Below are 67161 nucleotides of genomic sequence, written 5' to 3'. Positions count from 1 at the left end.
ACTTGCAGTTCTTGTTAGAGAATGTGTGGGAGCTTTACCCAGCAACTGATAGATTAATCAAATCATTTATCATTTATCTTTCTCCCCCTTTTTTGTCATATCATCAAAAAAATAGAAAAGATTCAGATGAATAAACAGAACACACGGAGGAAGAAGATGATTTCATTAAGGTTCAAAACAACATGTACAGAAGTACACGAAGATAAGATCAGATGCCCAGAAACAAAACAGATGCAAAGAAAAGAAAGAAACAACACAGACTCAATCTAAGATGGCCCTAGTCCTTGACAAGATCTTGGCCAGCATCTCTTTAACATCATTGTTGTGTCCTTCTTTCCTCTCAATGAAAGCATCATACTTGTCATTGAGTGAGCTTTGCTCATCCTGTCTCCTCTGAATTTCTTCTAGAGTCCTTGCAAGACGAGAAGGTTCACCAGAGGAAGCTTCACAGCTTCGATCCACAGGAATGACAACTTGATCTGCAGCTTCCATAGAAGTATCATTTGCTGGGATTTCCTCAACAGGGTCTGATTCAGCAACATGATCTTCAGGCATCTGCTTCTTGCATAGAAGCATCTCAGAATCCTACTAAGTTGTATTCTTTAGATTTTCTGTAAACTAAGCCAACATTAGTAGTACCTTTCAGATACCTTATAATTCTCTTAACAGCAGTTAAATGAGATTCTCTAGGATCTGATTGGAATCTAGCACACAAACAAACACTGAACAGAATGTCAGGTCTAGAAGCAGTCAGATATAGAAGAGATCCAATCATACCTCTGTATAACTTCTGATCTACCTTCTTACTTACCTCATCCTTACCTAGGATGCATGTTGGGATGCATAGGAGTTTTGGCTTCTTTGCAGTCTAGAAGATTAAACTTCTTCAGAAGTTCCTTCACATACTTGGTTTGGTGAACATACGTTCCTTCTGATGTTTGATTTATTTGTATTCCAAGAAAAATACTTGAGTTCTCCCATCATGCTCATTTCAAAACTCAGCCTGCATAGACTCAGCAAACTCCTTTCCAAGTGTAGCATTAGATGTTCCAAAAATAATATCATCTACATATATTTGACAAATTAAAATATCCCTTTTAAAGGTTTTACAAAAGAGAGTAGTGTCCACTTTTCCTCTAGTGAAACCATTATCCAGAAGGAAAGAACTTAAGCGTTCATACCAAGCTCTGGGAGCCTGTTTCAATCCATACAATGATTTCTTAAGTTTAAAAACATGATTAGGAGACATAGAGTCTTCAAAACCAGGAGGTTGATGGACATAAACTTCTTCATCTATATAACCGTTTAAGAAGGCACTCTTAACATCCATCTGATAGAGAGTGATGTTATGTTGAGTGGCAAAAGAAATTAATAGACGAATAGATTCTAACCTGGCCACTGGTGCAAAGGTTTCTGTATAGTCAATCCCTTCTTGCTGACTATAACCCTGAGCCACCAGTCTGGCTTTGTTCCTTACCACTTCACCTTTCTCACTGAGCTTGTTTCTGAAGACCCATTTTTGTACCAATTATATTGAATCCATCTGGTCTAGGAACAAGATCCCAAACATCATTCCTTGTAAACTGATTCAGTTCTTCTTGCATAGCAATTATCCAGTCTGGATCTTCTAGAGCATGATCAACAGAAGTTGGCTCGATCAAAGATACAAGACCTAATTGACAGTCTGCGTTGTTCTTAAGGAATGCTCTTGTTCTGATTGGATCATCTTTCTTTCCAAGAATGACATCTTCTGAATGACCAGAGATGAGTCTGGATGATCTTCTGACAGATGGTTCTTCAGAAATGCTTAGATCCTCCAGAGAAGCTGATACTTGATCTTCAGATTCTTTGCTTCTGAGAAGCTCTGCTTCTGATGCGTTGCTTCTTGGCTCAACAACTTCTGATATATCAATATCACAATCTGCAAAATTATCAAACTGCTTTGGTTTTTCAGAACCAAGCTTATCATCAAACCTGATATTGATTGATTCTTCTACAATCAATGTTTCAGTATTGTATACTCTGTAGCCTTTTGAGCGTTCAGAATATCCAAGAAGGAAACATTTTTGAGCTTTGGAATCAAACTTACCAAGATGATCTTTAGTGTTCAGAATAAAGCATACACATCCAAAAGGATGGAAATATGAAATGTTGGGCTTTCTATTCTTCCACAATTCATAGGGAGTCTTATTTAGAATAGGTCTGATAGAGATTCTATTCTGAATATAGCATGCAGTGTTTATTGCTTATGCCCAGAAATGCTTAGCCATATTGGTTTCATTGATCATGGTTCTGGCCATTTCTTGCAGAGTCCTATTCTTTCGTTCTACAACCCCATTTTGCTGTGGAGTTCTAGGACAAGAGAAATCATGGGCAATACCATTTTCTTTGAAGAATTCTTCAAAGGATCTGTTCTCAAATTCACCACCATGATCACTTCTGACCTTTATGATTTTACACTCTTTTTCAGATTGAATCTGAATGCAGAAATCAAAGAACACTGAATGAGTCTCATCCTTGTGTTTCAAGAATTTTACCCAAGTCCAGCGGCTATAATCATCTACGATGACTAATCCATATTTCTTCCCTCTGACAGATGCTGTTTTGACTGGGCCAAACAGATCAATGTGCAAGAGTTCTAATGGCCTTGAGGTAGAAACAACATTCTTGGACTTGAATGCAGGTTTGGAGAACTTGCCCTTCTGACATGCTTCACAAAGAGCATCTGATTTGAATTTCAGATTTGGGAGTCCTCTGACCAGATTCAGTTTGTTAATCTGAGAAATCTTTCTCAAACTAGCATGACCTAATCTTCTGTGCCAGATCCACTGCTCTTCAGAAACAGACATAAGACAAGTCACCTTCTGACTCATAAGATCTTGCAGATCTGTCTTATAAATGTTGTTCTTCCTCTTGCCTGTAAATAGGATTGAGCCATCCTTCTGATTTACAGCCTTGCAAGACTCTTGATTAAAGATTATATCATAACCATTGTCACTCAATTGACTGATAGATAAGAGGTTATGTGTTAATCCTTCTACAAGAAGTACATTAGAAATGGAAGGAGAGTTACCAGACTTTATAGTTCCAGAGCCAATTATCTTGCCCTTCTGATCTCCTCCAAACTTGACTTCTCCTCCAGACTTAAGCACCAGGTCTTGGAACATAGACCTTCTTCCTGTCATGTGTCGTGAGCATCCAGAATCCAGGTACCATGACATGTTGTGCTTTGTCCTTTTTGCAGTCAAGGATATCTGCAATAGGAATAATCTTATCCTTAGGTACCCACATTTTCTTGGGTCCTTTCTTGTTAGATTTTCTCAAGTTCTGATTGAACTTGGGTTTAACATTGTAAGCAATAGGAGGAACAGCATGATAATTTTTAATGTGAGTTTCATGATATTTCCTAGGTTGTGTCACATGCTTTTTGGTGTGTGTTATGTGAAAGCTTTGAGCATGTGAAGTGTGTCTAATATCATGGGAGTGGCCATACTTGAACTGATCATACAATGGCTTGTATGTGAATTTCATTTCATCAACAGGTTCAAGTTTGTATGGGGTTTCACCCTCATAACCAATGCCAACTCTTTTGTTTCCAGACACAGCATATATCATAGAAGCTAGCTGACTTCTGCCAATACTTCTAGATAAGAACTTCCTGAAACTTAAATCATATTCTTTCAGAATATGGTTTAGACTGGGAGTGGATTTTTCTGAATCAGAAGGAGATCCAACATTATTGGATAGTTTTAAAAGTTTTTCTTTTAATTCAGAATTCTCCAACTCAAGCTTCTTTGTTTCAAATTCAAATAGCTTTTTCAGCTTTTTGTATTTGAGACTAATCTGAGACTTGAGTTCCAGAAGTTCAGTTAGACCGGAAACTAACTCATCTCTAGTAAGTTCAGAAAATACCTCTTCAGAATCTGATTCTGATGTAGATTCTGATTCGTCATCTTCTGTCGCCATCAGCGCACAGTTAGCCTGCTCATCTTCAGAGTCTGAATCATCTTCTGACTCATCCCAGGTTGCCATAAGACTTTTCTTCTTATGAAACTTCTTCTTGGGATTTTCCTTCTGAAGATTTGGACATTCGTTCTTGTAGTGTCCAGGCTCATTGCATTCATAGCACATGACCTTCTTCTTGTCAAATCTTCTGTCATCAGAAGATTCTCCACGTTCAAATTTCTTTGAACTTCTGAAGCCTCTGAACTTCCTTTGCTTGGTCTTCCAGAGTTGATTTAGCCTTCTGGAGATTAAGGACAGTTCATCTTCTTCTTCAGATTCTGATTCTTCAGGATCTTCTTCTCTAGCCTGAAAAGCGTTAGTGCATTTCTTGATATTAGATTTTAATGCAATAGACTTACCTTTCTTTTGAGGCTCATTTGCGTCCAGCTCTATTTCATGACTTCTCAAGGCACTGATAAGCTCTTCCAGAGAAACTTCATTCAGATTCTTTGCAATCTTGAATGCAGTCACCATAGGACCCCATCTTCTGGGTAAGCTTCTGATGATCTTCTTTACGTGATCAGCCTTGGTGTATCCCTTGTCAAGAACTCTCAATCCAGCAGTAAGAGTTTGAAATCTTGAAAACATCTTTTCAATGTCTTCATCATCCTCCATCTTGAAGGCTTCATACTTCTGGATTAAAGCTAGAGCTTTAGTCTCCTTGACTTGAGCATTTCCTTCATGAGTCATTTTCAAGGACTCATATATGTCATAGGCCGTTTCCCTGTTAGATATCTTCTCATACTCAGCATGAGAGATAGCATTCAGCAAAACAGTTCTGCATTTATGATGATTTCTGAAAAGCTTTTTCTGATCATCATTCATTTCTTGCCTTGTCAGCTTTACGCCTCTGGCATTTACTGGATGTTTGTAACCATCCATCAGAAGATCCCATAGATCACCATCTAGACCAAGAAAGTAACTTTCCAGTTTATCTTTCCAGTATTCAAAGTTTTCACCATCAAATACCGGCGGTCTAGTATAACCATTGTTACCGTTGTATTGCTCAGCAGAGCCAGATGTAGATGCAGGTGGATTTGTTGAAGTTTCACCAGCCATCTTTTAATGAAGCGTTTTTCTCTTCCTGAATCTTTTCTAAACACGGTTAAGTGCTTGCACCTTAGAACCGGCGCTCTGATGCCAATTGAAGGATAGAAAAACACTTAGAAAGGGGGGGTTTGAATAAGTGTAGCTTTAAAAAACTTGACAGATAAAAATAAATTGCACAGTTATTTTTATCCTGGTTCGCTGTTAACTAAGCTACTCCAGTCCACCCCCGCAGAGATGATTTACCTCAACTGAGGATTTAATCCACTAATCGCACGGATTACAATGGTTCTCCACTTAGTCAGCAACTAAGTCTTCCAGAGTCTACTGATCACACACTGATCACTCCAGGAACACTGCTTAGATACCCTCTAAGACTTTTCTAGAGTATACTGATCCACACGATCACTCTAGTTACAATCTGCTTAGTTCACTCCTAAGACTTCCTAGAGTATTCTGATCCACACGATCACTCTAGTTCCTTACAACTTAATGTAATCAATTCAAGAGTTTACAAATGCTTCTTAAAAGCGATAATCACAACTGTGATATTTCTCTTAACGTTTAAGCTTAATCTCACTAATATATTACAACAGCAATGTAGTGAGCTTTGATGAAGATGAAGATTCTGAGTTTAGATTTTAACAGAGTTTCAGCAAGTTTGATATGAGTTGTTTTGGTGCAGAATCGTTAACCTTGCTTCTCATCAGAACTTCATATTTATAGGCGTTGAGAAGATGACCGTTGAGTGCATTTAATGCTTTGCGTGTTCCGTACAGCATCGCATTTAATGTTATACGCTTTTGTCAACTACCTCGAGCCTTGTTCACGCTGTGTCTACTGACGTAGCCTTTAGTAGCTTTTAACGTTCCTTTTGCCAGTCAGCGTAGCCTGCCACTTGTACTTCCTTCTGATCTGATGTTTGTGAATACAACGTTTGAATATCATCAGAGTCAAACAGCTTGGTGCATAGCATCTTCTGATCTTCTGACCGTGAAGTGCTTCTGTTGCGTGATACCATCTTCTGAGCTTCAGTGCTTCTGTTCTCTTGTTCTTCTGATGCTTCCATAGACCCATGTTCTGATTCTGCTTCGACCATCTTCTGATGTCTTGCCAGACCATGTTCTGATGTTGCATGCTGAACCCTTTGAGACACATCTTCTGAGCGCTGAATTATGCGTACTCTTTTATATATTTCCTGAAAGGGAAATTGCATTGGATTAGAGTACCATATTATCTTAAGCAAAATTCATATTATTGTTATCATCAAAACTAAGATAATTGATCAGAACAAATCTTGTTCTAACAGTAACATGTGATTTCTAAGAAAGCGGTAAAAACCTAAAACATGCAACTATACAAAAAATTTAAAGGAGATAAGGAAAGAGAAGGTTGCACCATGGTTTATAATGGTTCAACGTGTTTGTCCTTGTTTTACGCTTAATCTAGTCTCCAATGGTGGACAATTGAAATTTTGTAGTCTTCCACTATTTTGATGATTTTACAACGTGTTTTTTTATGTAATCAAGAAAACAGATGCGGAAATTTAAAAACAAAATTAACAACTTTAATTTGAATATTTCCTTCTTCAGTTGTACACAACCCACACACTTGAAAACTCAAGATACTCACTCAGTCTTGATCATCTCCTTAGTCAAATTCAAGATCTACTTCAAGCATCCATTCCACAATGAACTTTACTCGACCCTACATTTACCTTGTCTCAGCTCTTTGCTTATCCGAAAGAAAAGAAACTCCCAACTTCGTTCCGCACCAACCTTTATGCAATTCTGCAGAAGTCTTCAATGGAGAAGAAATTGTTTCTTTTTTCTCTTGTTGGATTGCCAATTCCCAACAACACTTCACATTACTAATCTTGACTTGTAACTCAAGAACATCACAAACATTAACAATGAATTGTTAGAACAAGATTTGTTCTTATCAATTATCTTAGTTTTGATGATAACAATAATATGAATTTTGCTTTAAGATAATATGGTACTCTAATCCAATGCAATTTCCCTTTCAGGAAATATATAAAGAGTACGCATAATTCAGCGCTCAGAAGATGTGTCTCAAATGGTTCAGCATGCAACATCAGAACATGGTCTGGCAAGACATCAGAAGATGGTCGAAGCAGAATCAGAACATGGGTCTATGGAAGCATCAGAAGAACATGAGATCAGAAGCACTGAAGATCAGAAGATGGTATCACGCTCAGAAGCACTTCAAGGTCAGAAGATCAGAAGATGCTTTGCACCAAGCTGTTTGACTCTGATGATATTCAAACGTCGTATTCACAAACATCAGATCAGAAGGAAGTACACGTGGCAGACTACGCTGACTGACAAAAGGAACGTTAAAGCTACTAAAGGCTATGTCAGTAGACACAGCGTGAACAAGGCTCGAGGTAGTTGACAAAAGCGTATAACATTAAATGCAAAGCTGTACGGAACACGCAAAGCATTAAATGCATTCAACGGTCATCTTCTCAACGCCTATAAATATGAAGTTCTGATGAGAAGCAAGGTTAACGATCCTGAACAAAGACAATTCAAATTAACTTGCTGAAACGCTGTTCAAATCAAAAGCTCAGAATCTTCATCTTCATCAAAGCTCACTACATTGCTGTTGTAATATCTTAGTGAGATTAAGCTTAAACTGTAAGAGAAATATCACAGTTGTGATTATCGCTTTTAAGAAGCATTTGTAAACTCTTGAATAGATTACATTAAGTTGTAAGGAACTAGAGTGATCAGTTGATCAGTATACTCTAGGAAGTCTTGGCAGTTGGCTGAGCAGGAAGTCTTGGCAGTTGGCTGAGCAGGAAGTCTTGGCAGTTGGCTGAGCAGAAAAGTCTTAGGAGTGAACTAAGCCTAGAGTGATCGTGTTGATCAGTAGACTCTAGAAAAAGTCTTAGGAGTGAACTAAGCAGTTGTTCCCGGAGTGATCAGGTTGTGATCAGAAGACTCTGGAAGACTTAGTTGCGGCTAAGTGGAAAACCATTGTAATCCGTGCGATTAGTGGATTAAATCCTCAGTTGAGGTAAATCATCTCTGCGGGGGTGGACTGGAGTAGCTTCGTTAACAGCGAACCAGGATAAAAATATTTGTGCATTTTATTTTTATCGCTCAAGATTTAAAGTCACACTTATTCAATCCCCCCCTTTCTAAGTGTTTTTCTATCCTTCAATTGGCATCAGAGCGCCGGTTCTAAGGTGCAAGCACTTAACCGTGTTTAGAAAAGATTCAGGAAGAGAAAAACGCTTCATTTAAAAGATGGTTGATGAAAGTGAAAGGACTATACCTACACCTGCATCTACATCTGGCTCTGCTGAGCAATACAACGGTAACAATGGTTATACTAGACCGCCGGTATTTGATGGTGAAAACTTTGAATACTGGAAAGATAAACTGGAAAGTTACTTTCTGGGTCTAGATGGTGATCTATGGGATCTTCTGATGGATGGTTACAAACATCCTGTAAATGCCAGAGGCGTAAAGCTGTCAAGGCAAGAAATGAATGATGATCAAAAGAAGCTTTTCAGGAATCATCATAAATGTAGAACTGTTTTGCTGAATGCTATCTCTCATGCTGAGTATGAGAAGATATCTAACAGGGAAACGGCCTATGACATATATGAGTCCTTGAAAATGACTCATGAAGGAAATGCTCAAGTCAAGGAGACAAAAGCTCTTGCCTTAATCCAGAAGTATGAAGCCTTCAAGATGGAGGATGATGAAGACATTGAAAAGATGTTTTCGAGATTTCAAACTCTTACTGCTGGATTGAGAGTTCTTGACAAAGGATACACCAAGGCTGATCATGTGAAGAAGATCATCAGAAGCTTACCCAGAAGATGGGGTCCGATGGTGACTGCATTCAAGATTGCGAAGAATCTGAATGAAGTTTCTCTGGAAGAGCTTATCAGTGCCTTGAGAAGCCATGAGAGTGAGCTGGACGCAAATGAGCCTCAAAAGAAAGGTAAGTCTATTGCATTAAAATCAAATATCAAGAAATGCACTAACGCTTTTCAGGCTAGAGAAGAAGATCCTGAAGAATCAGAATCTGAAGAAGAAGATGAACTGTCCATGATTTCCAGAAGGCTAAATCAACTCTGGAAAACCAAGCAAAGGAAGTTCAGAGGCTTCAGAAGTTCAAGGAAATTTGAACGTGGAGAATCTTCTGATGAAAGAAGATTTGACAAGAAGAAGGTCATGTGCTATGAATGCAATGAGCCTGGACACTACAAGAATGAATGTCCAAATCTTCAGAAGGAAAGTCCCAAGAAAAAGTTTCATAAGAAGAAAGGTCTTATGGCAACCTGGGATGAGTCAGAAGATGATTCAGAAGATGAGCAGGCCAACTGTGCGCTGATGGCGACAGAAGATGACGGATCAGAATCTACATCAGAATCAGATTCTGAAGAGGTATTTTCTGAACTTACTAGAGATGAGTTAGTTTCCGGTCTAACTGAACTTCTGGAACTCAAGTCTCAGATTAGTCTCAAATACAAAAAGCTGAAAAAGCAATTTGAATTTGAAACAAAGAAGCTTGAGTTGGAGAATTCTGAATTAAAAGAAAAACTTTTAAAATTATCCAATAATGTTGGATCTCCTTCTGATTCAGAAAAATCCACTCCTAGTCTGAACCATATTCTGAAAGAATATGATTTAAGTTTCAGAAAGTTCTTATCTAGAAGTATTGGCAGAAGTCAGCTAGCTTCTATGATATATGCTGTGTCTGGAAACAAAAGAGTTGGCATTGGTTATGAGGGTGAAACCCCATACAAACTTGAACCTGTTGATGAAATGAAAATTACATACAAGCCATTGTATGATCAGTTCAAGTATGGCCACTCTCATGATATTAGGCACACTTCACATGCACAAAGTTTTCACATTACACACACTAAGAAGCATGTGACACAACCTAGGAAATATCATGAAACTCACATTAAGAATTATCATGCTGTTCCTCTTATTGATTATAATGTCAAACCCAAGTTCAATCAGAACTTGAGAAAATCTAACAAGAAAGGACCTAAGAAGATGTGGGTACCAAAGAAAAAGATTATTTCTGTTGCAGATTCTCTTGATAACAAAGAAGACAACATTCAACATGACTTGACACCTGGATTCAAGTTGGTCTCAACACTTGAAGGGAAGAAAGATTGTTTTTCAAGTTCTGGTTCTTAAATCTGTTGAAGAAACTTTGTTTGTAGGAATTCAGAAAAGAAAGTTTATTAGTCTTGGAACCATCTGTTTTGTTTGTCTCTAAAGCATTGGTGTTTCTTTCTTGTTTTTTTCTGACTGCTCTAAATGCTACAGAATATACAACATTGAAACATTAATTGTGGACAAATCAGTAAACATCTGTTTTGATGATAAACTTGTTTCTGATGAATCAAAGAGCTTAAGAATTTCTGCAGATACAGTTTTGTCTTATCAGAAGCTGCAGAACAAAGAAGTGAACCTCCAGAAGCTGTGTTTATCAGAAGTAATGGATCAGAAGATCATTCAGACTTATATCAGCACACTTCAGAAGGAGTGATTCCAAAAGAGAAAGTAGATCAGATCAGAAGAAGTAATCAGAATCTGAAGGCATAAAGTCTACTCTTAATACAGCTGTCATCTATTATCTGATGATGAACACGTATCTGTACGGTTAGTACAAAGCGTGCAGTTGAAAAGACGCCGACCTAGGTAACTGTATTAAATCATTTCATTTACTGTGTCCTCTCTCTCCTAATGTCAATTCTCATTAAATGCATATTGATTTCTTTTTAAATCTTTTAAATAACCCGCTTCATCTTCATTTCCATATTTTTTCTCTCTCTTTCTCTCTCTGTTGTGCATTCACCTTGTTGCATCCCTCTTCAAACCCTAGTTCTTGATTCGATCACAAAGCATTATCATAATGAATCCATCCTCTCGTTCATCAATCTCTAAAGATAGTATCACTTCCACACAGAACCGTTTAAGCAAAAATGATGCTCCGTTGAAAACATGCTTAATACCCACGAAAGAACTGGAAGTTCTATGTGAATCGGCAGTGGACGTCAACAACCTTAAGGCAAATGGCTTTCAGTGTGATGCAAGAATCCTTGAGCAAGGATGGTCTAAATATCTTGATAGATTGGTTGGTCCAATCTATCCTGAACTCGTAAAGGAGTTTTGGGTACATGCAACAGTTACCCCAACTGCCATCATCTCATTCGTGCTAGGGCATGAAGTGACTATCACTGAGAAACTCATCAGAAAGCTGTACAATCTTGATGATGAAGAAGGTTGGTCTGAGTTTCAACCCCATACTGTTGACTGGACTTTAGTTGAAAAACAAATCTCTACGGTTGTTGGAACTGACTCTGCTTTTACGGGCAACTTAAAGCCTTTCTATAAAGTATGGGCTGAGATTATCCTGGGTTCTCTTCACCATAGAAAAAAGATGCGCTGCTCCTCCTACATCAGTCCGACTCACAAGTATACTCTTTTCTGCATTGGCAAAAAGATAGAGATCAACATCTCCCATATTCTATTTGAGAATCTGAAAACCTCTATCTTTGAGTCAAGAGAAGATGAAAGGGCGAAGTATCCTCATATTCCAAGAACAACCATTCCTTTCGGAAGGATGATTTCAGACATTCTGATTGAAAGCAAAGTGGTGGACTCCATCAGAAATAGTAATGCCTCGCATTTTCTTGGAGTAACTCAAGGTCCCATCTTCAATGGTGTTGATCTGTTCGGACTGGAAGTCATTAAGAATGTACCTGTTATGTGCACGAGCTTTCCTGACATTCTGTCTAGAAGAATTGCTGTTAAAGGATTCATCTCTCTGTTTCATAAAGAACTTGATCAAGTTGTCAAGTTTTACTTGGAGGATTGCGTGAGGAAGCAATCGGATGTTGATCCTGCTTGGATCCGTGGCAGAGTACTTCCGTCTAAAGAGGATATTCTGAAGAAGGATAAGAAGGAACGACAGGCAAGGTTGAAGAGAAAGGCTGAAGAAGATGAGGCTGAAAGAGCCAAGAAGTTGAGGGTCACCTATGATCCTGACAAGGTGGACTCTAAAGAACGAAGAGATAAAAGGATCAGAGATTCCTTTCGCAGAACCAGATCTTCTTCTTCTTCCTCTGTACAAATCTCCAGAAATGTCCTTACTCCACCTCCTTCTGTCCCTAAACCATCTTTCCAATCACCTCCATCTGAACCAAAAGTAAACTTCACTCTACCAAATCCTTCTCCATCATCCTCCTCCTCTCCCATACTAAACCCCACACCGTTGAGCATTCTTCCACCAACTCCTTCTGATAATTTCTCCTCACCAATTCCCTTTACAAATACTCCACCCTCTCCTCAATTCATCCCATCTGACACTCCAACATCATCAATCATTCTCTCAGATATTCCCTCCTCCTCAACCACCGCACCTCCACCTTCTATATCTCATCCATTACCTACCAGAAAATCCCAACCCTACTGTCTTCTCTATCCAGACTACAAATTTACCTTCAATCCGCCTGAACCTGAACCTTCTACATTCCTGGAACTCTTCAGACATGAGGTGATTAGTAGTCTAGACCTTCTGAAGGATGCATTCCTAAATGGTCTGGATGATGTTTCTACAAGAAATCTCTGGAGAAGATTTCGCAAGGATTTTCAAGTAGAAGCAATGGGTGTTCAGAAAAGACTAGTGGCTGCTGCCCCTGGTTACCCTGGTTACCTTCTGGAGGAAGATAATGGTATATACTACCATCCTCTCAGAAATTGTGTTGCTGCTGAGGAGAAGCCCTTTGTGGATGAATTGGAAGTATTGAGACTGGCTGCTGCAATGGAAGCAAACCCATGCAGGGACATGGTTATCTGGATTCCTGAGCATCCTGTTCTGCTAGGAGACTTCAAGACCTTATTTGACTTTCTGAGGGAAAACCCTTCTAAGAAAGACCCTAGCTTGGTCATTCCAGAAGTTGTTGATCCACCAGTAGTTGAAGGTCCTTCTGCTCCCAGGAATTTAGCTGCCATTCTTCAGGCTCTAGAGAATGGAGACTCTGAAATTCCTGCTGCAGAGTATGGAGATGCTTCTATGCAAGAAGCAGATGCTGAAGATCATGTTGCTAAATCAGACCCTGTTGAGGATATCCCAGCAAATGACACTTCTATGGAAGCTGCAGATCAACATGTCATTCCTGTGGTTGAAAGCGGTGAAGCTTCTCTTGATGAACCTTCTCGTCTCGCAAGGACTCTAGAAGAAATTCAGAGGAGACAGGATGAGCAAAGCTCACTCAATGAGAAGTATGATGCTTTCATTGAGAGGCAAGAAGGACACAACAACGATGTTAAACAGATGCTGGCCAAGATCTTATCAAGACTAGGGCCATCTTAGATTGAGTCTGTGTCGTTTCTTTCTTTTCTTTGCATCTGTTTTGTTTCTGTGCATCCGATCTTTTCATCCTGTACTTTTGTACCCATTGGTTGAACCTAAATGAAATCATTTTCTTCCTCCATGTGTTCTGTTTTATACATCTGAATCTTTTTATATATTCTTTTTGATGTTATGACAAAAAGGGGGAGAAGATAAATGATAAATGATTTGATTAAATCTATCAGTTGCTGGGTAAAGGCTCCCACACATTCACTAACAAGAACTGCAAGTTCTATATGGTTTAAGTGTTTTGCAGGTACAGAGAAGTGAAGTGAATCTTCAAAGCAAACACTAGAAGCAAAACCATGGAAACTGAAGCAAGCTGAGTGCTGTCAAGCTTCAGAGATCAGAAGCAAGAAAGAAGAATGAATCAGAAGCACTGATAATAGAATTTGAATATCATTGTCTATCCTGTTATGACAAAATTCTATTTGCCCTGATACATATAATGTTATGGCTCTGATACATTATTTGCTCTGATACATGTTTTTTGCCTAAATGCTCTGATACATTTGGCTCTGATACATATCATGTATTTGAATATACATTTTATGTTCTAACTCGTTCATGCTGACTTTTGTCGTTTAGTTTTTGTTCTGTAACATTTCAGGATGTAGAGATGCTCAGATGATGCTCTGGTACATTCAACAATGTTCTGATACAAATCTAGCATGAAGTAATGTTGGTAGACATTCAAAGTTCTGAAGCTATCCGAGGGAAGCAGAAATCAGAAGATGTGAATGTTCTAGAAGATCCAGGAAATTCAAGTTCTGAAGCTGTCCTGAATGGAAGCAGAAATCAGAAGCTGTGAATGTTCTGAAGATCAAAGAAACTCAAGTTCTGAAGCTGTCCTGAATGGAAGCAGAAGTCAGAAGCTGTGAGTGTTCTAAGGATCTAAAGAAATTCAAGTTCTGAAGCTGTCCAATGGTAGCAGAAGTCAGAAGCTATGAATTCTCTGAAGGCAGAAGCTTATATGATCGTCTCTACCGAAATAATCAGGGAAGTCTTTTATCAAAGTTCTTCGAGTATTTATTTCAGGGGGAGATTATTTATCTCAGGGGGAGATTGTTAATCTCAGGGGGAGACATATTCATATGCTTATGCTATAGCTGTGTAATTTGACTTTTGCCGTCTACTCTTTCTGATCGCAAATTCATATCATTTATATATGTTTTTGTCATCATCAAAAAGGGGGAGATTGTTAGAACAAGATTTGTTCTTATCAATTATCTTAGTTTTGATGATAACAATAATATGAATTTTGCTTTAAGATAATATGGTACTCTAATCCAATGCAATTTCCCTTTCAGGAAATATATAAAGAGTACGCATAATTCAGCGCTCAGAAGATGTGTCTCAAATGGTTCAGCATGCAACATCAGAACATGGTCTGGCAAGACATCAGAAGATGGTCGAAGCAGAATCAGAACATGGGTCTATGGAAGCATCAGAAGAACATGAGATCAGAAGCACTGAAGATCAGAAGATGGTATCACGCTCAGAAGCACTTCAAGGTCAGAAGATCAGAAGATGCTTTGCACCAAGCTGTTTGACTCTGATGATATTCAAACGTCGTATTCACAAACATCAGATCAGAAGGAAGTACACGTGGCAGACTACGCTGACTGACAAAAGGAACGTTAAAGCTACTAAAGGCTATGTCAGTAGACACAGCGTGAACAAGGCTCGAGGTAGTTGACAAAAGCGTATAACATTAAATGCAAAGCTGTACGGAACACGCAAAGCATTAAATGCATTCAACGGTCATCTTCTCAACGCCTATAAATATGAAGTTCTGATGAGAAGCAAGGTTAACGATCCTGAACAAAGACAATTCAAATTAACTTGCTGAAACGCTGTTCAAATCAAAAGCTCAGAATCTTCATCTTCATCAAAGCTCACTACATTGCTGTTGTAATATCTTAGTGAGATTAAGCTTAAACTGTAAGAGAAATATCACAGTTGTGATTATCGCTTTTAAGAAGCATTTGTAAACTCTTGAATAGATTACATTAAGTTGTAAGGAACTAGAGTGATCAGTTGATCAGTATACTCTAGGAAGTCTTGGCAGTTGGCTGAGCAGGAAGTCTTGGCAGTTGGCTGAGCAGGAAGTCTTGGCAGTTGGCTGAGCAGAAAAGTCTTAGGAGTGAACTAAGCCTAGAGTGATCGTGTTGATCAGTAGACTCTAGAAAAAGTCTTAGGAGTGAACTAAGCAGTTGTTCCCGGAGTGATCAGGTTGTGATCAGAAGACTCTGGAAGACTTAGTTGCGGCTAAGTGGAAAACCATTGTAATCCGTGCGATTAGTGGATTAAATCCTCAGTTGAGGTAAATCATCTCTGCGGGGGTGGACTGGAGTAGCTTCGTTAACAGCGAACCAGGATAAAAATATTTGTGCATTTTATTTTTATCGCTCAAGATTTAAAGTCACACTTATTCAATCCCCCCCTTTCTAAGTGTTTTTCTATCCTTCATGAATGACCTTCCTCTAATATAAATCTCACTCTCTGTAAGAATTACGAAACAACTAAATTATGATAATCTTTGCTATAGTGCAAGATAAATTCAAATGCAATAAAAAATTATGAATTGATATGCTTTGAAAGATAAAAAAATTGTTTTGAAGGACTCTCAAAGTCATGATGTTATAATCATATAATTTTATATCATTGTTGAAAAAATGACATAAAATGATCTATATATGTGCTTCAAGTGGAGCACTATAAGTGAGTAAAAATATATATTTAATTTGAGTCGAATGCAGTGGATATAATAGAAGACAAAAAAGAAAATGATTTAAATCAAGAACTTAAAACTCATCATTTTCCCTTTTTGATTCTGAGATTCTGGCACTTACAATACATATGTAAAGACAGATGTCTCAACACAAATCATAATGTCAAGACAAATGTTATAATATCGGCTGCTAACTGAAAACAGATTATGCATAAAATAAATTGCAGAAAGCTAAACAACACAATCAAATGTTAACCCCGGTTCGGTGCAATGTCACCTACTCTATGGGCTACCAAGCCATGAAGAATATTCAGTATAGTAGTATTAGTTTAAAGCCTAAACAGTCCCAGTTTACAACTTATCACCTAATCACTATTTCTATGCAATTTCTACCAAGGAACCTCCTATATATGAGAACCCCCTCTCACTCCCCACTATCACCACAGTGATAAAAACAATTACAATCCCACAACTGTATCAATATCAGTCACAATCTCAGTGACTTGAAGAACAAAAAAAAATATTACACTTTCCAATAAATAATACTTGATCTCGCTTAAAAGCTTCAATTAAAAACAATACTCAACTCTTTTGCATAAAAGCTTCAAGAGTGAGAAGAATCAGTCTACCTCAATGTATCAGAAGATACATGAGTGAGGAGTGACATATAAACAAAAACACATGAAACTTTAAAGGACTCCCAAAACATTAAACCCTTATTTTCACTCGCGATTTCTATTTGTGAATGTTTGCTATACTTGGTTTAGCAAGACCTTATTTGTAGACTATTGCAGTATGGGCTAAAACTCTGAAACAAATCAAATCTTCTCCTTTTCAATCAACTGCAATAACTTCACAAAAATGAGAATAAATCAAATCAAATCAAATCTAAGTTTTCTAAAAAAGTCTCCAATAATCCTTTTTATGAAACTCAACCAAATCTGCATTGTCCCTAAAAACTCCATGATTGGTTGCGCTTGTATGAGTGTCTGAATCTTCCAAAATCTCATATTTTTCAATCAAATCTTCAAGGATTAAAAACCAGTATGCACTATCATCATGTTCTGGTATAACATGTCAGAACATCTGTCAAAACTCATGACAACAGAACCTGTCATGACAGTTGGTCAAGATGTTTCCACATCTTGCTCAACATCAGTTATGAACTATGTTATAGAATAATTAATGTCAATCATAAAACCATGGAACTAACAGATTCGAATAAATGATTCAAGTAAGTGATTTGATTAAAATAATCATGTGATCATAATCATACTAACATAACCAAAATCTAGGATTTGAAATGAATTTTTGATTCAGATAAGCATTTAGTTTAACTCGTTTCAAGCTTGTTTCTTATTCCAATCAGAAAAGTTTAAGATTTGAATCACACTGAAAGTAGAAAAATCTATTTTTCACATTCATTTATTGATTTGAATCATGCTTATTATTAGTTTGAATCACACTAAAAGAGTATGTATTTTAAGAAAAATGAAATGTTTGATTGAACTTAAGGTTAGTATGATAAGATTCATGAACTCATGTGTATCTTGACTCAAATAATTGACTAATTTAACTCGAACTATTTTGCAACAACTTTTATCTCTGAGTTTAATTTAATGCATGTCAAACATGATTTGATGCAAAACATGATTTGAATATGTTGCACTCAATTCAAAGATATGCATAAAAATCTAACTTTAAGGAGACTCTTAACCAAAAATAATAAACTATAAGATAGAAAAATGAGACAAGCAGTAAAGTTGAAACCTTAAAGGAGGCAAATCAACTTCAAAAGTAACACAAGAAACTTGTGATTCATGTTGAAATGAGAATTGTAATGATAATTGCACATCGATCCTATTTTATATCTTTTACATAAGTTTAGATTGAAAGTTAAAAAGCAAACCAAAAAGGATCAATTACCATGCCAAACAAGATTATCTAACCTAGGCCTATAACCCAAAGTTAGGCCAAATTTGTTGAACAAGTGGCTCAATTACTGTATGAGAAACATAAGGCATGTGTAAAATATATGGATAATTCACTTGGCGAATTTTAGCTCGACCATCGAATATGAGACAGAACAAAAAAGTCAAGAACATGGAAAATTTGTTGGCAGCTTACCTGACAAATTAAAAGCAACAAAGCAAAGAAGGTTAAGTAGACTCCAAAGCTCCTCTATTCATAGATTTTATGTATCAAATGAGACATTATCCATAAAATCTATGAATAGAGGAGCTTGACAATTCACTAGCGATATCAATTTTCAATAGTAGTTAGTTAATAGTTTGTTAAGACTTTCAATGGAAAAATTGGAGTTGTTGTAATACCAAATGACTGTCGAAGCGACCAACTCAGGAATATGAGATTGATAAAAAATGAATATTTTATTATGCACCTTCTATCTAGCTATCGCCGTCATGTGTAACTAAATTTTTTCTCATTAGAGTTAAATTTTTACATTATTGTGCATTTTACGTGTTTGATGTGATTGTGACGTTATGTCCAAATTAATCTTTTAACGTCTATTATATCTCTATTATGTCTGATATCTATGAGATCCTACGTCTATTATATCTCTATTATGTCTGATATCTATGAGATCCTTAAAGGGTCTCATATCTCTAGACCAATAGTATCTCATAGTTATATTTTAAGAGACATAATAATTGTTTATAACATAATATGTGTACCTATGAGGTGTCAATTCGGTCTCATGAAAAAATTCAAGTATTAACTCATGAAAAAATGTATAAAAAACTTGTTACTAATAGTAACATCTAGTTAGAAATCATAGAATATGTCACATTTCTTTACTAAGCCTATTAGGCCCAAACCCAAATTCGAATAAACCATTTCACCATTTTTCCGATCGGAACCATCCCAAAAAACCGAACCTAACTCCGAACCAAAAACAAACCCTAAATCTGCTAAACCCCAAAACAGAATTCACAGTCACGTACTTCACTCTCTCGAGTTCATTCATCAATGGCGTCACAAATGGCGATCCTAAATCGAACCCGTTCTCTTCTCACAAAATCCAAATCAACCAACATCACAATCAAAGCCATTTCAACCTTCCCATTTCTCAACCAAGAACCCGAACTCGCAGAACCAACCCCCACACCAACACCTTCATCTCTTCCTCCAAATCCCGCTTCCGGAAGCCCACTCTACAACGAGAACTGGCGAAACCCTCTCCCGAAACCCCCATCCTCAAGCTCAAACGCGGTGGCTCCGTTTGGTCTCGTCACGCGCGCTTCACTCTCGGAAACCTACGATTCCCACGCGCTTCTCAACATGTTCGGCGATTGGATGGCTTCGCAACAGTGGCATGATGTGAAGGATTTGTTTGAGGCTTGGGTTAGGTCGTTGGATAAGAATGGGAAACCTAATAAGCCGGATGTGAATCTGTTTAATCATTATCTTAGGGCGAATCTTATGATGGGGGCTTCTGCTGCTGATTTGCTTGATTTGTTGGCTCAGATGGAACATTTTGTTGTTTCGCCGAATACCGCGTCGTTTAATTTGGTTCTGAAGGCTATGCATCAGGCTGGGGAAACGCTTGCTGCTGAAAAACTTCTCGAACGGTTAGTTCTTCGCATTATTTGAATTTTTTGTTTCTGTTGTGGATTGAATAAGGAATCGGTTGAGATCATATGATTTCGTTTAGGATTACAAATGGTGAAAAGTTATTGGTTTTGGAGTGTTTTTGTATTTTCTTAGTAGAGTTTGTTTATATTTTGTGAGGTAGTTTGGAAGAGCATTTGGAAACTAATTATGATATGTTCATAAGCTTAAACAGTTTATAGCTTGTATTAAAGTAATTTAACTTTATGCGATGGTGTGTTTTCAATAACACGCTATAGTGGAATAGAACAGCGGTGGTAGAGTTTGGTGCGAGGGACTCTTTTGGTCTGGAAGCTGTTGTCAACTATAGCGGTTGTTACGGCTGCAAACCACTAGCGTGTTAGGTATTAGGGTTTTGTGGATTTCCTTAAATCTTTTTTTAAATTGTTCGAACCCTTTAAAATCATTCTATTATGTTATGTTATGTTCTTCTTCTCTGCCCAAGTTTTATTGCTAGAAGGTTATTTAACTAATAAGTAGACTGATTAATTTTTTGCAATAGAGGCTATCGGATACATCTCTACAGCATTTTTGGGGGTCAGTGCTGTTCATTGCAACAGAGATTAACAACATGGATTTTATCCATTGTTATACAAAATAGTTTATAGGAATACACTAACTAAACTAACTATTTGTTTCGTCAATTGTTAAATGAAAATTCTTTATCAGGATTTGGTTAGTCTTGTGGCGCCTTTGATTATTTTCAGTATCTTGCCTTTTCTAGAGTCTGGTATAGAGGAAAGCCCACTTGTAGAAGTCAGGCTGTTAAGAGCTAAGAGCGATAACTTTAAAATGAGAACTTCATGTCTGATTCCCAGCTCATTCTGAACTTTTGTTTCTGTGCCAATCTCACTGCATTTGGAAGAACAATACATACAATGGTGGGTGGACAAGAGTTATTCTTTGTCATTTGTTTTGAGGTGAGCCAGTTCCTAATAGCTTGGTTTTTACGAAGGGATAGCCTCCACTTATAAGGGGTTTTGCTTCCTAAACCTAGCCGAATAGGAGTATGGAAGATGCTCTTGCATTTTACCCCATCTTTTATTGTTATTGAGCAAAAATTTGAAATGCCAAGAAGCATACCAATTGCTGATTAGTGTACCTGCCAAATCTAAGACAGAAATTGTTTGTCTGTTTGTATAATTTGTATGTGTGTTAATTGGAAGTTTTCTTCAATATCTATTGAGCTGTGCTTTGTTATCAGGATGCTGCAGTCAGGAAATGAAGCTCTCCCTGATGATGAATCATATGACTTAGTCATCGGAATGCTCTTTTCAACTGATCAGATTGATGCTGCGTTCAAATATATAGATTTAACTCTGAAACATGGTAATGTGTTGTCAATGAATTTATTTATGAACTGTGTGAGAAGTTGTGTCAAACAGGGAAGACTTGATACATTGGTGGCAATAATTGAAAAGTGCAGGGTGAGTAGTTAATCTTCTTGATGCCTAATGTATTTTTCTGTAGCAGACTCACTATCAACTTGTCATTGTTTCAATATGATTTCTCATTGTTGTATGCAGACAACAGATCAAAACAAAGCCCTTTGCCCCTCCTGGAACTTGTGTATTTTTATAGCTGAAGTTGCAATTCGAGAGGACAATAGCAAGTTAGCTTATTATAGCCTGGAGTTTATGGCCCGATGGATTGTTAAGGGTGAACATGCAAGACCTCCTGTGTTGCTCTCTGTAGATGAAGGTTTAGTCGTGGCAGCTTTGTTGACTGCAGGTAGAACCTATAATTCTGAGCTGCTAGGAGCGGCATGGGCTGTTTTGGACCGCTCATTGCGTAAAAAGAAGCTGCCAAACCCAGAATCATATCTTGGAAAGATATATGCCCTTGCATCATTAGGGAATTTACAAAAGGCATTTGGTACTCTCCATGAATATGAGTCTGCTTATGGAGATTCCAATCAAGAAGCTGATGACTTGTTCTGCCCATTTACTTCTTTACATCCATTGGTTGTGGCCTGCTCCAAGAAGGGTTTTGAAACTCTAGATACCGTATGTCTTTCTTTCTATCTAAGAAAGCTATCACTTTGGCCTAACTAATAGGATTCATAATCATAATTAATACAATTCGGTTACTTTTTTTATATGGGCATTTTATTATTGATTAGTTTTCTATAAATAAATATATGTATTTTAGTGTGTATTTACCTAAATTTATATTTATTATACTACTCTTTTGCATTTGGTTGCACAATACATTAAATTGCCACCTTGATATACACATACCTAGCTTGATCTAATCATCTTATGTTGTATTTAGGTTTATTTTCAACTGGAGAATTTAAGCCGTGCTGAGCGTCCTTACAAGTCTGTTGCTGCGCTAAACTGCATCATTTTAGGTTGTGCCAACATATGGGACCTTGATCGAGCATACCAAACTTTTGAATCAATTGGATCTGCTTTTGGGCTGACGCCTGATATTCATTCGTACAATGGGCTGATGTATGCCTTTGGGAAGCTCAAGAAGGTGATGGATCTTGCTTCCTGCGCACCTTTTCTTACACAATCTTTCTGCTCATTCTCTTCACTACCATTTCCCCCTCTTTTGAAATGATGCATTGTTCTTAACTATTTTGCTCATGCTTTCCAATCATGAGCTGTTGATTTCCCCTCACATCGACTTTTCTAAGTCATTTTCCCAATGTATTTAATTCTCTCTTAACTTCCTTGATCAAGCCCCTCTATATAATATGTCAAACCATTAATAACTCGCTACTTAATCATCTTTTGGCAGACACATGAAGCTTCAAAGGTGTTCGAGCATCTAGTAAGTTTAGGTGTCAAGCCTAATGCAAAGTCGTATACCCTGCTTGTTGATGCTCACCTGATTAACAGGGATGTCAAATCTGCTCTAGCCGTGATTGATGATATGGTATCTGCATGGCTCTGTTTTAAAAATTTATGTACTGAGTATATATTTCCTGCAAAGGTCGTTGACTTGTCAAATTTATTTGCAGACAGCTGCTGGATTTGAACCTTCAAAAGTAACCCTAAAAAAGGTCAGAAGGCGATGCATACGAGAGTCTGACTATGAGAGCGATCAACGAGTGGAGTCACTCGCTCGATCTTTGAATTTCCGACTGGGTTCAGAAGTCCGACGAAACATGCTGTTTAATCTTGATTACAGTATGGATATGGCTTGAGTGGTAAGTTTTGGCTAGTTTTCCTGTGATATATAACTTGAACCAAGTTATTTTTATTGATTATGAAAATTGCATTGTAATTGTAGTGTTGTGTATATTTTGGTGTAGAGTCTTGTTTCTTTCACACACTCACAGGTACATACAGGAATAACTGTTTTGAAGTGCTACGTTGCATTATTTTGTTTGTAACCCCTGTCTCATTCCATGTAGTCTTGACTCTGTTCTTTGCCACATTATATAGTTTGGTTTGGCATGCCAAGTGCATATCCAAAGCCATTCTTCATATTGATATACAATAGTATTTCTTTTTGGCAGGTCCATCCCTCTACGATGTCAAAATGAATTATTTTATAAGCTGATCAGTAATTCTTTTATTGCGTCCATTTCCAAGAGAATCCCTGTATGTATATTTGTGGATGATACTGAGGTTTGCGAATCTAGGAATTTTCATTTCTGTATTAACGTGTTTATGAAGCTGGAAGGGCGTTGAAGATGGAATCCGCCTAGTGAACTTCGTGGTATAAGTTTTATTTTGAAATAATTGTAGAACTGGTCCAAATTCAGTAGGATAGAAGGTATTAAGGTAGCCATTTTTGTTTCTTGGTTAATTTTTTTTTTTTTTTGATTTTTGGCACTTCCTACTTTGACAACCCAGTACTTCTAACGACTAGATGCTGCAAGGATATGGAAACTTTGTAAAAGAATTACATCCTAATTGTATGGACCTGTGGTTTTACTAATTTCTTTTGCAAAATAATGGCAACATTTTTAAATTTGGTGCTCAAACTTAAAATGTCAAAAAATAGCTAATAAGTAATAACTATTGTATGTGGATGTATGTTGATGGGAATTGTGTGTGAGAACTTCCACCTTGTATGTGAAAATGTCTCCTCCCAAAAACATTCTCAAGAGCCTTTCAATTTATCAATTTTACTCCTCTCCAGGTTGTAAAATTCTTGTGAGATGTGTCCGTAGTTTAGTTCTTGAGAGGTTTCTGGCATCAATTCATCATCATCAACATCCTTGCTTTTTGGTATCCAATGGTTTTTTTTGCATTCTATACCAAATTTATTAAGTACATTCTATCAAAACATGAAAACTCTTGCTAACCAGTGTCATCGGGACAACGGTTAAGCATTCTAAAAAAAAAGAAAAGATTTTATAGAAAATTTAATATTTCAACTGCATTAAATACGCAAATTATCGAGATAAATTAACTTTTTTAAAGTCTTAATTATTGTCTTGAGGACACTGGTTATCATTTTTTAATATAAATTGATCCATACATAATAAAGATAAAAATTTGCGATCATATTAAAATATGAAACCTTTAATTAAAAAAATACGAAACAAATTTTAAAATATTTTATAAGATCATAGTAGGCTAACATGATTTATCAAAATTATATTAATTGTGAAAGAATTTTTTTATCGCTAAAAGTAAAATTAAACATGTCCAATAACATTAAAATTTGAAATACATATCAAGTTAACAAACAAAATGGTTTACATTTTGTCTTATGTTTAAATCCTTGTAAACATGAATTGGTATTAGTATCATGGAATGTCTCTATTAATTATGGTTGGTGAAGAACTATGCTATGGTCGTGTTATTGAGATTTTAAAATTCAACTATTATGATCAATTAATTGAACAAACATATTAGTTAGATTATTATTCAGTACTCACTCAGTCTCAAATTACAATTTATATTGTAAAAAAAAAGTTATCTTAAATTATAAGTTACGTTACAATTTCAATTTCAATGCAACACATTAATGATATTTTTTTCAATATATACATTCTATCATTTATGATTATTTCTATTTTCAATTCTTTAAATTTCCCTTTTGGATTATATTATAAAATTATATATAACTTGTCTTTTCCATACAACATTAATTATATTTTTTAATTTCCGTAAAATGTCTAAAAGATTTTATAATTTAGGATGGAGAAGGTATTTACGAAGAACACATTCAATATAACGGCAACGTATTATATTGAAGAGTAACTGCACGTGTAGCACCATGGTAAGAATAATTTTGTTATTAAAACTTGTAAACATGTATATCAATTTTAAATCAATTTTATCACACAAGATTCACAATTAATATGTCACAAAATGACTTTAATAAATAATTGGGTTAATGAATTTTTTTGTCCCTCTAAATATTTTAAATTTCGTTTTTAGTCCCTCCAAAATTTTCTTTCAAGAAATCATTCCTCCAAAATTTTCCGTCTGAAAAATTGATCTCTAACGTCAAATGCCACTAACGTTGCTTATGTGGCAGTGCACGTGGAATACATTTTTAATTCTTTAACGTTCCTTGAATGACAACGTGGCACAAATGAGTCCAATTTAAAGAAGGATCCCAATTTTTCATATGCCCTAATCTTCCCAATATTTCATGTTCATCTTCTCCTTCATCTCCTCCCCACTGAAAATCGTGAACCCCATCTTCACATTTTCTTTTCCCACTTGCTCGTTTTCGTCACCTTTATGCTCTTATTCTTCTTCTCCTCTCCAACATCATGTTAACTGCTTCGGTAAAATCTCGAGTTGGGATGTTTTGTGGTTGTCAGGTTCGTATGATGTTGTATCACTGCAAGAATGGACCAAATAAAGGGAGGTTGTTTTGGAGGTGTCCTTATTGGAGGAGTGCATATACGTGTAATCTCTTCATCTGTGATGAAAATTTTGCAGAAAAATCTCGAACTAAAGTTGCACATACGACGAACACGGATTCGGAAGCCATGGCATCTGTGGGATATATGAAGTCCTTGTATGAAGAATCAAGAAAGAAGAACAAAAATTTGAAGACAAAGTTGAAAACAAAGAAATTTCATGGGAGATTGAAGATGTTTTGTCTTGTTATGTTCTTTATGATTAATGTGTATTTTGTTATGAAATGTAGTTACTGAAGTAAGTGTGATGTATTGGATTTAATGTTGTAATGTGTATCTTGTTGTGTCCTTTATGAAATGTAGTTGCTCAAGTAAGTGTAGTGGCGACACATGCTAGTTGTCTGTTTTTCTTACAGGTCTTTGTGTTGTGCCCATATTCAAAGCAAGTCTTGCTCCTATGAGTTGTGTTTGTCCTTTGCCACCTATTTTGGGAAGCCTCATCTGGCTCTTTTCTTCTGAGTTTTTTGGGTCTACCTGGACCTTTCTTAAAATTAGGTGGTAATATGTCTGGGTCAAAAGTCCTTGGTCATTTGTTTTGGACATTAAAAGGTGTGATAACTTCATTGTAGCATGCTAAATGAGTATTCCTATGATAACATTTGTGGACATACTTAACGAGATCATCGAATTTCCTATGAATGGCTGCAACATAATGTCTACAGGGATGCCAACCAAGTCCCAAAAGTTACAAGAACAAGTATGTTTTTCCAAGTCTACAACAAAACTATCTGTGAACATAACATGAGTGACCTGAAAAGTTAATCTACCAGCATAGGTTGGCAACCAATTTGCACTTTTTTCTATCTCCCTATCTAACCTCCTAAGTGGTTTTGACATGATCTCTCCCTTATAATTTTCTAATTTCTCCCTTAGAGTGGAAAACCTACCCATAAGATAGTTCCTAATCCACTCAAACATGGTGATAATAGGTTTATCCCTTTTACATTAAAATTGTTGCATTAAAGGATTCACTAAGGTTGTTCATCAGAACATCACACTTAGAGTATAGTGGAAATACATGCTTACACCACTTATATTTAGGCATAACACTTAGTCATTCAAAAGCATCTAAACTAACCTCCTTAATCTGACTCATCTTGTCCTCATGTACTTCCAAATAGGTTGTCTCTGCTGCAACCATAATGAGATCTCTGTATAGTGTACCACCTCCATACTCCTTCTTGAAGTTAGCATATAAATGCCTCAGGTAAAACCTGTGTTCAAACTCAGGATATTCTTCCTCAAATACATTCACCAGCCCCTATACAAAGGACATTAGATCAGAAATAAACTAACAGTAAACATGGATGAAAATGAGAAATTAATGAGGCTGTAATCATACCTTCTGCTGATCAGACATAAAGCACCAACTGTTTTCATGACCAATGTCCTCAAGAAGTAGTTTAATAAACCAACTCCAAGAGTCCCTAGTTTCATTCTCCACAACCCAAAGGCAAGAAGAAGGTATTGATCATTTGCATCCCTACTAACAACAATCAACACGATACCACCATATTTGTTTTTAAGGTGACATCCATCTAACCCTATGAAAGGTCTGCATCTAACCTGTAATGCTTTCTTAGTATCATTAAAACACATGTAGCATCTTTCAAATCTTGGTGGTGTGCCAGAAATATTCGTATTAAAGGTGTTTCCTCTTGATGCCATTCTCAATTCAGCTCCATATGACTAAAGCATATTGTATTGCTTGGCTGAGTCTCATTCAACAACCTTTCTAGCTAGCTGCCTTGCCTTAAAAGCTCTACGCCGAGTAATTTCAGTGGCAAACCTAAGTCTTACATCAACCACAACTTTATTCAATTTCATACCTGAGTTGTTCTTTAATTTGTCAACAATAACTCTAGAGACCCAATCAGCATTAACATTCTTGTTGAAGAACTTCCTACCACACTTGTGCTTTTGATATAGAGTTTTGATTCTAAAATATGTTGTTCTCAATACCTTAGTGCATAGGACTGTGTAGTTACATTGTTGTTTGTCCTTACACACAACCCTACACCTCTTCGAATCATTTTTGGCAAACCTCACCTCCCTACCATTCAACATATTGTGTTTAAGTACAACCTTCTTAAATTGCTTCAAGGTATTGTTTGATTTCATCAATGTTTTGTTCACCTCATAATGTTGTTGTGGCAGTTAGAACAGTTAGAACGATAAGAGCTGAAATTCGACAATAACCCTTTTTTATTTACTTAAATAGATATTTGATTGAAGTACTCTTATTGTATCATTCCTTATTCATGTGGAATTCATACTTCATCAACAACTTGGATTGTGAGGGACAACATGATATGAAGTTTAATTTCAATTTTCTCAACTGTATTTCTATTATCTCTTCTTATATACACTAGATATCCATCTTGATCAACCACAATTACATCTTGGAATTTCTTGGGATGTACTTGGCACACTTTACATTTTTCATGCACGTGAAATTTTGATTTTTCAACCCACGGGGTATAGACCATGTGACTTTTACTCCAAATTATAAATTACTACATCCGTTTTTTATTATAAGTCGTTTTGACATTTTCACACATATTAGGAAAAATAATAACTATTGTATAAAATAGAGAAATTATAAAAGATTTTACTAAATTGTCCTTCATTAATTGTATGGGAAAGACAAATTAAAATAATTTGAAGAAAGAGAATAATAAATGCTTAAGGGCATAATAGAAAAAATAGTATTAATGATTCATTGAAATTGTAAAACGACTTATAATAAAACACAAATTTATTCTCTAAAGCGACTTATAATAAAAAACGGAGAGAGTATACATTAGGCTCTTTTAAAGGATTAGGGACTTCAACACTAATTATCTTTGTTAAGTTGGATATGGGAGGAGAATGGTCAGCGGAGGGGTGAATAAACCTTCCCCTAAAATCCTTTTCAAAAAGGTTTTAAAAAATTAGAGTTTAGAAAATATGTGGGAGTGGAAGTTTGAAAGAGTTTTACGAATCAAGTTACGCAACTGAATGAATGTTCAAATGAATTCAATAAGAATACAATAAATACTAGTTAATGATGAATCTATTAGACACAACATAGTAACTAATCTAATTTGAGCAATTATGTATCGGGTTCAAGTACCCCTTGTACTCGTATTATTAATATTATCTTTTGCTTATAAAAAAAAAAACCAACAAATATTTTACATACAAGATCAAACACAGACCCATATGTAAATATTAAATCACTATAAACAGTAAAACTAACAATATACAATACTAAAAATTGATTTAGACTGAAAAACATGCAAACTATGCAAAAATTAAATGAGAGAGATGGAGAATATTTTACACCAAACTTAAATTGGTTCGATGTGTGTTCCTCCCCTGCACCTAATCAAGACTCCACGAGCGAACCATTGAAAATTTATTAGTCTTCCACTAATTTAAAATTATTATAAGTGTCTTTTGATACAACACATCATTATAGACAAACTGAAAAAATTAAAGCCAAATGTTAATCAACACATATCTAAATTTTGATTTTCTTTCTATTGTACACAACTCACTAAGTTGCAAATCCCTCAAGATCTTTATTCGATTTTGAACCAACCACCTTGTCTATAGAAATCTTCACTCAATACTACCAAAATTTCATTCTTTGAGTCTTTGAACTGACTAAGGAGTTATAAACTCCAAGACTTCATTCACATCAATCTTTTTTTAATCCTATCAAATTTTTCTTAGAGAAGAAATTGTTTTCTTCATTATATTTAAATCTCCATAATTCACAAATACAATCTGATTCTTTAATCTAAAAACACTACCAAAATTCACAAAAACATTATAGTCTCTAATATACCTTACATTCATCACTCATAGTCTCACTTAGAGCTGAACAATTACAATAGCCGACTTTTTGGCTAATGGTTGAAGATGAAATTTTCTTGAAGAATCTCATACATAACTTTACTTACACTCAAGAAATCAACTCACAAATGAATAGCGTATTTAGTTTTGCGTTGAGTTTTTCAAATGTATGAAAATTTATTGGGTGCAAGTGTGAGTGATTAAAGTCCCACATTGCCTATGAATGGGTGGAATGTTGAATTTATAAGAGAAATGGCCCATTTACCTAACGCATTAAGGCTTTAGGTTGAGATGTGGTGTTTCCCTCTCGTGTCGTCCTGGAGCATTGGTCCCGTTGGTACTCCCGGACTCCCCAACAAAATTATCACGTTTATGTAGAAGCTACTATTTATCGCGTCTGAATTTTTACGGTGGCTCTACTTTTGGACGAAAATGAATTTTTATTCTAGAGAGTTTTTTTCTTTCTTTTATATGTGCTAAAGATTATGCAAAAAAATAGGTGAAAAGTAAGCAGAATGAATGGAGACATAATCCAAAATTAGAATTTGAATCAAATGAAAGAGTGACTTGAATCAAGATGGTATAATTAGGATTCAATAGCTTTGATTTAAGTCATAATTTGATTCATGTGATAAGAGTTAAATAAAACCGTGACTCAAGTCACGTTTCACGAATGAAATTCCAAAATTTTGATTTCATTCATGATTTGAGTTAACCATTACTATGACTCGAGTCAAGATGCCTTTGGTTCAAGTCAAGCAAGACCTTGAATCGAATCAAGTCATTTAGCGCCAAAATTCAGATTTCATACATACTCATGATTCGAGTCAAACAAATTTTTGACTCGAATCAAGCAAAAAAATCTATCTTTAAGTATTTTTACTTGTGATTCAAATCATACATTGTTGACTTTTAATCAATTGCTCAATCTTAAAAAAACATTGAATGGTTTGAACCTAAGCAAGAATTAAGAATATCTATGAGGTACAAAAACTACGACAAAACGATAAATAAAAACTACAATAAAAAAATGAATAGAAAATATCTAAAATGCGGTAAATAAAAGCGTTAAGATTTGTACGTAAAATTTAAAAAAAGCAAAAAAATAGGCAACAAAATAAATAGGCAAACGAAAAATCAGAGTAAATAGCACAAAAAAAAAAGAGTTAGTGTAGATACAATTGGATCAAGATTTATACAGGATCGGTTTAACCACATCGATAAAAAAATCCACATATGATAATACGCATAAACTAAAATCCACTAATAGTTAAATTATACATAATCAAATAAATACTAAAAGGTATAGAGAAAATGAAGCAAAATAAGCTATTCCTGTTATACATCTTCCATTTTTTCTAAAGTTTTCACTTTTAAAGGTACAAACAATTTTAAAGGTACAAAACAATGAAACATGTTAATAAATATTAGATTCTCAGCATGCTTCTCATACCACTTTATTCAATGTAACTTGATCCAATATTGTTGAAGAAAGAAAGAGCTTCCATTAAGATGCAGCCGCGGCTGCAGCAGCTTTCTGAGATGGAATTAAGATATTGATTTATAATAGAAATTTAGCATTGCATCAAGATGTAAAGAGGCATGGTACAAACAAACAAAAAATTGAATTTTTTTTATCGAAGTTTACCCGTTTTTGTTCTTCCAGGTTTGCTTTTATCAGAGAATAGATGGCAACACCTGCAATCGCAATCGCAGTTCCAATGCCAGTTTGTGTAGATATCTTGTTGCCTGCAGATGTTAACATAAAGTCAGAATGTTTGCGTATAAACTATAAACTGTTTTCATAAGTCATCCTATAGAGTTTGTGAAAATAAGCTCAGAATCACTTATGAACATGTCATAACTCAAATAAGTCAATTAATTTAATTACCAAACACCACTATTGAAAATCCAATGACAAAAACTCTCTTCAACACATTTCCAACTGCATGGGTCAATGGCGCAACACGTTCCAAAGTATTAGTAGCAAGCTGAAATTATAACAACATCAAAAGAAATTGTGAAAATTTCACAACATGCACATCAATTTAAGTCTGCAAAAAAGAAAAGTACTAAAACACAAGGATACCTGATTGTAAAGATGGTAAAACATTCCAATCCAGAAAAGATCAGACAAAAACTTGATCAATCCTACTTTGGCTATAGCATTTCTAAATCCAAATTCCATGAGTTGGGGTCCCTCAATCTGAAAGCGTCCGTAACAAAATCAATCACAAACTAACAAAAAATCAGTAGTTGTTGTAGCAAATGAACTTACAAGTATTGCCGGAGGGATACAAAAGGCGAGCGCGATTACTGAGATATACGCGTACACATTCGTACTGTCCATTCCCGTCTGTTAAAATTTGGTAAAACAATTCAATCTAGAAAAGATCAGACAACAATCCAGTGAGCAAAAGTAATGTGGCAAAGGATCTTACCATTGCTTTCTTAGAATATAGACTTCTGTATGTAAACGCTATATTTGAAATCATTGCGCTAATGAAACCAGTCCAATTGAAAGACAGTTCAGTTAGTGATGCCATTGATACACCAAAAACAACAGGGGCCAAAGATAGCCACAGAGACAAGGGAATATTTTGGCCTAAAACAAATTGGGAAGCGGAAGCGTTGAAAAATGGCTCCAGAGCTGCAAAGGGGAAAAAATACAACAGATTGAAATTTATCAACAGATACATACATACATATAGTGTATAGATAAAAACAGTGTAAGAAGTGCTTAAATTTTAATACCTTTTATGGTATGTGTAAACGATACAGCAACAGCAGCAAATGATACATTGGACATAACATGACCAAGGGCATGACAAAATGCAACTGGAGTCAATAGTAACAAAAGCTCCTTATTCATTGGCTGACAGGAGAGGGGAAAAAAACATGTTATTGAAATCTATACTATGACTTCAAAGTTGAGAACTAATACCAACCAGCCGGTTGATCGATGAGCCGAGCAGTCTGCTGGCTGGTTCAATTGTGGTTGGTTCTTAGTCTCTTAGAACCAGATCAAACTACGGTTCGGATGGTTTATTATTCTCAAATCTCTTCGGTTCGATCTCTGGTCATGTTTCAAAAACATTGATTAAAAGATAATAATACAGAGGAAGTATAACTCACTGCGCGTCTTGGTAGAGCTAAACCCCAAGAAACAAGGCAATATACCACCCCAACAAGGAGATGTACAACAGAAACAAAACTGAAAAGAATTTGAAAAGATTAGCATTAACTTAGGGGACGGAATCAACAAAAAGCTACAAAATTATCAAGTGTTAAACTAGAAACAACAGTTATCTTGGTCTAATTATAGTAATTATAAAGTTAATCATTGAGGGAAAAAACATACTATGGATATGGAAAATAATTGTAGACTTTCTTGTTGAGTATGTTGAAAATCACATTTAAGAAGTACCTGCATAGAAGAAAGCCAATTTCAGCAAACATATTGCTAGCTTGCAACCTATGAAGCACAAACACATACACAAATTTCGGACACGACACGGATATTGACACATCGACGCCAATAATAATTTGAAAAAAAAAAAAAAGAGAAATTTTTACCACATAAAGAAAAAGAAACCAGTAACCAATGCAGGAAATTTCTCACCGAAACTCTTTGAGGATATAACTGACCTGTAATTAGACATGAATTGTTAAAAAATATATCAAAATTGAAACACCAGAAAAAATTAATAATCATAGAATCAAACATGAAGAGTGCAACTCTAACCCATTTGAAATTTCAATTTCACTGTCATCAGCATCTGCTGCTAAGGCTGCAACAACAACTGGAAACCTTCTTTGTCTTACTCCCAAGGCCTTCACCAATGGAGAAAACACCAAGCTTGAATCTTTAGCCTCAAAGTGAAGTGTTGGAGACTTGAACAAGACATATCTGGTTGAAGTTGAAACTCTTTTGGGTGACGAAAAAAGTGAAGAAATTTGAGGTTTTTGAAGTGATATGAGAACTGGGTTTGTTACATAAGACATTTTCAAAAGGTAGAATACTGAAATTCCAATGATGTTGTTTGTGAGTGTTTATTTTGGAAACATAATTGAACGTTGAAAACAATGTTGGAAAAGAAAGAGTGTTTCAATGTGGTTGTCAAGTTTCCCTCTAAAAAATAAAAATTTTTGAGATCAAACACTTATAAGAAAAAAATTTGCATTCAAATTTAAGTTAATTAATTAAAACAAATGTAATGATTATGACTAATCTTGAATTTTTTTGTGATAATAAGAAAATAGACAAGAGACGCATGCTGCATGACGTTAATTTTCCAATCAGCACAAATGATGTTAATATAAAAAATAAACTTCAAATGTTTTTAATATTGCCGGGTTTGCCGGCATTTGCCCCATTATTATATGTCTATAGATTACTTATATTATTAGGAAGAAACTTTATGTCTTCATATTAACTATTTTAGGTAAAAAGACGACTTCATAAATAATCTAAGGCAAATCGCTTGCTCATCCAACATTCGCCATAGCATTTTAGTATGTATGAACTTTAGTTTTTGAATTTAAAGTATAAATAGCAAAAATAAAAAGTTTTTTTTTGAGTTAATGTTTCTCTAGACGGATTATAAAGCCGGTGACAAAAATGTCTAAATAGTGAGTGTCACGTAGAAAGACACACAAAACAGATGGGACCTCAACCAAGTTGAGTGCATGAGATTCTGACCTCTAACACACCTTTTATAGTTGGATCTGACTGAACAACCATACACGTAAGACATTGGATCTCATAGAAATAATTTTAACTGTTCTTCCTATATAATGCACAGAGCGGGTTATTTCAATGATTCTCTCATTCACACACTCGAACTATTATATATTTTTATTCACTGACTTAGGCGTTGAAGTGCTAACCCTGCAGATTCACCTTATTCCACCGTATTAGAAGTTCACTCCACCACATAAGACATTAAACTCGTTCCATTTGCGCATATCTCTAGTTCTAGTTAGGAATAATGGTGTCGTTTGTGGTAATTGGCTTCTGATCCTCGCATATCTCCACGAAGAACCACCAATATTCTACCATAATTCCATATTGTCGCTATTGATCTCCTCATTGCACATGCCATCGATCCAATTCTTGTTGCCATGGTAGCATCGAAGGCCACTCATTCGAGCGTCTAACACAACACCATCGTTGCACCAACATCCATAACCAATGCCCTAGATCTGGTGAGGGAGGCTTCACTCCTTCTACCAACAAAGGATGCTCTGGTCCTAATCACTCATCCTACAGTTTCGACGCCAAAAATATGGCACCTCCAACAATTGGACAAGGAACCTTTTAAGCTTTTCCAACCTTTCTACCTCTTATGCAACCGTTCTATGGTGGCTTTTCACCACAAAGGATGGGAGAGCAACCCCTAGAGATATGAGAATTTAACTTGTTACCCCCCACACTTTATCTTGGCACCCCCACCCCGTACTTTTATATTGGCAAAAATGTTGTTCTCATTATTTATATATCCAAAATTATATCTGGTAAAAATGTTTACTTTGAAGTTGTAAAAAACGAAAAATCGGTCCCAAAAAATTTCAAAAATGGGTGAAAATTATGCAATTTTACCAAATATTTAAAAAAATCGATGAGTTTTTATCGAATTTTTTTAAGAAATTTGGTTTTTCTAGAAAATTGTTGCATTTTTGCCAAACTTTTTAAAAAATTGGTGCATTTTTACCTCATATTCTAAAAAAATCTTAAATTTTTGGGGATTTTTTTACCGGACTTTTTAAAAATCCAATGCATTTATCTTGAGAAACGGAATATTTTCGTCCTTGAAAATTTACCTTGTTCAAACAACTCGGGATAGGATTCCCGCATCTTGCTCTCCAACTCCCACGTCATGCTTTCTCCGGCAACTCCTGACCAGACTACTTTCACCAAAGCAATCTCTTTGCCTCTTAGAGTCTTCATTTCTTGATCCGCGATCCGTACAAGCATCGTCTCTACAGTAAGATTATCCCGTACTTGCACATCATCCATATGAATCACATGAGATGGATCTGAAATATACTTTCAGAGTTGTGACACATGAAACACATCATGCAAATTTGAAAGATTAGGCGGCAAAGCCACTCGATAAGCAACATTTCCAACTTTGTCCGAAATATGATACGAACCAATAAAACAAGGAGTGTGCTTCTTAGACTTCAATGCTCGCCCAACACCGGTCACAAGCCCGACTCTACAAACACACGGTCACCTGCTTGAAATTCTAAATCTTTCCTTCTCTTGTCATGATAACTCTTCTGTCTACTTTGAGAAGTTTTTATCTTTTCTCAAATTAACTTCACCTTCTCAGTAGTCTCTCGAACAATTTCAGGTTCAAGCACTACGCTTCAAAAGGTGTCATTCCAATACTAGAATGGTAACTGTTTATCATACGTGAACTCTATCAATGGAAGATAAGTATCCCACAAACTTCCCTGCTCAAGAACACACGCTCTCAACAAAACTTCCAACGACTGAATAGTCCTCTTCGTCTGACCATTCGTCTGAGGGTGATACGCCGAACTCAACCTCAACTTAGAACCAATGCCTCTTGCAAAATCTTCCGAAAATCAGAAGTAAACCTCGGGTCTCTATCCGAAATAATACACAAAGGAACACCATGCAGCTTTACAATTACACTAGTATAAATCTCCGCCAGCTTCGATATTAGAAAGCTGATGTTAATAGTAATAAAATGAGCCGACTTCGTAAGCCTATCAACAATTACCCAAATTGTATCATGTGCTCTCGAAGTATTAGGTAATCCCGTCACAAAGTCTATTGAAATGCTATCCCATTTTCATTCTGCAACTTCCAACGGTTGCATCAACTCTACAGGCTTTTGATGTTCAACTTTCGACTTCTGACAAGTTAAACATGCATACACACACTTTGCTACATCACGCTTCATCCCAGGCCACCAAAACAAATTCTTCAAATCTCAATACATTTTAGTAGCTCCCGGATGAATACTCAAATTACTTTTATGACTTTTCTCAAGAATCACTCTCTTCATCTCCACATCATCAGGAATACAAATTCGATTACGGAATATCAACACAAATTGCGCATCTAACTTGAAATCACTATTCTCAGAATGATCAATCCCAACCATCGAATCTACCAATTTCACATCTAACTTCTGAGCTTCTTTGATATTGTCTAGAAAATCATTATTAATCTTCAACATTCCCAACATAACACTCTTCAGTCTCACCTTGCAAACTAAACTCATATCTCTGAACTGCTCAATTAATTCCAATTCCTTAACCATCATTGCCGACATATGCAAGGTCTTTCGGCTTAAAGCATCATCCACAACATTAACTTTACCTGGATGATAATTCAAACCGAAATCATATTCCTTTAATAACTCCAACCATATTTGTTATCATCAAACAATTTCAACAGTTGTTACATCTCACTTCTATCTCCCATAATCGCCTTGTTATTGCAGTACCCGATGTTATACACTGGCCTTATATTTGATACATTGTCGGGTTCCTTCTGTTTCAATGTGGCAAGTATATTTTTGGTTGGACAAGATTCAAGGACATGTCACTAATAAATGTCTTCTCTTCTGGTTTGAGCCGACATACACTAGAATGACCTTGTAACTTTGAGCACAATTCATGGTTATGCAAACCACAAATAACACTAAATTTCCACTTCTTGCTAGACAACATATAACCACGAATTTTAAATGGATACTCACATTTTCTACTACCCGTGTCGTCTCTTTTAAACTCCCGTAGAGGAGTATGGTATTTCCTGCTTCTTTCGCACAACATTGTTACGAAAGTGTTTCTTCTTTTCCGAACCATTATCCAATCTTCCTATTACCACACCAAAACCAATCCTATTTGCATTCCTAGGAAACCATGTGAGCATGCTATCATGATCATCAAACCCTTGTTTGCAATTAAAGTCACCGCCGACGTCTACCGCCTTTACGATAACCCCTTGAACATTCGGAGAAAACATCGTTTGTAGAAACTAATTCTTTTGAGATATTATCGGGGTGCCCCATACCTATTAGTAAACAATAACAAAATTAACACAAATTTACAAAACTGTTATAAAAAACAGCACACACATGTTTTGAAGATGTACCTACGGAACGTGTTCATCTTCAACACGTCCAGAGTTGTACCTACGGAAGCAACGTTACATTTCTTTTACAAAAAAAATGATGATTAATGTGAGCAACGTAATGGAGAGAGATGAATCTTTACCTGAAATTTAGTCTTCTCTTGCTCCTTTGATTTGTTGCACCAAAAAGTTTGAGTTTTGGAGTGAAAAATGATATTGATGATGTATGATTTTTAGGTTGGTGAATGTGAGTTTTGAAGAAGTAAAACAACAATGGGGGAGTGATCATGCAAGTTTAAAGTATATCAGATAGTTCCAGAGCTATATCTACGAAATATTTTGGCGCTAAGACGTTCAGTAGATGTAGCTACGGAAAAACCTCTAAATTGAATTAATTTGAAAATTTTCCCGATATTTTCTTGATAAAAATACTTACGTAGATGTAGCTCCGGAAAAAAAAAAAAAAAATCAAATTTTAGCAAAAAAAGTGCTTTGTGTTGTGTATCTCCGAAATCAGGAGACATAAATGAAAATTGGCCCAGTGCCTATGAGAATCAAAAGATGCCTAAGGTATTCTAATCTAAAGCCCAAGTCACTCTTGAAGAGGCCCATGATGCTTTACTAAACTCAAAACAGAGCAGCTCCCACAAAGTTCGAGTCACAGTGAAATCAACTTTCCGTCAAAATCAAACTCCGTCGGGAAAACACAGCCAAACTCGTTCGTCGCCATAGGGAGTAAGGCTGCGAGAAATTCCAGGTTTTACTTCATCATCTTCTTCTCCTTTATCACTCTCATCTCCCTCTTCTGGTGCACCCGCGAGGATGCGATTCCGTCGCGGCCTGCAAAGGCACTGCACCAATGAAAGCGTCGCAGCAGAACATAATCCACTTCGCACCGCGATTCCGCGGTAAATAAAGCTGCGCGGTTGAAATTACATGTCAGGGTTAGGGATTGTCCAATTTGGTATTCTTTTCAGTGACATTTTGAATTCAAAGTGTGAAATTTTCAGCTCCATTATGTAACTGAGAAGTTTGAAGCCCGATTATATCAACGCGATGACATAAATGATTGTTTTTTTCCAATAAAATTGATGAGTTATAGTTGAACAATGTGTATAAGTAGGATACTCACTCGCCTGCAGATTTATTGAGTAAAGAAGAAGAATATGTTGAGGTGTCTAAACTGTGTTAGTAGCAAAAAGCATTTTAGAAGTAATAGATAGAAAATGATGCCAAGTTTTAGAGAGAAATCACGAGGTGTTTCTGTAAAACAGAATTGTGAATTCTGAACTGAAAGATCACCCTTGCTGATAGAGAATCAGCTTCTTTCCTCAGTTAAAGCCACCATAAAACCATTCTATAGAGTTCACCCAATGACCCAAGCCCCTCACCCCCCCCCCCCCCCCCCCCCCCCCCCCCCCCCCCCCCCCCCCCCCCCCCCCCCCCCCCCTCACTTCCTTTATAGCCACCTTACCTCATTTCGTCATAATGGGTTTATCAAAATTCTTAAACTACATAATAAGTAGAATGAAGGTTTGGTCATGACATAGATAAATTAGTTCATGATGTTTTTGCTAACTAATGCAAATAACTATACATATATGGTAGTGAAAAGTGATCATTTGTTTTTATTTTCCGATATGTTTTTACATGTGTATCATTTAGGCGAAGTTTACACTATCTGACTCTCATTGTAATCAATTGTTTATAAGCTTTAGTTTTTTCTTCTTCTTATAAACCTCCTGCAGAAATAAAAAAATAATTTGACTTTGGATTTTTGTTATAGATACCATGGCTAAACGTAAAAGGTTGAATATTGTTCGAAAAAGTGGCAAACCACAAACTGATAAGCAATTAGTTGATAGCTCTAATGAAGTCAACCACAACATAAATGAAGAGTATGAACAGTTTGGAGTTGGTACGGAATTTTTACCGGCTAAGTTTCTTTCATCCTTTCTCTTGATGCTTCATAGTTGTTTTAATTTTTCAATTCTTTGTGTTAGATACAAGAGAAAACCAAATGGTTGCAAGCCTTAATCACCAAAATTACCAACCACAATCAGAACAACAAATACAAGTGGGAAGTCAAGTTGAATCTCATATTTCTTTCAATGGAATGTGTAGTAGTTTACCTAAAGGTAATTGTAGCATTTTTTTAAATAAATATTTTGTATCTTCCATTTTGTTTACGTGTGTATAGATTAGATTAGATTACACAATTTTCTTTTATCATTCTCATTTTTGTTTATCTCTTAAACCTCTTATAGCAATTAAAAAAAAATAATTTGACTTTGGATTATGTATAATAGACACCATTTTGAGGCGCAAAAGGTCGAGTGCTGTTCGAAATAGTAGCAATTCACAAGCTAAAGAGAAACAAATACTTGATAGCTCCAATGAAGTCAACCAACACAAGTACAGTTACAGTAAAGCCAAAGAGTTTGCACAATTTGAAGCAGGTGTGGAATTTTTGTTGGCTCAGTTTCTTCCATTTATCTTGATTTTCATACTTCTTGATTTTTAATTATTTTTAGTAGACACAAGAGAGAATCTAATGCTAGCTAGTCTGATTCGCCAAAATGATGTGCCACAATCAGAACAGCAAATATACACGGGAAGTCATGTTGAGCATCCTATTTCTTTTGGTAGAATGGGTGAAAGTTTACCTGAAGGTAAGTGAGTTGTTTTTCTTAAAAATAAATGTGGATGTATTTTCCTGTATGCTTACACGTTAATTATTTAGGTTTGGTTGCACAACCATTGTAATCAACTGTTTATCATAACTAACTTTTTCATATTTTAAACCACATGTAGCAATTAAAACTAATTTCACTTTGGATTATCTAAAATAGATACTATAGTGAGACGCACGACAAGGTTGAGTGCTCGAAAAAGTGGCAAGGCACAAGCTGAAGAGCAATTAATTAACAGCTCAAATGCAGTCAGCCAAAACAACCATAATATAAATGTTAAGTATGCTAAGATTGGAAGAGGTATACAACTTTTATTTTTCTCATATTCTTTCTTCTCTTGTCTTGAAGTGTCACCCTTTTTTTTAACTTTTATTTTGAATTCTATAGGTACAAAAAACAATCTAATGGTAGTAAGTTTGAATAACCAAAATGATGAATCACAGTCAGAACAACAATTCCAAGTGGGAAGTTTACCTAAAGGTAGGGTAGTGTTTTTTGAATATGAAGTATTTTCCTGTATGTTTAGAAATTACATATGTATCATTTAGGTTTGGTTACATGATCATTGTATTAAATTGTTTATCAACCCTATTTTTTTATCTTTTAAACCATTTGAAGATATTACGAAATGACCTGACTTTTGATTATCTATAATAGATACCACTGGTAGGAACATAAAGTTTAAAGCTGTTCAAAAAGGTGAGCACATACTAACGAGCAATTAATTGATAGCTCTAATGTAGGAGGTATGAAATTTTTATTTGCTATGTTTCTTTCTTCTTTGGTCTTGAAGTTTCATACTTTTTCATTTTGAACTCTTTAGATACAAGAGGGAAATTAATGGCAGGAAGTCTGAGCCACCAAAATCATGAATCACAACCAGAACAGCAAATACAAGTGGGAAGCCATGCTGAATATCCTATTTCTTTTGGTAGAATGGGTAAAAGTTTACCTAAAGGTAAGTGTAGTGTTTATTTCAAATAAATGTGCAAGTATTTTTCTATATTTTTACATGTGTATCCGCAGTTATTAATAGCGGCCGTTCCAGGCGCTATCCCAGGATTCTCTTCCAGTGCAGCAACCCTCTGCTACGGAGGAGCGGTGCGCATCTCAGTTTTGGATAGCGGCCGAGAAAACTGGGATAGTGGGTTGCGGGAGCGGAGCGTTTCCCGCCCTGGAGCGATTTTCCGCTTTAAGGGCTTTTTTGGAGTGTGAAAAGACCTTTTAACCTTAAAAAAATTTAAAATTGAAAAATTTATTATAGTCGGTCGTGTTTTCTCCTCTCATTTGCGTTTTCACCTTTCTCCATGGTGTTTCTTCTGTTCGCTGCTTCTCACGTTTTGCTTGCCGCTTCTCTTGCCCTAACTCCTGTTTTGCCTCAACTGCTTCAAGCTTCTCTCTATCTTCTTCCCTTCTTCTGTTTTCTACTTTCTATTTTGTTCTCTATCCTGTTGCTCTTTATTCATTGTTTTTCTATTCGTTTTCAGGTTGTTTTTTCTTTCATATCATTGTTTTTTTTCCTTTCTTTTAAAATATATTGATTCTGGAATAAATATATGTAGATTATTCATATAATTAGTGCAAAAAGTTTTTTAATCTACATTAAATATAGAGGTCGATTATTCATATAATTAGTCTAAAAAGTTATCCTGCTATCCGCTATCCCACTATCTCATTTTCGGGGTCAGCCGCTCCGCTCCGGTATTTGAGATTAATAATTCTGCATTTAGGTTTGTTTACATAAAAAATTGTTTATCAACCCTAGTTTTTTGATCTTTTAAGCTACTGTAAAAATTTAAAAATAGTTTGCCTCTGTTATCTATAATAGATACTATGGGGAGGTGCACGAGATTGAATGATGTTAGAAAAATTGGCAAATCACAAGCTGAAGAGCAATTAATTGATAGCTCTCCTGTAGTCCACCAAACCAACTACAGTATACATGAAAAGTCTGCACAATTGGGAGGAGGTATGAAATATATTTTACTCAGTTTCTTTCTTCTTTTGTGATGAAAGTTTCATGCTTTTTGATATTGAATTATTTATAGTATCTACAAGAGGGAATCGAAAGGTAGCAAGTCTTAACCACCAAAGTGACCAATCACAATCAGAACAAGTACTAGTGGGAAGTCACATGGAATCTCCAATTTCTTTTGGTAGAATGAATAAAAGACTACCTAAAGGTAACCAGCCTGTTCGAATAGTGTTTTCAAATTCTGTTTTTTCGAAATTCTTTTAAAAAATTGACTCATGTTTTATCACTTTAAAAGTTTAAAAAAGCATAACGGCTAATGCATGTTTGTTACATAATCATTGTAAAGAATTGTTTATCAACCTTAATTTTTTGATCTTTTAAACGACTAGAAATAAATTAAAATAATAGTTTGACATTATTATCTATAACAGATACCATGGGGAAGCGCAGGAGACTGAATACTGTTAGAAAAAGTGGCATAGCACAAGCTGAAGAGCAATTGATTGATAGCTCTAATGCAGTCAACCAAAACAACCACAATATAAATGAAAATTCTGCACAATTGGGAGGAGGTGTGAAATTTTATTTGTTCAGTTTCTTTCATCTTTCATGTTGAAGTTTCATGCTTTTTGATTTTGAATTATTTATGGTTTCTACAAATGGAAATCTAATGATAGCAAGTCTGAACCACCAAAATTACCAATCACAATCAGAACAAGTACAAGTGGGAAGTCATGTGGAATCTCCAATTTCTTTTGGTAGAATGAGTAAAAGATTACCTAAAGGTAACAGCCTGTTTGAATAGTATTTTCAAATTCCGTTTTCAAAATTCTTTTACAAAACTGGCTCATGTTTTATTTATCAACCCTAATTTTTTGATCTTTTAAACCACAAGTAAAAAAAGAAAATAGTTTGACATTGGCTTATCTAAAACAGATACCATGGGGAAGCACAGGAGATTGAATGCTGTTAGAAAGAGTGGCAAAGCACAATCTGAAGAGCAATTGATTGATAGCTCTAATGCAGTCAACCAAAACAACCACAATATATATGAAAAGTCTGCACAATTGGGAGGAGGTATGAAAATATATTGTTTAGTTTTTTCCTTCTTTGTGTTGATGTTTCACGCTTTTTGATTTTGAATTATTTATAGTTTCTACAAGTGGGAATCTAATGGGGGCAAGTCTTAACCACCACAATGTTCAATCACAATCTGAACAAGTACAAGTAGGAAGTCATGTGGATTCTCCAATTTCTTTTAGTAAAACGAGTAAAAGGTTACCTAAAGGTAACAGCCTGTTTAACTAGTGTTTTTAAATTATGTTTTCTATTTCTAAATACTATAAATGAAGAAAATCTGTATGATGAAATGCTTTTCAAAATTCTTTTATAAAACTGACTCATGAGTCATGTTTTATCATTGTAAAAGCTAAAAAGAAAAATGGCTAATGCATGTTTGTTTTCTATATTTTAGTCAAAAACTAGTAAATATGCAGAGAACTCCCACTTTTCATTAGTGATATGTATATTTAAATAAGTGACAAAAAAATATTAGGGTTAAAAAAATAGAATTGTGGAGCCTCACTTTTAAACATGATTTTTAAGAGAAGTTACCTAACAAGTTTTTTTATTTCCTCATTTATAAATAAGTTTTTAAAAACATGATTACCAAACAGTTTTATTTATCTATTTATTTTGTTCTCTAAAATAGGTTTTAAAAATTGATTTACAAAATAGTTTTCAAGAACCAAAACCCAAAACAAAATCAAACTAGCCCCAGGTGTAGTGTATTTCTATTTTCTAAAATACTGTAATTATGTCAGTACTTTCTTATGTCTACTTGTGTATCATTTAGGTTTGATTACACAATCATACTAATCAATTGCACTACAATTTTTTTTATCTTTTAAAGCACTTGTAGATATTAAAAAATTAATTGATATTGGATTATATAAAATAGATACAATGGAGAGGCGCAAAAGACCAAATGCTGTTCAGAAAAGTGGCAGATCACAAGCTGAAAAGCAATTGATTAATAGTTCGATTGAAGTCAACAGAAACCACCACAATATAAATGAAGAGTATGACCAGTTTGTCGGAGGTATAAAATTATTGCTGGCACAGTTTCTCTTAGGATATAGGATAATGAGTTAGTTAGCAAGTTAATTGATTAGTTAGACGTATCATGATTGATACATGGATAGAGGAAGACATGAGTTATACATGATACTTTCTTACTAAACAATTACTACCTCTGTCCCTCAATATAGGAGAGAAAATAGTTTTATTTGCTACATATTGCAGAAAAAAATGACTCATAATTTAAAAGAGTATGTTAGTATACAAATTATCCATACAGTTGACAATTTGAAAGAGGTCTTATAAAAGGGATATTGAAAAATCTCAAGAGACTCCTATATTTAGGGATGAAGATAGTAACCAACTAACTTCTCAAACTAAATCCTTATCTTATATCCTAACAGTTTCTTTCTACTTTAGTCTTGAAATTTCATACATTTTGATTTTGAATTTTCATTGTAGATACAAGAGAGAATCTAATGGCAGCAAGTCTTACTCACCAAAGTCACCGATCACAATTTCAACAACAAGTTCCAGTGGAAAATCAAGTGGAAACTTCTATTTCTTTAGGTAGAGTGGGTCAAAGATTACCTAAAGGTTAGTGTAGTGTTCATTAAAAATAATTGTGCAAGTATTTTCTTATATGGTTACATGTGTATCATTTAGGTTGGGTTACACGATTATTATAAAGAATTGTTTACCAATCCTAATTTTTTATTTTTTAAACCACTTGTTAAAATAAAAAAATAGTTTGACATTGGATTATCCATAACAGATACCACGGGGAAGCGCAGGAGATTGAATGCTGTTAGAAAAAGTGGCAAAGCACAAGCTGAAGAGCAATTGATTGATAGCTTTAATGCAGTCGGCCAAAACAACCATAACATGCATGAAAAGTCTGCACAACTAGGAGGAGGTATGAAATTGAAAATATATTTTGTTGAGTTTCTTTCTTCTTTTGCATTGAAGTTTCATGCTTTTTGGTTTTGAATTATTTATAGTACGTACACGAGGGAATCTAATGGGAGCAAGTCTTAACCACCGAAATGATCAATCACAATCAGAACATGCACAAGTGGAAAGTCATGTGGAATCTCCAATTTCTTTTGATAGAATGAGTAAAAGATTACCTAGAGGTAACAACTTGTTTGAATAGTGTTTTCAAATTCTGTTTTCTATTTCTAAATACTATAAATGAAGAAAATCTGTTTGATGAAATGTTTTTTAAAATTTATATCCTTACTTTTATTTCCTCATTTTATAAATAAGTTTTCAAAAACATAAATACTAAGCAGTTTTTTTTATTTGTTTATTAAATAGTTTTTAAAATTGATTTATGAAATTGTTCTCAAGAACCAAAATCCAAAACACAATCAAACTAGCCCAGGTGTAGTGTTTTTCTAAAATACTGTAAATATGTAAGTACTTTCTTATGTTTACTTGTGTATCATTTAGGTTAGATTACACAATCATAGTAATCAATTGCACCATAAATTTTTTGATCTTTTAATCCACTTGTAGATATAAATAAATAAATTGATATTGGATTATATATAATAGATACCATGGAGAGACGCAAAAGGCCGAATGCTGTTCCGAAAAGTGGCAGATCACAAGCTGAAAAGCAATTGATTGATAGTTCTATTGAAGTTAACCGAAACAACCACACTCTAAATGAAGAGTGTGATCAAATTGTTGGAGGTGTGAAATTTTTGCTGACTCAGTTTCTGTTGGGATATAGGGTAATGAGTTAGTTAGTTAATTGATTAATTAGATAGTATCATGTCAGTATGTCACATGAAGATGAAGACATGTGTTATACATCATGATACTTTCTGTTTAATCAATTACTTGCTCTGTCCCTAAAATATAGGAGAGATAATTAGTTAATGTTTTCATAATAGTTGTATTTACTACATATTGCAGAAAACATGCAACACAATTAAGAGTATAGCAGTATAGAATTAATTAATGCAGTTGAAAATTTGAAAGAGGTATTATAAAAGGGACAACTAAAACTCCCAAGAGGGTCTTATGTTTAGAGACAAAGATAGTGACTGACTAACTTCCCTAACTAAATCCTCCTTATCCTCTATCCTAACAGTTTTTTTCTACTTTTATCTTGAAATTTCATACCTTTTTATTTTGAATTCTTCGTAGCAGATACCAGAGGGAATCTAATGGTTGCAAGTCTTAATCACCAAAGTGATCGATCACCATCAGTACAACAAATTCCAGTGGAAAGTCGAGTAGAAACTTGTTCTGTTGGTAGAATGAGCCAAACTTTATCTAAAGGTAACTGTATTGATTTTTTAAAAACAAATATGTAAATATATACACCTTGCTTGATTTATAGTTCATTAACGTATCAGCCATACATGATTTAGGTCAAACGAGGGTAAGAGGTTATACCCGAATGTTGGATGTGTGGAATTTGCCTGATGGAGAATTCATACGTGTTGAAGTAGATTCTTTAGGCAATCCTATTGGGTGGGAAGGAAAAAAACTTTTAAATGCAATAGGTTCCTTGGCAAGGAAGCACCAATATGCTCCCATCAATATTCTAAGCTGGAAAGACATGCCAGAGCTGAATATAACTAATATGCTTGATTTGATACAGGTCTTGTTTAATTCTTTTAAGTTCTATTTGATTTCACTTTCCATAACATTCTTTTTTACTGTGTCTTACAAATTGTTTATTTGCTAACGATCTCAATTCTCAACAACAGAGTAAGTTTCATTTTGTTCCTACATTGACGGACCAAACAAAGCAAATACTAAAAGATAATTTGAGTTCTAAGTGGAGGCAATTCAAGCATGATTTGAAAGAAAAGGGATACGATGAAAACATGACTGAGGAAGAAATGGCTGCCAACATCCCTGATAGAAGAGTTGATCCTTCTCAATATCGTGCTTTAGTACATCATTGGTGTTCCCAGAAAGGACAGGTACGTGTACAATGTCATTAACCTTTACTTTATACAGCAATTATGTAATACATGTTTGTTTACAATTGACTTTTTTTTTTTTTTTAAATTTCCTGATTAAAGAAAATAAGCAACATCAACAAAAGGAATCGCTCAAAATATGAGGATATACATTGCATGGGAACGAAGAGTCTTCCAAGGTTCATTCATGAGGTGGTATATTTATTTCATGATTGTTTCTTTATGTTATTTGTATGAGTATTTTATTGTTTCTTTTGGACATTTTTCTAAGGTTTAGTTTATTACTGAAAACGTGGGCACAATTATTTAGAAGTGATAGACTAAATTAACGTTTTCTAAAAATCATTCAATTGTGAAGAATCCAATCAAAAGTGTGTTATAGTATTTCTCATTTTATAATTATTTCTCAGTGGGAATGGGATTTGACATTTTTATTACTGATTACTAATGTTAGGCAACCGAGGCTAATGGAGCACAACCTTCACGAGCTGAAATTTATATTCAAACTCGAACTCGTAAAGATGGGAGTATTGTGACTGAGAAGGCAGCTGATGTCATTGTAAGAATTTCAATAGATTAAATTACTGAGTACTGCTAACAACATACTTAACACATATTTTTAAAAACACACTTATCGGCTACATTCATATGGACCCCATCAAATCATATGGGATGTATAAATTTGGCGGGATACATGAATTTTAACAAAAAGAGAGTGTTAGCATTATTCTTGAATTGCCAATTGATTGAAACCATTGATGGTTGTACTTGTGGGTTATAGTTGAACTGCACATAGTCAGTTTTGCCTTATATTTTGTGCAGGGTGAATTAAAGAAGCATATGGTAGAGGCTTCAAGTTCACGAACTCCTCAAATTCCTCAAGATTCTACAAATTGGGCAAATGACATATACTCGAAAGTAAGAGGTCCTGAAAAGAGAGGATCTGTGCGCTGTTTAGGCAAGGTTCCACGTCTTTCAAATACTTTATCTCGAAACCCTAATGTAGAAAATAGGGTCGTCAAATTAGAAAATTTGCTTGGGAATCTTGTTTCTGTTCTTCAAACACGATTTTCAGCAGACAAACAAATTAATGATGTTTTGCAAGCTATAGCTCAAGAGGTATGAATTCCTAAACCTCAACTTTTTAAAGAAATTTAGCTATCGTATGAAATAATGATAACACCGATTTTCACTCAGGTACCTGCTGCTGCTCCAAGTACACCAAATGATTCCTCTGGTAACTATCAGCAAACTACAAGTGACAGCTATTCAAGTGACAGTTATTGAGTGAAATTGTTCAATTTTAAACTTGCTGGCAACCTAGATTTGCTAAGTTATTATTTACCTGATTCTTAGTCTTTAGTACATGTGGGGTGGCTTTCTCTTTTTACTTGTGTAATTTAATATGGTCTGCACTTAAAACTGATGGATTCATAAGGAATAGGAGTTGGAGTTTGACAATGATGTTTCGTGTATAGGTTGAATCTTTTGGTGACTGGTTTTCACTGCCTGTAACTTGATTTCATATAACAGTAACTTGTGTTGAGAGAGATGTTAGTAAATATGTTTCATTAATTTAGTATTTTTTTAGCAGTGTATGTTATGATGCTTTCAGCTGGATTTTTTCTATTTTTTTAAAATCTTTTATGGATGATGCATAACCATATTAATAAGAATTTCTATTTCTATTTGTCATGGTTTGATACTTGAAATTTAATTGAAAGATATTAATTTTAGTGAAAAAATATTGTCACGTAAATATTAGACTAGGAGCATATTTGAAAATGAACTTTAGTGTAATAAAATTTGAAGTATAAATCTTTTTTATCTTTTGGAAATACAGTTTTTTCTCTTTAACCATGTGTGCTACTGCGGAAGGTCGCTAAATACTTGCAGTAGTATTTTCCCACCCAAAAGAGTTACTCATTATGTAAGTATTATTTGACTTAGTGAATGTAACTCGAACCCAAATAACTTTAAAAGTGTGTTTGGATGAAGTATTTTAGCAAGGTAATGTAATTTAATGAGGGAACGATTTCATCTAAATCTACGGCATTGTAGTTGTTGTGGCAGTTTGGATGTGGTTAAGCATATTGCTATTGGTTTGATTTTAAGTACAAATGAATGAATCTCTTGGCATTGTATATTGTTGTACATAGACCATGTGAAAATAAGTGAGTTTCTGTTAAATAAATTCAGATTCTTGCTTATTTTTTGGTCAATTTTTTACTTGTATAGAGACCATGTGAATATAAGTAAGTTTCTGCGTGCGGCGGAAATTGACTAGGAAAATGCTGCTTGTTCAAAACTTAGCCCTCTTCATGACTAATGCATAACATCTAAGTAATTGAACACATTCTCCTAGAATTGTCAATATTTAAATATTCTACTGCATAGCATAGTTTTACATCAGAGACGGTTTTCACATGTTCATTAAACTGCTTGGACATATTTTGCATCATAACTTCAACGTGAAATCAGAGTCGCTTCTACATCATAACTTATTGTTTTGTAAAGCTGTTTCTTTAATGTTCTGGAATTCAATTTTAATTTTTTTCTAATTCTAATTTAGGATTTGAAATACACAGAAAACCAATAGTTTTATTAGTCGCACACGTGTAATATTGTGAAATTCTATTGTGTTTTACAAACATGAAAATGCATCTACGTGCATTGCAAAACAAGTTTACCAACAATTCCTTTTTTCTTCTATTATTTCTATATTGTTGGTTGGTCCTGTAAGAGCTATGAAAAAAAAACATTGTAAAATTCTATTTTGCTGTCTCTTGTTTAAGTTTTGAACTCTAGTGGTAAATGTGTAGAATTTTATGATTATTTTTACTTACAAAATGAAGCTCATAACACAACCTTTATTTCAAGAAATGGACAATGTGTAGAATTTTATGATTATTTTTACTTACAAAATGAAGCTCATAACACAACCTTTATTTCAAGAAATGGACATTATTATAGTAGACACTTCAACAAAGCGTAAAAGAAATGAAGAAGAAATGGAAGAGCTTGAGGAAACAACATTAATTGTTGTTGGTGTTGTTACTACGTTATTAGGAGTAATGGCTTGGTATCATGACAACTATTTTGTTAAAGAACCAACTCAAAATTGGAAATTGGACAGACGCAATTTCCTTAATCGTCTATACAGAGTAACATAAATTGATTGCATGGAGCAATTAAGAGTTAGTAAAGGGGCGTTTTTTAAACTTTGTAGAATTTTAAAAGAAAAAGGACAATTGGTAAAGACAAGAAATGTCCCTACAACTGAAGCTGTGACAATGTTTTTGCATATCCTTGCTCACAACCTAAAATATAGAGTCATACACTTTAACTACTATAGATCGAAAGCAACAATGAGTAGACAATTCAATAATGTCCTTAAAATTGTTATAAAAGTAAGTTGAGATTACTTGAAGTTTCACGACTATAATCTAGATGGCCTTGAGGCAAATAAATGGAAATGGTTTGAGGTAAGTTTGAAATTTGTTTTACAACTTCTAACCCTATTTAGGTATATATAGTTGTAGTATTTTTTTAAAATTGTTTTTGAAATTCAGTTGGAGCACTTGATGGGACACATATTCCAATAACAGTTGCTGCAGAAGATAGACCTAGATACCATAATAGAAAGGGTGACATATCTACAAATGTGTTAGGAGTTTGTGGTCCAGATTTAAGGTTTATCTACATGTTACCTGGGTGGGAAGGGTCTGCTGGAGATTCTCGAGTATTGTGAGATGCTTTACGTCATCAAAATTATCTTCGAATTTCAAATAGTAATAGATTGACATTGTATGGATCAAATGTAACTGTATGATTTTTTTTCTTATTTTGAAAAAAAAAACTTTGTATGTAAATATTTGTGGATGCGGGATATACAAATGGTACTGGATTTTTAGCACTATATAGAAGGACTAGATATCATCTCAAAGAGTGAGTTGGAAACACTCCTCAAAATTACAAGGAATTGTTTAATCTTTGTCATTCAAGTGCAAGGAATATAGTGTAAGGAATGTAATTGAAAGGTCATTTGATATATTGAAGAAAAGACGGAGTATATTAAGAACTCCTTCTTTTTTTGATATAAAAATACAAATTAGAATTATTAATGCTTGTTTTGTGTTGCATAATTTCATAATAGATGAAAAACAAAGTGATAAACTTTTAGAGGCTCAAGACTTGGATCTTTTATCTACTGTTGATGAAGAGTTAACCAACCAACAAACAAAAAGAAGAACAACTAATGGTGTGGATGAAGTTGCAACTGTTCAAGTGACTGCTGAGTGGACAAAATTTCGTGACACATATGCAATGAAAATGTTTGTTGAATATCAAGAGACAAGAAATATTTCTTAGGCTTAGTAGATTTTAGATTAATTTCCTTTTTATTTGTTATAGACCTTTTATTAGGAGTTGTTAGTTTTTATTTTTCATTTTGTTACTTGACCTTTATTAGGAGTTGTTATATTTGTTACAGACCTTTTATTAGGAGTTGTTACTTTTTATTTTTCATTTTGTTGCTTGACCTTTATTAGGAGTTGTTATATTTGTTACAGACCTTTTATTAGGAGTTGTTACTTTTTATTTTTCATTTTGTTGCTTGCCCTTTATTAGGAGTTGTTAGTTTTTATTTTTCATTTTGCTGCTTTTGTTTTGTAAGAAATGTCTTGTTGATTAGAAATTTGATTGACATCTTATTGTGTGGCTACTTTTGATTACTAATGAATGTCTTATATATTTTGTGACTACTTTTGATCGATATCTTATTAATATAATTGTGTTTCTATATTATTGAGATTTGATTGTTATTATGTGTGTTTAGTTGATTTCAAGAAATGAATTCTAGTTTAGTCAATGCAAGAAATTTGAGTCGCAAGACTGGGGAAAAAGAATGATAGAAGAAAAAAATGTTGGGGATAAGAAAGGTGATGTAATAGGTTACTTCACGTGGAATTTGGACATGGAGCGTGTTTTAGCTGAAGCACTTAGAGATCAAAGAAGTTTGGGCCGCCAAAGTGACGAAGCTTGGAAAACAGTAGCATACAACGCTGCAGGTGATGTTTTGTCTACACATTTTAATGTTCAGGTTATAGGAGAGAACGTCAAAAATCACATCAAACTTTTGCGAGGATGGTATAGGATAGTTAGTGATATTCTTAGTCAAAGTGGGTTCGATTAGGATGACACAAAATGCATGATCAATATCGAAGAAGAAAATGCATGGAATGGAAAGAATATGTCAAGGTATTATTTTTGCTTTCTCTTCTCTACTAAACCATGTCATATGTTGGTTCACTGTTTGTTAAATTTGATATATGCATATTAGGTATTTGTGTCATTTATACTTGTGAATAAGTGCACCATGACTCAAATTAGGTATTGGTGTGTGTGATTATCTACTTATAGAAGGTCTTGGTTTTGTTGGATAGGAAAATGTAACTGAGATTTTCTGGACATGCAAATCGGGTTGCCTAAATAAAGTTGGTTTTTATTGAAAGACAAAATAAAACTATGACAATAATATAATTTCATTTGAAACCTAAGGTAGTTGCATTGCATGGTACCATTATTTCAAAATACTGTGGAATCCCTTGATTGCACACTATATATGCAGCTTTCTTCATTATTATTTACAGTCCTACCATCCTTGTAACTAGAAATGTAAGTTGTATTGGTTGTTTTAGTTTTCCACGTTCATAATTCAAGATATTGACATCATTGTTTTATTTTGTTTTTTAAGTTTCATGAAGAAGCCTAAAGGTTCCGATTTAAGGTCATTCCGAATTGGAATGACATTGTAGACATATGTGCGAAAGATAGGGCAAATGGAGTTTAAGTAGAACATACATTTGATGCAGATGATGTCATGAGCAAAGAAACAGTTGTAGATGAAGAATGGTCTGCTGTGCATTTAGAGGAACCAAGTTCCGCAACAAAGAAAAAAGTACAATATACTCGTGTTTATAAGGGTAGAGACAAAGAATAGATGATAAGCTCTAATAGAGAAGTGGCTGAATCATAGAAAGATTTTGTGCAAATTAGTAAAAAAATGATGGAAGGAAATGCAAAAGAAGTGTTGAATGAAGTGGAGATGATTGTTGATTGTGATGACACTTTACGCTATAGAGCAATAAATTGGTTGAATGAAAATCCAAACAAAATAGCGGTTCTCAAAGCTTTTCCATTGAGGGTTTATGCCTTGATATTTATTTTAGTTGCTAATATATTAAAAGTAATATAGAATTTTACTAACTTTGTATTTTTTATTTCTGCAGGAAAACAATTGAAAGATGAAAGCTTGAGTTGGACTTTGTTACGTGTGTATTTGACATTTGCTATGAAATTATTACCTTAATAGTTTATATGTTAACATCGAATATGATGAGATTTAGAATACATTGTTTATGGCTTTGTATGACATTTTCGTAGTAGACATTTGATATATGTTTCTTCATATTTAGACTTTTATAATTTAAAGAACATACTTAATTGATTTATTTATATATGTATCTATTTTATTTTTATGTATTTATGCTTTTCAAAATACAAGAACAAAGGATATTGATGAGTTAGATTGTAGGCTTTCAATATATTTTATACATGAGTTTGTAAACTTGTTGCTATGATGGATTTGTATACATGAAAGGTCGTTAAAAACATTCTTTTTAACATTTTAAACTTTTAACTATGGACACTGTCTAAAACTATTTTATGACTTCTACCCATGGACGTGTGCTGTCACTAAAACATATGTAAAATAAATTAATTTTATAGCTGTTTTTTCATAAATTAGTTGAACTGCATCACTTTACTTGAGCAATAAATTTTGAAAATGAAACAATTCAAATACTCCATCCCATCAATAAATTTGGCAAATGAAGGAAATTCAAATGAAGTATTTGAATTTCATAAAATTTCAAAATTTATCAAATTTTAAATTGACTCATCCAAACACACTCTAAGGGATTGGTTATTAGGGATATGATAGGACTGGTTTATTTAATAAAGGCGGGTTATTACTAGAATTAACTAAAAAAAGGATGGACTTAAGGCGAGATAGGTTGAATGAATAGGCGAGGCAGGATTTGGCAGGCGACGGGTTTTAGCAGGGCGAGAATTGGCGGACGGAGAGTTTTGGCGGGACGAACTTTGGTGGACGGCGAGCATAAAATTTCAACCCAATCCGTCATTTTATGGCGGGTGCTCGGACCGGCCCGGTGGGCCACGGTCCATTTTTCCACCCCTAGTTTTGATATATTAAAACGAATGGAGGGGGAAATAGTGTAATGAAGCAGAGCGGAATAAAATAAATATGTCATTCTATTAAATAGATTAATTTTCTCATTCTGTCCAAATTAGACGGTATAAAAAGTGATGGAATGTGATGCAATGTATTCCATCAGAATCTACTCCGTTTCATCCATTTTTAATTAATTTAAACAATAGAGTAAATGTTTATATCATTTTATTCTATCACATTCCATCAATCCAAACATACCCGAAAGTTTGCTCCCACACCCTAGAAAAAAACAAAAACTACTAGAATATGAAAATGTACTTCTGGACACACCTATGTTCGCACACAATTCAATTGTAAGTTAGCTAGATTCTAATTTTTGTGAAAAACTAATACAAAAATACATCTCCGTATAATTTACGGAAATGCATCTCCGAACGAGTTTTTAATCAAATAGGCACAAGACTCTCTCCTTCCTCATTTCCATCATATTTAGATGTTTGACAGAACAAATGTTAATGTTATGATGCTCAAAGATATTCATTATGGCCTTTAAGTTTATGCAATTATGCAGTAAAGTTGATTGGAGTTGGTTCTATTTGTTTGTCATGAAATTTATTCAACTTCCATTTGAAATTTGCAGGCAGGATCGTTTAAGTTCACATAAAGAAATGTTCATGACGGGAGATAAATCTTTCTTTCATGGACACCCATGGGTGTAGTTACCGTGCACCATGCATAGATTATTATGAACTTTTGGATCAAATTCTAGACATCAATTATTATTACTCAATACACACCACTCAATCCTCAATACTGGATTAAAAACATGATCCAATGACTTATGTAAGCTTATGCATGGTGCATAAATAAATCCTTATGCATATTAGCCAAAGCCGACACCCATGATGTTATTGTGACATTCTCTCTCAACTAGAAGTGGTAGTCTAAATACTATGAATTTCCTTCAAAACTGATAAACAAGCAGTGTTTATAAATTAATGTATATATTTTGTAATCGTCGTGTGATTTTCATTTATATTTTGATATAAATAATCTGTTCGGAAGAAAAACACACTTTTCAAGCAAACAATATTATATATTTTTTAATATATATTATATTTTAAAATTAAAATTAAAATATTTAATTAGTACTTGTCTAACCTCGGTTCGACCCATTAAACTTTTAAACCTTACACTCTTAAGTATATTGACTTAAAGAATTAATCCTATAGGGTGAAAAAACACCATTAGTCATTTTAAGACACTTCAAAAATGTATTTTCAGAATGAATTTAGTCAAAAAATTGAGGCGTTGTTCAAAAACGAATGAATTGTGTGGGTTTGAGGTGCGTCGGAAAACACATTTTCAAAAAAACATCCAAACTCTAAGCTTCTATAGACACCCGTGTAGATTTTCTTGAAAAAACAGGGGAAAAGGAAGTCCCAAAAATTAATGTATATTAGATGAAAGAGGTGTGTTTAACACCAAAAATAATTCTTACCAGTACATTGAAAATACGATATCCTTTGCTTAATCAGATAAATATACCTGAAGTCTTAATGTTCTATATCCAAATCACTGCAGTTAAATATATTATTAAGCAGCCCAAACCGAGATTATAATACTCGGAACCACCGCACAAAACATGATAGATGTGCGTGATAAGAGCCACCACAACTTAACAGGAAAGACAAAAGAACCACCAGCGAATTCGAAGCATAATCCAACACAATGAGGGGAGAAGAGCATGACAGAATAGATTAACAACGAACTTTACAAAATCAGCGGGTGGACAGAAGTCCAAATGAAGATATTTATAGCTCAAGATTCTTCCTTTCCAAAGAAACTCTGAGGCAGGCTGAAATCTTCTTCGTGATTAAGCATATCGATATCTTCATCGTCTGTTTTCTGAGGTAGTATGATAAACAAATTGAAAGCATTATGTTGAAACATAAAGCACAAACTAATATGAATGGAAATAATCACATTTTATTGATAGCATACCAGCATTTCTAAGTTGTAGAACCGATCCAGCAACTGAAGAACCTCTTCAGAAGAGAAGTGTCTGTCGAAACTGAATGAAGAATACGTATTTCGAAGATCATATATTAGAATATCAATATTTCGAAGATCACATTATGATCTTTATAATTAAAATGCCAAGACGGGCATAAAAGTCAAAAGAAGAACAAACCTCTTCTTTAGATATTCCATCAAACCATAAAGGACAAAGTGGCGATGTATTCCTTCATGAAATGCATACTAATTGTAAGAACAAAAATTGATGAATCTTGCAGACAAAAAACAAATGAGCAATCATGATCTCTTATGACTAGCCTTAAACTATCTAACGGTATCAAATAACAACAAAACAAGCAGCGATCACATGTGACAGGTTCAATACGAAAATAACGCAATCAATGATGCTCAATTCGTTAATGTTCTTGTAGTGTAGTCTCAACAAATGCTTATTCTTCACTTGAAAGGTTCATAGGTGAGTGAAAGTGGACAAAAAAATTTCAATCAATAAAGATAAGTAATTGATTCTTCCAAATTGTTTGTTACCTAATGTCCAAACTGTACCCAAATATCTCTTTATTGTAGAAAGGAAGAAAAACAATTACTTTAACTTATTTCTCAACCATGAAATCTCAAAGTAAAGGGTGTCTCCAAAACATGCTAAGTTTAAGGAATCACCTTCATAATATATTCGAAATCCAATAGAAAAAACCACACTATTATTAAAGAGAATTTCTTGCATGTCAAGCACTCATATGATAAAGGGTCTGTTTGGATTGCCCTAAAGGGTCTTGTTAGAAAAATAGCCTATGCAAGCTTATTCATAAGCATAAGCGCTTATTTTGATAAGCACTTATGCTATAAGCCTACAAATAAGATTAGAGAAAAAAAGAACCTTGAAGTTTTATTGGAGGATAAATTTCAAGAGCTTGCAACAGTCTGAGTTCCAATTCAACCTGCGCTTGCTCCTATGAAGACGATCATCAGTGAAATTGAAATTGAAATAATTTGAAATAGAAATTCAAAGTTAGAGAGAAAAAGAGAGACCTTGGGGAGAGAGGAAGCGGAGGAAGGAGGAGGTTTGCAAGGAGAATGGACGGACATGCCATCTTGTTCCTCCTCTTTGGGCTTTACAGCTCCTGCACCACTACTCATCGCAACTTACGTTTTGATTCAGTGTTATAGATTACTGATTTTCTTGATAGAGGTTTTGTGATTTTTGTTTGGTTAGGGTTTTTAGTGTTTCATCCAAAATGGGTTTTTGGAAAAAAGCCCAAGAAAAGTGTGGGTGAGTATAATCCAATTTTGGAATTTTCAGATGAGTATTTCTTGTTACAAATCCCGCACTAAAATTCTTAAAGTACTCAAACACATTTTTTTAAAAAAAAAAAAATTCAAATATGTACATTAATGTATTTTCGGAGATGCACATCCGAAATAATCTAATTTTTGGTCTTGAGATTTTTCGGATATGCATATCCGAAAAAATCCAATATTTATTAAAAAAATTAATATCAAGGTGAGTCAATTGTATTAATAGTATAATTATTTGTATTAATCAAAATGTATAATTAAATATATACCATTTCAATCAAGATATATAATTAATTAAATATTTAACCGTACAATGTTGTGATAAATTAATTTTATAATTAAAAAAAGGTAATTATTTTTATAATTTAACCGTATATTAAATATATATAATAATAAAAAAATAGTTACTTTTAAAATTTTTAAAAAATTGATAAATAAATTATTACAAAATTAAAATTTTATTTAATATTTTTATTCTTTATTTATAATGATTTGTATTTAAGTTGTTCCTTAATAAAGACTCACTCTAATTATATTATAACTATATTATAAATAAATATTTTTTAAAAAAAATTGGAATATTTCGGATATGCATGTCCGAATTAATCATTATCCCATTTTTTTTTGGAAGAGTTTTTTCGGATATGCATCTCCAAAAAAAGACCTGACATTTTAAATTCAACGTTTAAATAATTTTTTTTTAAAGAGGGGGTGATTTCAGAGATGAATATCTGAAATCTTTAAAATTAAGATATGGGTGACTTCGAAGATGCATCTTTGAAGGATATTTTGGGATTCTCAGAGGTGTTTTTTTACCCTATATAAGTGTACACAGAAATTCTCTTTTCGGATACCTATTCACATATTAATTGTTCTTAATTGTTCATACACCTCGTGTAGTGATCACACGCCTCATAAAAATTCCAAAATGATGTTTTATATTGTCTGAATTTTAAAATTTGAACACATCTATTACACATCAAATCATTTTATTAAAATGGCATTTCATTTTTTTAAAAAAAAATATGTTTTGATTTTAATCTTTGGATTAACCCTGTCTTATGTGTTTCCTTACAATGGGACAATTTCAGATTCTAAACTCTTGGGTTAACCCTAGTATTTTACACTCTTAAATAGTAAGTTAGGAAATTTGACTTTCTTTTAATAAATCTTACATAAGTCATTTATAAAGCAATTCCACAATAAACCATACACATTTGTCATTCAATAATAAGATCAAAATAGAAGAACTACTGCATATATCTAAATGTCAAAATGTCAAAATTTCAAATACAAAATATCATAATCAATCCCACAACAAACCATAATACAAAATGTAAAAATATATAAAGCAAAAGAAAATTATTATGTATATTTGAGGTTCATGTTCCTCCTCTATCACCTGTGGTATAACGCTTGTTGTGCGTTTACTAAGATGGTCTGTAGAGTGGTCATTTGAGGAATTACTTCCTCAAACTCGCCCCTAGATACGACTTTTCTCAATAGCAACAATACATTGACATATCGGCAACATAACAACATGGCCTTCCCTTTCCTGCTCCTCTTATAGGATCTCCTGATAAGCTAGCCTCGAAGAATCTCCTTTTGTATCTAGTGTCATCTAAGGATGTTACACTCTATAAAATCATTGGATGTGTGTGTGTGTATCGTACTCCATGGAAAAGGAATTGGCATGCGGCGTACTCTATAAAAATATCTTCAACATCCATGCGTAGGACAGTGGCAGGAGTAACAATGGTGGGGTACTTGGACGTATCGTGCATATACTTGGGTGTCGTAAAATTAGGTAAATGTGTGTACATAAGTTGATACCCACAGATCACCCATCTAGAATATAAGGTTATCACCTTCAAAGACCGTGTCTCACAGTACTCATTGTACGACATAATGCAAAAATCATTTCGCACGATGCGCTAAAGAGTAACTCAGAATGGCTCAGTCCCCTGATTCCCTTTGAGCACGATGATCGAAAACGCACATTGCAAAGCTTCAGAGTAGTCTTCCTTATATGCCTTGCCGGAGATATGTGGAAAATGTCGGTGGATCCATGCTTGGAAATGGTTTAGCTGAAATATTAGTAACATTGAGACATAAGTATTATGAAATTAATATCAGTAAGGATGCAAACAAATTACCGTAAATAAACATTTATTTCATGTCAACTATCAAGTCTTCCATAAACCACCTTCATCTAAATTGGGGTAGAGGCACACCTAACAAGAAATGTCCAATTTGAACTTATGAATCCTCTCCAAGTCAATGAGGTATCTAAGGTAGATAACGTCGACATAAGTCACACTTTTATCCACAAATTTGGACGTGCCGACCAAAACAAAAGATAATACCTCAATGCACATGTTCTATAGTATCTAACCCATGCATAATCACCATTAGCATCCATTGCTACAACCAGGTGGTTTTCATATAGATCCCCCAACAATGAAAACCTAGCATGACATCCTCTGGTTTCCTCTATTTCCTATTGGGCTTTTCCCAAGTCAGCTCCTAAGTAAGTCACCATCATGTATAATGCTCCACGTCTACTAGTTACAGAGTAATTTAATAATTTTTCTATGATCAGGATATGTATGGGGCATGATACATCATCAAGTGTGATGGAAATATCACCAATCAAAAGATAAATGATGATGTCTTTGTGTGTCATCTCTAAACAAAAGCAGATAATACCTGTTCTAGATTGGCCCAATGGCTAGGCATGGCCCAATCCACTCTCGCTCCCAGGACGATCCAATAACCTTGGCCCAATCACCTTCAGGCGGTAAAGGCACCACTTCCCCTGCCTGTCACCGGGATCTCTCCCCCTCAGGTCAAGGACCACACACTTGACCGGACATCTTCCATCCCAAATAGCAAGGCACACACCCTGCTCCCTGCAAAGGCGAGATAGCCTTTGCCCAATGGATGTCCTTGTCGATCAGGAAAGTCCCTCTGCTCGACCAACGACTAGTGTCGTGTAGCCTCCTAGGATTCCTAGGTTAACTCCTAGAATCCTGGCAATCACGTGCGTTGGGCTTAACTTCCCGCTTTAGCCCAACAAGTGGACCAATGGCCATGCGTTGGGGGCATTATATAAACTCTCATTGAGAGGGTCAGGTAACATTCTAACAACCCGATTTTGTTAGTATTTTTATCAATTATATTAGTAATTATATTATTTGGTTTTTTTAATAATTATTTATTTATTTAGTTACTATAAGATATAATCATTATTTGAATATTTGATTATGTATGTAATTGTGCTATTTAGGTTAATTGAGTTATTAGAATGATATAACTAATTGGGCCTAAGTGTTATAATTATGATGCTAGAAAGATTGTGAAAAGAGGAGAAAGAGGGAGTGGAATAGAAGAAAGAAGAGAAAAAGAGGCTAAAAGAAGAACAAAGAGAGGATTTGTAGATTTTCTTCAAGAGGGTGGATTGAATCAAGAGGTAAGGGTTAGAATCCAAATTGCTATAGATTATATAATTGAGTAATGTGTTTGTGTATGTATTCTCTTCAATCTTTGCAAATTCATGAAAACATATTAAAGTTAGGGTTTATGCTAATCTCTATGGATTTGAATGATTAAACATGATTTTTATGATGAATGTTGTTGAATAATGATGAATATTGGTTGTATTTACTGTTTATTTGTGACTGGAAGTGATTTTGGTTAGTGGGATGTGATTCTCGTAGTTCTGTGTTTGCTGTCATTTTTCTGAAAATCGCAGTGCTCGCTAAGCGGAGCTGCAAAAACTGAAAGTTTATGTTTTGAGTCAGCACAAGCCCGCTTCAAGCTGGCTTGTTAAAAATTGAACTTCCATAAGCCTGCTGGAAGGTCGCTAAGCAGACCCTGCTGTATGGAACTTTTCCAAACTTTGAAATGTTTTATCTTTTGATTCGTAACTTCTTTTTATGTGCCGTTTGAAGCATATTGAAGCTTATTTGATTGTCTATATGATAGAATAGGATTGGTTGGAACTTGTTTAATTAATTATGATGTTAATTGAGAATAACATGTAATTATGAATGTATGTTATGGATGAGTTGGTTATGATCAATGTTCATGAATGTATTATGTGTTATGATAATTATTAATTATGTGATTGATTGCTAAATGCTAATTGGTGTTTGAGATTGGGTGGAATGTTATGTTGTGTAATGTTATGCAAAATTGTAAAGATGTGATTGTGTAATTTAAGAGATAGTGTGATCGTCTTAAATGCACAAGTCTTGATTTATTGCACACGTACACAGGCATGAGTCTTTGAAAGTGGCAATGTTGGGTAATCTCGCGAAGGTTATTTGCTTATCCCAAACCTAACGAGTATGAGGTTTGAAAGCTTAACGTCATATGGAGCTTTGAGGTGGTTATCTAGTCTATAGAGGAAAGACAATCGGCGTAACTGGAAATGATAACGGATGGGATCCACATGCATATCACATTGAGTCACACTTGAGTCGCACGTGTCGGTGTGAAATGTTATTGTTAGTGTGATTTATGTGATGTGAATTGTGTGGAATGATGTTGGTGGATATGCGTATATGTGGATTTTATGATTCATTTAATATGAATGGTTGTTGTGTTATGAATGTGATATATGTGATTGAAACATATGTGATGTAGATATGAATTTATATGTACTAATGATATATGTATATATATGTGGATATGTGAATCATGTTTGATTGATGATGATACATGTGGCAAGATAGGTGATTACATGTATACTTGTGTTATTAATGACATGATTCCAATGATGTAAATATATTCTATGATGTTTTGTGAATTGGGATAGAGATGATTATGTGCATTTGGTGATATATGTTCATACTTGCGATACATCGGAGAATTTTGTACATGTTTATATATTTGGAAAAATATGTATACGTGATTATGTGCAGATAACTTGTATATTTAGAATATGATTATATTTGTATACAATTGTTACTTCGTGAATATTGTTGAAAAGGACATGTACTTAGAACCTATATGTTGGTAAGATTATGTACATTGTTTAATAATCATGTTTGATCGTTTAGAATTGAATGAGCTAAGTAGTATGACATAAACATGGGAATATTTATATATCGTATATGAATTGTTATTTTAAGAAGAGTGGTGAATTATGAAATGTATTTGCTTGGTCTGTTTTACATTTCCCTTTATTATGTTTTCTATAATAATTTGAATTCTCACCCTTCTATTTGAATGTTGCACTTTGGGGGTAAATATTTTCTATATATCGTATCCACAGGGATTGGTTTAATATCACTGCCGTTCTATAGTCTGATTATTTTGAGTTAGTAAAAATAGGTGATTTTGTTGTATTATCCTAAATTGACTCTTAAACATAAATACTTATTAAAACAAAAATGCTAAAAATTAGTTAACAATAGAGGAGGTATGTTGAGATTTAGGGTTCATCAACCTATTCCTATGCAATTTATTAATTAAATCGTAAGTGAACCATCGTTTGAATTATTATCTTCACTTATCCTCAAACTCGATCCCATGTCTGCAGATCATGTTAGATAATCTTTCACCGTTATGAGATTCGATCTCTCAGAATATCAATATCGATAAGAGTAATAAAGCACGATAATTATGAAAACTCATTCACAATTCCATCTCTGCAACTTTTGACTGAATCAATATCGTAACCTAGGGAAAATTTTTGAACCTTTTCTTTCGATCAAATATTCACCAATAATTTAACATAAAAACAAGGTTTCTTATTGATAATAAACTCAAACAATTGTTCACAAGAATTAATCAATGGTATTGCATGATCATAGGTTAACTACTACCTTAAACTCAACACAAGAGGATTAGCTCTCCGTGGATATGAAGAACACACAAGGTTTGATTGAGGTATTCATCATGATCAAGAGAATCTCTTCAATTGATGTAGAATCCACCTTCTATTATTGCCCTCTGCTTCAGAATCAGATTTCTCTCTCAATTTCGTTCACCAAAAATTGCACACCCTTTTGACGACAAGGGCTTCTTTTTATAATAAAAGTTCGTGAACGCTGTGTCCCCGGTGAGGCACGGATTCCCGCGGCGCGGTCCCCAAACAATGGGTTTGGCACGGTGCAGCCTTTGACTCCCGTGGCGCGGCTTTGCTGTGCTTGAATTCTTGCCTTGCTTCTGATTCTCCAGCTTTCTTTCCTCTTCATGCTCTTGTAGGTCTATTTTTCAGCTTCAAACCTGCATCCATAATACCCAAAGTGATTCGATTTGCTTCACACTTTGAACTAAACTTATAAAGTTCAATTCTTACTGAAAAACCCATGAAACTATCACAATTTGCTTAAGTTTAGAACCAAAAATAGTTATATCAACACATGAAAATACCATTAATTCACTCCTAACAATTGGTATCTTTTATCATATTGAAGAGTTTTAGAGAAGAGGAGAAGCTAACAACAGTTTTGGAGAACGGAGATCTTCAAAGGCAGTCGCAATTAAAGATCAAAGAATTCTATACTTTTTTGTAATGTCTATCATCTCTATTTTTAATTCTTTAAATATTATGAGTAGCTAAGCCCCCAATGCTAGGGGAGTGTCCCTGAATTTCTACTGTTATGAACCTTATTTCCATTATTCTATGTTATTGAAGTTTTCACGAGTTTACTTTATTGTGCAAATTTTTTAATATTTTTTCTATCGGACAAATAGTTATTGATTCACGATTGAGATTTAGGTCAGACAAACCAACTCAACGCATTATACACAATAATATACGGTGAAATCACTTAGGAATGAGGATTTAACCGTAGTAACCATTTAATTCTTGGTAAAAAATAATTATCGGCTTGATGTTAGTTTTAATGGCTAAGGAATTAGGATTAAAGGTAAACATCAAAAGTTTTCAGTTAAGGAATTAAGGAAAACATTCTTGAGATTCAGTAGTAAACCATCCTAATAATATTTCACAAAATATGGTGTAAAAGTGTTTACAAGGCAATTCAAACACCCACCCTAGCATGCTCTCTCATATATTCATAATTGTTATTTTACGCTTTTAGTTAATTTGTTATAATTTAATCTCATTCTCAAACAAACAACAAAACCTCCATGTTCTTTTGTTCAATTGAAGTATTAAGATAACTTATATTTCCTACGCAGTCCTCGAGATTGATATTCGGGATTAACCCTTTTTATTACTACATCGGAAAAAATTAGTACACTTGCTATTTTCCGATCAGTGTATCTTGGCTCCTCGTACCTCTTTTAGTTGCTGCCTCTTTCTCATTGTAAGCGGTGTAGGCTTGGGCTCTAAGGAGGAGGGCGTCCATAGAGTGGACCTTCTCGATCCTGATAGCTTTTTTGAAATTGTTGTCAGGATTCAACCCTGGGTCGAGGAGATATCTCTTCACCTGGTCGGTTGTTTGGACTTGGATAGCTTCTCGGTTGAACCTATTGAGGTATGCTCGGAGGGGTTCATCAGCTCCCTAGACGATGGCCTCTAGAGAGGATTTAGATTTGAGATGCCGTCGGGAGGCTATGAAATGGTTAGAGAATAAGCTTTTTAATTCTCCCCATTAGTGGATGGAGTTGGCCGGAAGGTTCCGGTACCACGTCATGGCGTATTTCCTAAGGGTCATAGGGAAAAGGCGGCACTTGATGGTTCTTCATACCACGTGGTAATCCATGATGGCCTCGATGTTGAGGATATGCTCGTGTGGGTCGGTGGTTCCTTCGTAGGGATCAAGTATGGGTGGTTTCTCCATTCCTCTTGGTCGCTGAACTCTTTTGATCTATTTGAACAGAGGACTGCGAAAGTCGTCTTCGCTGCTGCGTACAGGTGAGAGGAAGTATCCTCTCCGGTGGCTATGGCGATGTCGGGGAGGGCTTCAGGGTCACTTCTTTCTTGGGGACTTTTCCTTCACAAGTGGAGAGGGGCGTCTCTCCCCGGGGGGAGTCACTCCCGCTTCTTTTTAGGCATTTTTCGTTCCAGTACCGGGCCGCGATTTTGTGGCCGTGGGGAAGGGCTTTCTGAATCCAATCGTCGTCATCTTTATCTCGGGGACGGAGTATCCTTTATTTGAGGGAAGGGTGTATAGGATCTGTACCGATAAGTCCTCCTCGGTGACGGCAGAGAGAGAGAGAGAGAGAACGTGATCGATGACGCCTCCGCGGGGGAGAACGTGATCGCTGCTTCTTTTCCAGTGTGGTGATCCTTCGGTTTTGCTGGTACAAGAGGCGGTTGGTCTGATTGATGGTTGTGAGCAGGAGTGTCGTGGTCGGGTCAGCGTTCTCGGGCACAGGAACATCCACGTGGTCGTCGTTGTTGGCCTCCTGCTGGTTATTGAGCCGCCTAGAGGCTTGCGTTGAGGACGAGGCGGGTTGTCGATCCCTCGGATCGACCTCGTCGTGCCTGGGTTAAACCTGCCGGTTAGCGGTAGTGTTTTGGAGTAGCGGGTCGAGGTTGAAAGGGTCATCGTTTTGGTGAATGTTGTTGTTGCTGACCATGGTGATTGGATATTGGATTGAGTTGCTTTCATCTTATTGCATTGAAAAGACGAGGAAGCAAAGTTTCCCACAGACGGCGCCAGTGATCATACCTGATCAGAAGGATCGCTGTGGCCTGCAACGTGATGACTCCGTGAACTGGGCGGGATGTACCTGCAAGATACTCTAATGCTAAAGTAAGTTTGAGAGCAAGGAGAGCAAGTACGAAAAAGGTGAGATAGAATGAATACTGATACCTGACCCTCTAGTGGAAGAGGGTATTTATAGCCCCAGTGCTGCGGCAAGATTTTCTAATTAGACCAAATCCATTGGAGTCTCTATTTTTTGTTTTATTTCTTTCCTTCCAATTTGATGATTTTTCAGTAGAATGCAAGACTTTGAATTGACCGAGATTGACAAAGTGTTCATCCTCAGCCAAAACACTTGTGAAATTGCAACAACATAGTACACAGGGCCGACTCTGGGCCGGACAAGCAGGACCATAGCCCAGGGCCTAAAAAATAATGGGACCTCAAATTTTAATTATATGGGCTTTGTAAATCAAAGAAAAATATATTAAATATTAACTATTACAACAAAATTTCAAATTGAACAAACGGTCTAGTGGATTTGAAATCCATTTTGGAAGCCAAGGCGGTACTACTGTGTCCTATGTTCGGTTCCCATTAGATGGCTTTTTGGCTGGCAGTCCAATTTTTTTTAGGTAGCCCTATAATGATTCGAATT

At 34.9% G+C, this 67161-nt stretch overlaps 4 protein-coding genes and 1 pseudogene across 14 annotated transcripts; 3 read left to right on the top strand and 2 right to left on the bottom strand.

Annotated features, from left to right (window-relative positions):
- The first annotated feature begins 19067 nt into the window (after nucleotides 1–19067).
- On the top strand, nucleotides 19068–23737 carry LOC131651726 (pentatricopeptide repeat-containing protein At1g26460, mitochondrial-like). 2 transcript variants are annotated; one of them, XM_058921416.1, is made up of 7 exons: nucleotides 19068–19800; nucleotides 21045–21267; nucleotides 21367–21846; nucleotides 22115–22321; nucleotides 22589–22726; nucleotides 22812–23000; nucleotides 23297–23737. In XM_058921416.1, exons 1-6 carry the CDS (start codon nucleotides 19199–19201, stop codon nucleotides 22995–22997), a joined length of 1836 nt encoding a protein of 611 aa, XP_058777399.1. In that variant the 5' UTR covers nucleotides 19068–19198; the 3' UTR covers nucleotides 22998–23000; nucleotides 23297–23737. The 2 variants fall into 2 exon arrangements, with proteins under 2 accessions (XP_058777399.1, XP_058777398.1); XM_058921415.1 differs by having other exon boundaries at nucleotides 19069–19800; nucleotides 23313–23737.
- A 7008-nt stretch (nucleotides 23738–30745) lies between these two features.
- LOC131651727 (triose phosphate/phosphate translocator, chloroplastic-like) lies at nucleotides 30746–33647 on the bottom strand. The gene is made up of 11 exons (XM_058921417.1): nucleotides 33274–33647; nucleotides 33105–33176; nucleotides 32890–32955; nucleotides 32664–32742; nucleotides 32283–32403; nucleotides 31970–32178; nucleotides 31807–31884; nucleotides 31618–31734; nucleotides 31420–31519; nucleotides 31177–31277; nucleotides 30746–31065 (listed from the first exon to the last, which is right to left on the bottom strand). Exons 1-11 carry the CDS (start codon nucleotides 33531–33533, stop codon nucleotides 31036–31038), a joined length of 1233 nt encoding a protein of 410 aa, XP_058777400.1. The 5' UTR covers nucleotides 33534–33647; the 3' UTR covers nucleotides 30746–31035.
- A 4602-nt stretch (nucleotides 33648–38249) lies between these two features.
- Nucleotides 38250–48917, top strand: LOC131651725 (uncharacterized). Of its 9 annotated transcripts, none has more exons than XM_058921409.1 (27): nucleotides 38250–38404; nucleotides 39434–39565; nucleotides 39651–39785; nucleotides 39957–40106; nucleotides 40245–40319; nucleotides 40500–40640; nucleotides 40728–40820; nucleotides 40998–41039; nucleotides 41164–41298; nucleotides 42169–42309; nucleotides 42389–42523; nucleotides 42747–42887; nucleotides 42993–43100; nucleotides 43252–43392; nucleotides 43469–43603; nucleotides 44276–44416; nucleotides 44857–44991; nucleotides 45170–45310; nucleotides 45396–45530; nucleotides 45955–46095; nucleotides 46558–46689; nucleotides 46782–47014; nucleotides 47124–47342; nucleotides 47445–47534; nucleotides 47797–47901; nucleotides 48165–48461; nucleotides 48540–48917. In XM_058921409.1, the coding sequence occupies exons 2-27, from the start codon at nucleotides 39439–39441 to the stop codon at nucleotides 48627–48629; spliced, it is 3558 nt and encodes a 1185-aa protein (XP_058777392.1). In that variant the 5' UTR covers nucleotides 38250–38404; nucleotides 39434–39438; the 3' UTR covers nucleotides 48630–48917. The 9 variants fall into 9 exon arrangements, with proteins under 9 accessions (XP_058777392.1, XP_058777390.1, XP_058777391.1 ...); XM_058921407.1 differs by having other exon boundaries at nucleotides 40185–40319; XM_058921408.1 differs by having other exon boundaries at nucleotides 40182–40319; nucleotides 43029–43100.
- Nucleotides 48918–50514: 1597 nt separating this feature from the next.
- Nucleotides 50515–51713, top strand: LOC131649692 (uncharacterized; annotated as a pseudogene).
- Nucleotides 51714–56105: 4392 nt separating this feature from the next.
- On the bottom strand, nucleotides 56106–57882 carry LOC131646545 (uncharacterized). 2 transcript variants are annotated; one of them, XM_058916558.1, is made up of 5 exons: nucleotides 57664–57882; nucleotides 57512–57572; nucleotides 56792–56843; nucleotides 56602–56671; nucleotides 56106–56505 (listed from the first exon to the last, which is right to left on the bottom strand). In XM_058916558.1, exons 1-5 carry the CDS (start codon nucleotides 57769–57771, stop codon nucleotides 56419–56421), a joined length of 378 nt encoding a protein of 125 aa, XP_058772541.1. In that variant the 5' UTR covers nucleotides 57772–57882; the 3' UTR covers nucleotides 56106–56418. The 2 variants fall into 2 exon arrangements, with proteins under 2 accessions (XP_058772541.1, XP_058772540.1); XM_058916557.1 differs by having other exon boundaries at nucleotides 57512–57584; nucleotides 57664–57872.
- Nucleotides 57883–67161: the final 9279 nt, after the last annotated feature.

Source organism: Vicia villosa, linkage group LG2 (genome assembly GCF_029867415.1).
Source record: "Vicia villosa cultivar HV-30 ecotype Madison, WI linkage group LG2, Vvil1.0, whole genome shotgun sequence".
Classification (NCBI taxonomy): Eukaryota; Viridiplantae; Streptophyta; class Magnoliopsida; order Fabales; family Fabaceae; genus Vicia; species Vicia villosa.
The sequence above is the reverse complement of the archived record's forward strand: the minus strand, read 5'-3'. Positions and strand labels throughout refer to the sequence as shown.

What these genes read in the sequence shown, in the direction of transcription:
- LOC131651726 (XM_058921416.1), top strand. Translation starts at nt 19,199, where the DNA reads ATGGCGTCACAAATGGCGATCCTAAATCGAACCCGTTCTCTTCTCACA. An exon ending in CAATAATTGAAAAGTGCAGG is followed by an intron (nt 21,268 to 21,366) that starts GTGAGTAGTTAA and finishes TGTTGTATGCAG; the next exon opens with ACAACAGATCAAAACAAAGC. An exon ending in TAGCCGTGATTGATGATATG is followed by an intron (nt 22,727 to 22,811) that starts GTATCTGCATGG and finishes ATTTATTTGCAG; the next exon opens with ACAGCTGCTGGATTTGAACC.
- LOC131651727 (XM_058921417.1), bottom strand. Translation starts at nt 33,533, where the DNA reads ATGTCTTATGTAACAAACCCAGTTCTCATATCACTTCAAAAACCTCAA. An exon ending in TAGCTCTACCAAGACGCGCA is followed by an intron (nt 32,404 to 32,663) that starts GTGAGTTATACT and finishes CTCTCCTGTCAG; the next exon opens with CCAATGAATAAGGAGCTTTT. An exon ending in GTATCCCTCCGGCAATACTT is followed by an intron (nt 31,735 to 31,806) that starts GTAAGTTCATTT and finishes GGACGCTTTCAG; the next exon opens with ATTGAGGGACCCCAACTCAT.
- LOC131651725 (XM_058921406.1), top strand. Translation starts at nt 39,439, where the DNA reads ATGGCTAAACGTAAAAGGTTGAATATTGTTCGAAAAAGTGGCAAACCA. An exon ending in GTTTAAAGCTGTTCAAAAAG is followed by an intron (nt 41,040 to 41,163) that starts GTGAGCACATAC and finishes TGAACTCTTTAG; the next exon opens with ATACAAGAGGGAAATTAATG. An exon ending in GGGTCAAAGATTACCTAAAG is followed by an intron (nt 44,992 to 45,169) that starts GTTAGTGTAGTG and finishes TATCCATAACAG; the next exon opens with ATACCACGGGGAAGCGCAGG.
- LOC131646545 (XM_058916557.1), bottom strand. Translation starts at nt 57,771, where the DNA reads ATGAGTAGTGGTGCAGGAGCTGTAAAGCCCAAAGAGGAGGAACAAGAT. An exon ending in ATGGAATATCTAAAGAAGAG is followed by an intron (nt 56,672 to 56,791) that starts GTTTGTTCTTCT and finishes TTCTTCATTCAG; the next exon opens with TTTCGACAGACACTTCTCTT. An exon ending in TCTACAACTTAGAAATGCTG is followed by an intron (nt 56,506 to 56,601) that starts GTATGCTATCAA and finishes ATACTACCTCAG; the next exon opens with AAAACAGACGATGAAGATAT.